Raw genomic sequence first — 72089 nt, forward strand, 5'->3', positions numbered from 1 at the left:
CCATGACGTCCTCCGAAGTAGAAAATGTCAGAACCAACTGCAGCAGCTGCGCCACAACGTACTCGGAGCGGGTTAAGATCGGTCAATAACCATGCTAGCTGATATTTGATTTGCACTGATTTGAAGTCATTTTCCTGGTCTGGATCATGTGGACAACGAGGCTTCAAAGGTGGTATATTTATGCACTGAAGAATTCTCTCCGGATTAATCCAAGGACAACCACCCAATGTGCAGATCGTCGAGTCAACTATGTATCTAGCACTCATGATCCACGGATGTTCCGTTTCCACGCACATTTGGAAGGGGTTACTCCACACACGAACATACATGGCTGGCTGAGTAGAAGGAGCAGCAGTGAGACTGAGTAGTGAACAGCTTAAATGTTTCACTTCACACTGACTAGATCTTCACTGATACTTTGTAGCTACGCTGCACTAAAGGACATTAATTACAACACAATTGAACTAATAAATTATACGAAAGCAAATAAAGAGATAATGAGGATGATAGCATATACCCATGTACATGTAGGTGCGAACAATCAACTTGATGCGACACAGGGACAGAGTCTCTATTTTCACGGTATGAAAGGCGAGAATATATCATTCATTATGTCCACTTGTAGAATGAACAACCCGGGGACATTCGTCCTACACCGACAGTGAATATTTGTTTGTCTGGCCTTTCGTATCTGTAACATACGGTCTTGGTGACACGCATAAGCACCAAACTCGTGTAAAGGGATGTCGCCATCAAGCAGTCCACTTTGAAGTGTGAGCGTGGCTTTCAGCACAGGCAAGCGTGGAAACCTGAGGAGGCACCCCGATCTTATCTGTAGGACTCAGTAGCCCAGCAATCCTCAGTATGTGGTCATTGCTCTATATATGGTCAAATTGTTCACAGGTCGCTATACATGATCATTCTGTTGTCATATGCAATGTGTCTTGTCTATATATGGGCACAATAACATGGCAGACAGCACACGCATGCACCTACATGCATACATGGCCACTCTAGATGGGGTCAACTCAATTGCTAACTGACATTGTACTAGTTCATTGTATGTGCTCACAACTCAAAACATATAATCATTGCTGCGTTGGGTAACGACACACACACACACACACACACACACACACACACACACACACACACACACACACACACACACACACACACACACACACACACACACACACACACACACACACACACACACACACACACACACACACACACACACACACACACACACACACACACACACACACACACACACACACACACACACACACACACACACACACACACACACACACACACACACACACACACACACACACACACACACACACACACACACACACACACACACACACACACACACACACACACACACACACACACACACACACACACACACACACACACACACACACACACACACACACACACACACACACACACACACACACACACACACACACACACACACACACACACACACACACACACACACACACACACACACACACACACACACACACACACACACACACACACACACACACACACACACACACACACACACACACACACACACACACACACACACACACACACACACACACACACACACACACACACACACACACACACACACACACACACACACACACACACACACACACACACACACACACACACACACACACCTCAGGCCTCAGACCTCGGACATGCCCATCGCGGAAGCGATGATAGCAAACAGCTATGTTAGACAAAGCACATTGTGCTGGGATTACACCATTCAACAGCTTGCAAGGCCGATGAATTGACCGCCACTATTTTTTAGCCTGGTATCCACCACACAGCTGTACACACACACACACACACACACACACACACACACACACACACACACACTTGTACTTGTACTTGTACTTGTTGCTCACTGCCAAAACTGGTCACGTAGGTCTCCCCGGGAGAGGGGAGAGAGACTCAAAAGGAATCTTGGAAAGATGACTCAATTGGTTATTGAACCGCCCAACGGCCGACACCCCCTGAAATCCCCAAAACTCTGGGTGGACTTGAAAATGATCCCACTTATGGGCTCACCACACCTCAGTAAGTGGGTGAGGACAAGGTGCAGAAAAAGGATTGACGGCATCAGGTATCCGTCCCGGGATCCAACTGCAGTTACCCCTGCCCCCAGTGAAGGTAATATTTGCTACTAGTGTGAGTGGCTAAATCAGAGTGGATCTGATAAAAGCTTCACTAGCACCATTGATTACACAAGAGTTAATCTAGCCAGAAGCAGTCCATGGTTAACAGGTATGTATACTTCAAATAGAAAGTATATGAACCCTGGAACCAACAAAGGTGGCAGGTACAACATTACACCTTCAAGCAGCCGAGCCTGTTGGCAACAGACCCAACACAATCAGGCATAAGTGTACCTGCCAACCGAACTAGCTGGCACACACACACACACACACACACACACACACACACACACACACACACACACACACACACACACACACACACACACGCATGGACACACACCCATCATTTACCTATCCTCGACTTTTTGCTTTGACCAAACACACTGAAATTATTTCTTGAAAGGAAATCCAAAATGACTCCGGATTTCATTTTTTAAGTTTTTGAAGCACTTCGTATGGATTTTCCAACTGTAATAACCTGCCCTTCTTCTTCCACCTTCAAACTATATTATACAAACAGATCAACCTACAATATTATAGCAAAATAAAGCAGAGGATAATAGAATAACTGCTTCAATTCACAAGCTACAAGTAAAACAAGCTCAGACAACAAGAAAGAAAATCAGTCAAACTGTAGACAACAACAAATCAAAAAGACCGCGGCTTTTGATGATGACGTTCATACCAGCGAGCCCTACGTAGGGATCCTTGGTTCATATCGCAGCACCATCTGTGACATTGTCTTGGCGAAGGCAACAAGAAAGACATTCAGTGGAACTTAAAACAACAACAAATCAAAAGGCCTGCGCATTTTATGGTGACCGAGTTCATACCAGGGAGCCCTATATGGCCTACGTAGGAGGCAGGGATCCCTGGTTCATACTGCATCATCATCTGTGACCATGTACAGCGGTGCACCATGTCACCCGTACACTGTACTGTACAGAGATATAGTGACCATATATAGAGCTGTGATCATATATAGAGACGTGACCATATACTAGAGCGATTTTTATATGGATAATTATAATTATGCTCACCTTCGATGTGGTTGTTATGTTTACTATTACTGGCAGCATGCCAGCTTGCTTCACCAGCGCCTGGGAGAGGGTAGATTCGTATTGATAGCACAGATGGTTCTCGCCATCTTCCCTACGCCAGTAGCACCAGTCTTGTTCAGAATCTCACGCAAATATCTCCAAATCTTCGCTGGAAAAATGGCCTGAGGAATGCCGAGGCCCTACGCAAGGCGGAAGGATGTTGAAAGATACAGAGCGAAAAATCAGGCGCTATCTGCAGGGTTGCGATGCGTGTTGGCAAGGGTGCGATTCCGTCAACTGTACGTAGCAATCAGACATCATACACGTACGCATACATAGATAGGATAGTGTTGCGGGTGATATGTTGAATATAATCTTTTAAGCATTGCTGGCGAAGTGTTCAGCAGTAGGTAATGAACGGACAGTGTAGCATACGTCCCACGTGATTTAGAACTGAGTTAGTGAAACGTCGTGTTGGAATTCTCAATGTTGCAGGGGGGGGGGGGAAGAGCAAGGGAGTAACGTGTCAGAATGGTGGAATCTTCCTCTTGCCTTGAAGGACCAGTGTTTAACTATTAACAAGGTATGGCCTGTATAACGGTTTACCTGACTCTACAACAGGATCACTTTTCATGATTCATCTAACTTTACTTTATCTTCTGTTTAGATAAGAAGACAGGAAAGATAATGTACGATAGCAACAACATCTCTAAGCACAAGCCATTACTGCAAGCTCTCGCTTCACGAGGGTGAGTGGCTTAAACCCCAGAGATTCTGAACGAAATACTGATAAGTGCAAACTTTAATTCAAACACGTCCATCGGAGAATGTACAATCAGATCATTCTAACCTCAATGTTTTCAAAACCCAAAGCAAAGTTATTTCCTGTGAAAGTCTACATACCTACATGTATATAGAACGTAAGAGAACAAAAAAATCAAAACAACGAACATAATCGACTACAAAGGGCGTGTAGGTGCTATAAAAGCCATTCAGGTGAGGAAAAGTACACTTCCTCGACCATTGAACTCGTGAGCAAAGCGTCCAACGCGCACCCTGAGGAGAGCTAGCTTGTCTAGAGAGGTGGAAAGAGGGAGGGGAAGAGGTTGAGAGCTAGGTTAGCAAGTGCGTTGGAGTGGAGTTAGTGATTAGGTGAGGGAGTGAAAGTATAGCCAGATTTGTTCAGAAAGCTAGGCCGAACGAATCCAAAGCAGCGCTTCCAGCAGTGGAATAAGCAAAATGTATACATCATTCAATACCATGACTACTTCCAGGCGTGAGGGGGACTGCAGCTACTGCATGGCTGCGTTCGAATCTTACGCAAAACGCTGCGAAACAGGACTCCCAAGCTTTCCACGTCTTCTGAAGTCGCGATGCCGGCATACACCTGCAAAGCAAGATTCTGTAAGGACGGCGGTTCCGTACGTACTCTGACGATCGTCGTTGCTAGACTTTGATTGTGGATCGACCTGGAACCTCCTACAATATAGACGTCACCAATGGGATCTTGGCATGAGTAAGGAATCCCTGCCTCCAATGGTGGCTGGATGTGCGACGTGTTCACACGATACCAGCATAGTAAGTCAGTGTGAAAGATGAAAATGTCATTGCGGCAACTCTGGGTCGTTCCATTGTACCACGAACCACCACAGAGAACAAGTAAGGACGTCGAGCTCGGGGCCAAAGAAGCATAGCATCGCTCTGAAGGCAGCTCTCCAGTCACCGGTAGAGCACCACTCCACTCCGCTGACCGCAAATTTAATCGATGAAGATCATTTCTTAATTTCATGTAATTGCAATCTCCGCCAAAGACGTATGCGAAGTTGTCGCGATTGGTGAACGCAGAACCAAATCTTGGGTCTGGAGCGTTTCCAGTACACATCATTTCTGACCATGTACAGTTTCCAGTACTAGCATAATCTCTTGTGTTCAGCACATGTACTGCGTTGTTTAAATATGCGCCTATTAATATTGTTGTTTTCAGGTATGATGCTGGGGTTTTTACGCCCTTAGTTTGCGAGGGACGCTCCCCAAGTCCACCAAACACATAGCATTCTTTCAATTTCTCATTGGAACACATGCCAACGTTAAATTTCGGTGTCGGCGAACTGCCGAGAATGTTAACCAGGGAAACGGTCCGCGTACTTGGATTCAGATGGGCGACGGTGTTTTGGTAGGTTACGTTTCCATTATATGTTCCGGGGAATCCTCCGAAGTAGAAAATATCAGAACCGACGGAAGCAGCTGCACAAACACTTAGGTGAAGCGGGTTAGGATTGGTTAATAACCATGCTGGCTGGTATTCGATTTGCACTGATTTGAAGTCATTTTCCGGGTCTGGATCATGTGGACAACGAGGCTTTAACGATGGTACCTGTATGCACTGAAGTCCTCCCTCCTGATTAATCCAAGGGAAACGGACCAATGTGTAGATCGTGGAGTCGACTATGCAACTAGTCCCCATGTCCCACAGATGTTCCGTTTCCATGTCCAATTGGCCAGGGTTTCTCCACACACGAACAGACATGGCTGGCTGAATAGAAAGAGCAGCAGTGAGACTGAGTAGTGAACAGCTTATATGTTTCACTTCACACTGACTAGATCTTCTCTGATACTTTGTAGCTACGCTGCACTAAAGGACATTACAACACAATTGAACTATTATAGGAAACCAAAGTAAGAGATAATGAGGGTGATAGCACACACCAATGTAGGCGCTAACAATTAGCTTGACGCGAAACGGGGACAGAGTCTGTAGTACAAGATATGAAAGGCGAGAGTATATCGTTCATCGTGTCTACTTGTAGAATGAACAGCCCAGGGCCATTCGTCCTACCCGGTCAGTTAATATTTGTTTGTCTGGCTTTTGTTATCTATAACATACGGTCTTGGTGACAATGCATGCGCAGCAATCTCGTGTAAAGGGATGTCGCCATCAAGCTGTCCACTTTGAAGTGTGAACGTGGCTTTCAGCACAGGCAAGTGTGGAAACCTGAGGAGGCACCCTGATCTTGTATAATTATGCTCACCTTCGATGTGGTTGTTATGTTTACTATTACTAGAATCATGACAGCTTGCTTCACGAGCGCCAGGGAGAGGGTAGATCTGTATGGATAGCATACTTGCCTCTCACCATGGTCCCTACGCCAGTAGCACCAGTCCTGATTCAAATCTCACGCAAATGTCACCAAATCCTGCGTGGGAAAATGGCCTGAGGAAAGCCGGAGCCATACACAAGGCGCATGGATTGACCTGTGTTTCCACCAAGTCTTGAGATGGTGTAATAAATATAATTATATAAGGATGCTGAAAGATACAGAGCGATATTTCAGACATTATCTGCAAGGTTGCGCTGCGTGTTGGCAAGGGTGCTATTCTGTCAACTGTACGTAGCGATCAGACATCGTACCAAACTTTCCAGCGATTTATAACTGAATCAGTGAAACGTCCTGGAATTCTCGACGGCGCAGGGAGGGGGGAGGGAGGGGGAGAGCAAGGGCGTAACGTTTGGGAATGATCGGATCTTCCTCTTGCCTTGAAGGTCCAGTGATTAACTACCAACAAGGTCTAACCTGTATAACAGTTTACCTAACTAAATCCGTGCGTGTTGTATTCGGCAAACTTGACCCCGCCCTGACCCCTGCCCCAGCACTGCATGTGGATGCTGCAGACCTATGTCCCTCGACTACCCACCGCCATCTAGGAATCACCCTGGATCCCCGCCTGTCTTTCCAGACCCACATCAATAGTGTTACCTCCAACTTTCGTCGTCGCGTTGTTCTGCTATCCTACATGTCACCCAATCTGACCCCTGCTCTCATTGCCCGCCTCTACAAAGGATACGTCCGTCCCTCCATTGAGTATGCTTCACTTCTGTGGAATAACAAACTGACCACAGGAAATATTGACACTTTGGAACGATTGCAAGCACGCGTGGCCAGGCAGTATTTACACCGTCGCAAAGTGCCCATTCCTCATGGCATGGAGAACGTGTTTGAAGCCGCTGAATGGGAAAGTCTTGCCTGGCGGCGGCATATCCATTGCCTCATATTGTTTTACCATTTCACCCGCCAATACCCGAAACCTTCAATAATCTCAACATAGTTCTATCCAAGAGTGCACGACGTCCCCACTTTTACCTCCTGCCCACTCACACTGGTCCCTGTTTCCGATCCACTCTACTACATTCCATGATCACCACGTGGAACTCCCTGCCTACCGAGATTAGGATAATTATCTGAAACCCGTGGTGTATTTAGCCGGCACCTAAAATCCCATTTCCACAGGTATAGATTCCATCCTCGAGGTTTTCTCACTTCCTGATTACCCCCCTTCTTTACCAGTACCCTTTTCGCTTGCTTCTACTCAGACTTCTTATTTTTAAAACCTATTCACATTAATCTTTTTTCATCTTAATATTTTCTTCCTTTTAAGAATTGCACCCTATTGTACACGCATTGTACACGCATATTTATTCTCGGAGACCCCCTTGATTTAGGCTGCGGCCTTTGGGGAATCCCTCAAATAATAATAATAATAATTGGGACTGTAGCTTTTGCTCGTTTTCGTTGCGCTTGCCTTCCCCTCTTTGGTCTTTCCATAACCTTGAACCTTCCAAGTTGGAAGGCTGTCGGTTAGCGCTACGGAGATGTGTTGAAGCTAGGTGTCAGGACGTCGAATGTTTCAGTACTCTGTCAGTTTTGTGCCTAGTTATTGCACTTTCTGACTGTATAAAGTATCATGTTACAGTGATGGAGAGTTACTCTTAACTCGTATCCATATGTCCTTTTCTCTTCTACATTTATTTATGGCTCAACATCCGAGTTTCATATTGCACACCTGATGAGCCGTCACGAACCATACGGCGAAACGTACGTCGTGTGAAACAACTTGTTTTGTAGTCAACTAGTCCATCACAATGTCATGCATGAGGAGTACTGTAGGAGTTTGGCTTTCGGCTTGTACAATTCGTTTTCGCAAAGCTTCCCTTTCTTTACTTATCTTTGATATTTATGACCCACCCAAGTTGGGTGGTGTGCTGCTTTGCTGCTTCGAATTGTAGTTAGACCGCTTTGTCAAATATCGTACTGGTCTCGTCATCGTCCAGTAACAATCGACATTCTTTGTTCCGTTGGGACTGTAGCTTTTGCTCGTTTTCGTTGCGCTTGCCTTCCCCTCTTTGGTCTTTCCATAACCTTGAACCTTCCAAGTTGGAAGGCTGTCGGTTAGCGCTACGGAGATGTGTTGAAGCTAGGTGTCAGGACGTCGAATGTTTCAGTACTCTGTCAGTTTTGTGCCTAGTTATTGCACTTTCTGACTGTATAAAGTATCATGTTACAGTGATGGAGAGTTACTCTTAACTCGTATCCATATGTCCTTTTCTCTTCTACAATAATAATAATAATAATAATAATAACTATCCTTAACATGTAGATGCACCTCTGCTGCGTTTGCATGTTCAATAGCTAAGAGACTTGAATAACGACTGATAAAGACTGATATTTCCTTTGTTACTCCCTTCATTGGTTGATGTATTTTGCCTGTCGCTGCAAATTCTGTATTATTGTTTTGATGTTGGAGTTCGGATTGAGTTTCTTTCCTTTATTCCTCTTCCTTCAACTATTTCTTGTCCTTTGGTTTTTAGGTTTTATTTAGTCATTTATTTATTTATTTTTTTCACTTTCTTTTTGCTGTCCCACCCATGGAAATATTTCCCGGTGGGTCTGGCTTATAGCCTTCGAAAGAAGTGAATAAAGGAGAGATAATAAACTGTACAACAGGATCACTTGTCATTATTCCTCTAACTTTACTTCATCTTCTGGTTAGATTACAAGAACAGAAAGATAACGTACGATAGCAACAACATCTCTTGGCACAAACCATTACTGCAAACTCTCACTTCACGAGGGTGAATGGCTCAAACCGCAGAGATTCTGAACGAGGTACAGATGAGTGAAAAATATAATGCATACACGTTGAGACGGTTGTATTGTCCAGGATAACTCTGCCTTCATCAACAATCAGAAGCCCTCTAAATACCAATAGTGCAATACAGGTGCTAATGCATATAGTGTAAAATATGATGATGATTGTGTCAAGTGTCACGTAGGAGGTGTGTATAGCACACCGCTCACACTGCCCCACTCAAACTCAACAATATGAACACCAACTCCAACCCAACGGGGTTCAGCAGTACAGCATTTGTCGGGGTTCAGCAGTACACCAGCCGACCTGAGTTTACTGAGCACCTCCCGCAACCGGCTGTTGTGCTCCGTCCAGCTGCGCCCCCATACCAGCACGTCGTCTAGGTAGCATAGCACAGCCGTCAAATTGAGTTCGCCCAGAATCGCTGACATCAGACGCTGACAGGTCGCCGGGGCTCCCGACAGGCCAAACGGGGTGCCCTGACCAGTCCATGCACACGAAGGCAGTCTTGGCCGCATCCTCACGACGCATGGGCATTTGATAGTAGCCGGATTTCAAGTCAACCGTGGAGAAGAACTGCGCTTCAGTCAACTGATCTACCAAGTCGTGTATCAGAGGCAGTGGGTGCTGCTGGGCATGACTGTCTGCGCTTAGCCTTCGGTAGTCCATTGCCAGTCTCAGTCAGCCATTCTTGCGCCGAGCAGCCACTACTAGAGCAGCCCATGGCGAAGTAGACTCCCGGATCAGTCCCTGTTGGATGAGGTACTCGACTTCGTCCCGCACCTCCTTCAAAGAAAGTCTAGTCTCTCCGGAGGCGTGGGTTCGAATCCCACCGCTGCCACCAGTGAGACGGTTGTATTGTCCAGGATAACTCTGCCTTCATCAACAATCAGAAGCCCTCTAAATACCAGTACAGCAATACAGGTGCTAATGTATATATAGTGTAAAGTATGATGATGATTGTGTCAAGTGTCACGGTAGGAGGTGTGTATAGCACACCGCTCACAATGTCCATCGGAGAATGTGTAATCAGGTCATTCTTAACCTCAATGCTTTCAAAACCCAAAGCAAAATTATTTCCTGTGAAAGTACACATACCTACATGTATATAGAACGTAAGAGAACAACAAAAACAACAACAACGAACATAATCGACTACAAAGGCCGTGTAGGTGTTATAAAAGTCGTTCAGGTGAGGAAAAGTACACTCCCTCCACCAGTGGACTCGTGACCAAGGCGTCAAACGCGCACCCTGGGGAGAGAAAAGAGATTGTGGGTGGGTTCTAGAAAGGTAGAAAGAAGGTGGGAAAGAGGTAGAGAGCTCGGTTAGCAAGTGCGTTGGAGTGGAGTGAGTGGATGAGTGAGTGAAAAAAAATGAAAATCCAAATTTCTTCAGAAAGCTAGGCCGACGAACCACCAGCAGCGTTCCTGCAGTGGAATATCGTTAGGCAAAATGTATACATCTCTCAATACCATGACTACTTACAGGCGTGAGGGGGACTGCAGGTACTGCATGGCTGCGTTCGAATCTTACGCAAACGGCTGCGTAACAGGACTCTCAAGCTTTCAACTTCTTCTGAAGTCGCTATGCCTGCAACCACCTGCAAAGCAAGATTCTCTAAGGACAGCGGTTCCGTACGCACTCTGACGATCGGTATTGTGGGGCGACTTGGCACCTCCTACAACATACACGTCACCAATGAGATCCTGGCATGAGTAATGTGCAAACCGTGCCTCCAATGGTGGCTGGATGTGTGACGTGTTCACGCCATACCAGCATAGCAAAAAGTAAAAAAGTAAATTATCGTGTTCCTGCCCGAAGGGAACTCACGACTGCCGGTAACACCCGATAAACCCTAGCGGCAGATGCAGCGCCTAACGGTGGGGGTAAGTGGGTAAGTCTCACAACCACTGGCACAAGTGCCGAAAATGACCCCATTAGCTGCATCCATGTACCCCTTGTGCCTGACCACAAGTTCCCAGTTGACTGTGGGTAGCAGCACGGCTGGAAAAACCGCTCCCAGGCACGACTTGAACCAGGTACCTCTCGTATCTCAATCATGGTCTTTGACCAACCCACTGTGCCTGCCTGTAGTAAGTCAGTGTGAAAGATGAAAATGTCATCGAGGTAACTTCGGCTCGTGTCATTGTAAAACAAACCACCGCAGAGGACCAGTAAGGACGTCGAGCTCGGGGCCAAAGAAGGATTCCATCCCGCGACAGCGCGTCCACTACAGCGCGAGGCATTTCAGCGCGACCACTTCAGCGCAAGGCATTTCAGCGTGAGGTAGTGTCAGCGCGAGGCACTTCAGCGCGAGGTAATGTCAGCGCAAGGCATTTCATCCCTGGAACCATCCTCCAAAGTCTTCAGCTTCGTCGGATGGTGGCAGCCCTGTCATACTTGTTCAAGCTGCACTACATTCCAGGGCCTCCCCAGGTAAAGGCCATGCTGCCACCAACCAAGCCCCCTGCCGGAGCTAGCATGTGCACACGGCAAACACGTCAGACGCACCATGCCTTTCAGCTGAAGTGGACAACCCCTCGCACAGCCCCTGACTACCTCCTGCGATCCTTCCCCTTCTTCGCCATCACACCCTGGAACAACCTGCCTGCGGACCTCCTGCTTCACAAGCCTCATTCAAGACGCCTCCAAACCTTCAAGGTCAACGTATGTAAGGATCTAATCCGAAAGAGATGGCTGTGGTCCACACAGTACCTGTGACGATGATATTGAGATTTGAGACCCATTTAGTATTTACCTCTCTACTACTACTTGCTTGTTATGATTATTGTCCTCTTTCTTCATTTTCCCTTCTTGTTTAGTCATTACACGTATTAATTTGTATTATTTGGTGCAATACTAGCGCCCCTTTCTCGCACCAAATTATTATTTTTGCTACCTGACCATGCAACCCCCCCCCCATTTTTTCGATGCCAGGTTGCAGCGCTAACGCCGAGACCCCTGGTCGGTCGAGTTGCTCCCTGTACATCGGCACGTCGTCCCTACATCCCCTGTGTCTTGTCTTGTGTTTGTCTCCACATGTCTCTTTGTAGGGATGTGTTCCCAATAAAAAAAAAAAAAAAAAAAAAAGATGTACTGTCAGCGTGAGGTACCGTCAGCGCCAGGCACTTCACTTCTTCAGCGCGAAGCACTTTCGCGCGTACCATAGTACGGAGTATCGTGCGCATTGTCGTACGCACGGAATTAGTGGTCTCGTCTGCACTCTCGCTAGCGGGATTTGGTGATTCTTTGACAACCTTGTTTTCACATAGTTTATTGAAATTATTTAGTAGGCATATAGCGATATGACAAGAGAATCCGTAGATTAGAAATGAAGAAGTCGACCAACATTGGAAAGAAATTCAAATTATTGGTGATTTCCCAAGTTGCACGTCTGACTTCCAGGACGCGAACTCGATCGTTAAGTCGAGTGTATGAAGCTTTCCCGACTGGGATGCGCTGGCCAGCTTGCATCTGGCATCTGTCGTCCACATGTATCAAAGGAGGCGAAATCGCCTGTTTGTGGTGCGACGTTAAATAAACTTCTACAACAACTACAACAACAACATCTGGCGGCAAGAAGCTCCGTACCTTCTTCAGTTGCTCCAACAGCGCACAAACGTTGGGATGGGTGGTGTTCACCTTTCGGCTAAATCGATGGTGCCATCCCTCAACACCGTTGTTGGTCCTGACGTCCCTTCCAGGGCAGCACCACAGCGACATCGGAACGTTAGCATTCTCAATCCACTGTGTCCACTGTCAATTGTTGAAGGTTTAAATCAGAGGCGATCTCCTCCAACCAATCGAAGGCGCCTGTGACCTGGTCTTCTGGCAGGAATGGCAATGCCATCAGTTGACGACAGCATACCCTGTACAAGTTGTCAACAGTAATTGATAGACACTAATAGTCACTAATTGCTGCCCGTACGGCGTACGTACATTAACATGTACGGCGCTGAAGTGCCTCCCGCGGAAAAAATCTGCGCTGAAGAAATTGGCGCTGATATGTCCTGCGCTTTAAAATTTCGCGCTGAAATCATTGGCGCTGTCAAGACACGGCGCTGAAATGGCACAGAGCTGAAATGCCTCGCGCTAAGGCGGTCGTGCTGAACTGCACCGCGCTAACATGGACGCGCTGTCGCGGGAGGTTACCCAAAGAAGCAGCACTTCGCTCTTCAGGCAGTTCTCCAGTCACTGGCAAAGCACCACTCCACTCCGCCAATTCCAAATATAATCGATGAAGATCATCTTTGAATTCCTCAGTGGAATTGCAAGCTCCGCCAAAGACGTATGCTATGTTGTCTCGACTGGCGAACGCAGAGCCATATCTAGGGTCTGGAGCATCACCAGCGTACAGCATCTCTCTCCACGTACAGCTTCCAGTACTAGCATAATCTCTTGTGTTCAGCACATGTACTGCGTTGTTTATATATCTCCCGGGAATTACTTCCAGGTAAGATGCTGGGGTTTGAACGCCCTTAGTTTGCGAGGGACGCTCCCCAACTCCACCAAACACATAGCATTCATTCAATTCCAAATTGGAACACATACCAACGTTCGCCTTCGGTGTCGGCGAACGGCCGAGAATTTTCACCTGGGAAACGGTCTGCGTACTTGGATTCAGAAGGGCGACGGTATTTTGATAGGTTTGGTTTCCATCTATTCCTTGAAATCCTCCAAAGTAGAAAATATCAGAACCGACGGCAGCAGCTGCACTGAGGTAAAGCTGGGTAGGATCGGTTAATAGCCATGCTGGCTGGTATTCGATTTGCACTGATTTGAAGTCATTTTCCGGGTCTGGATCATGTCGACAACGAGGCTTTAACGATGGTACCTGTATGCACTGAATAACTCCCTCTGGACTAACGCAAGGGCACCCACCCAATGTGTAGATCGTCGAGTCGACTATGCAACTAGCCCTCATGATCCACTGATGTTCCGTTTCCACGCACATTTGGAAGAGGTTCCTCCACACACGAACAGACATGGCTGGCTGAATAGAAGGAGCAGCAGTGAGACTGAGTAGCGAACAGCTTATATGTTTCACTTCACACTGACTAGATCTTCACTGATACTTTGTAGCTACGCTGCACTAAAGTACCTTACAACACAATTCAACTATTATAGGAAACCAAAGTAAGAGATAAGGAGGGTGATAGCATACACCAATGTAGGTGCTAACAATTAACTTGAACGGACACAGGGACAGAGTCTGTATTTCACGGTGTGAAAGGCGAGAATATATCGTTTGCCATGTCTATTTGTGTAGGCGCCGCATCTGACGCCTGATCATAGGGTGGTGGCGTCCCACGGAAGCGCAAAGGTGGCTCCTGACCAGGGAGTTATACGACTCCTTGTCATTTACTCTTCTCTGCGTGCTTGTGCGCTTATGACCTCTTTATGTTCCCTCTGTTGACGCTTCAAAATCGCTCTATTGACACTGCAGAATCGCCCTGTTGACGCTGCAAAATTGCTTATCATCTCCCTCCCTCCCCCCCCCCCCCTCTCACTCTCTCTCTCTCTCTCTCTCTCTCTCTCTCTCTCTCCCCCCGTAGCTCTCTCCCTTTTGAAATTCGCTTCCATAGAATTGGGCACCATTGCTCGTTTGGCCTTGCGAAGTAAGATAAAAATCAACAACAACTTGTTCTTGACCTGCCCCGTACTAGGCCTTGACGGATTCTGCTAGCATAATTTTTCGCATAATTCCTACCAAAATCGAATAGTCGCATAATTCGAGGCAAATTGCATACGAATCGCATAAATTGGAATAATCCGCCTGTTCGCATCAAATTCCATACAGTTGTACATGTTCTACAAATACAAGTACAAGTTGATGCATCAGGAAGTCGTAGGTTTACTACTCCCTTGATAACATGTCCAGTCCACTACAATCAGTGACGGTCGTGCTAGGTCGGACGGTGCGTTGACCCCATTGAACTTTCCTACTACAGTACAGCGCCCTCTACAAAAACATTCCCCCGTTATTTTGCACAGAACCATCATATACATTAGCAGCATATGTGAGCATAATGCGGCATAATATGTATAACGTTTAGCATAAAAATAGCATAATTCTGCAATTTTTTCAGCAATGCGAAAAGCATAATTATTTTCACGAAAATATTAGCATAATCCGTCAAGGCCTACCCCTACGCGAACCCGTCGAATTTTATTTTTTTATTTTTTTATGTCTACTTGTCTAGCGTACCCAAACCTCTTGTAATGACAAAATATGGACAGGGGTAACCTCAACAGCAAGCATATGAGCCTAAAATGGCTCTGAACACGGGCTTACACGGTGGGAACTAAAATGGCAGTGAAACCAGTTTAGTACGGAGGGAGTTAAAAATGGCTGTGCACACAGCTTAGTTTAGCTTAGTTTCCTATGGAGCTAAATTTGGCTGTGAACACAGTCCAATATCTGGGGAAATTCTTCCCACCCCGGCTGCTATTTGTTCGTTCTGGGCTTGGTTATGTGTGAGACATGCTGTAGGTGACAATGCATGAGCATCAAGAGCGTGTAATGAATCTCACCGTCAAGCAGTCCATACTGAGAATGTAAATGTGGCTTTCAGCACTGGCAAGCATGAACCACGGAAGAGGCACTTTGCTGTGATGCAGAAATCGCAGTGACACTCTTACACGGGAGATGTTAGATCCGCGTGGATAGCACAGTCGCCTCTCACCATGGTCCCTACACCAGTAGCACCAGTCCTGATTCGAATCTCCCGCAAATATCACCAAATCCTGCTTGGGAAAATGACTTGAGGAAATCCGGAGCCCTTCACAAGGCGCAGGGTTGTTGAATGATAAACAGGGACATTTCAGACGTTGTGCGCAAGGTTGGGCTGTGTGCTGGCAAAGGTGCTATCCCGTCAACGGTCCGGTTCGTAGCAATCAGACCAACGCGTAACGCCGATTGGTTTGTAGGCTTTCCTGCGACTAATGAGGTTCCAAGGTCAAACCTCCGCTGGTAATAGGGAGTGTGTTTAGTGCTCTCTCAATCGTGGTGATTCGGGCGAGTACCACTCTACATGCAATGAACTGTGCCAACACCCACGATGAGCTGGGTACTCACTTGCTCGGTGTGAGGGAAACAAGGATGAGGTGTATGGGGTTATAGAGCCTTTATACGCCCGCTTGTTGAGAGACTTATCCCCTTTCCCCTGACTCACTTGTGAGGTTTGCATTCGACAATATGGATATATGTGCGAGGTGGTGGCCCGCCGATGCGAATTTATTCGCTTGATGTGTTCCTAAACACGTCAGGTGACGCGGTCGCAAATCCGGCCAGATTTAATTTTAGATTAAATGACAATGTGAGATAGCACAAACATCTCTTGGCACAAACCATTACTGCAAGCTCTCGCTTGACGAGGAGGAAAGGCTTAAACCACAGAGATTCTGAACAATATACTGATAAGTGCAAATTCTAGTACATACACGTCCATCGGAGAATATACAATCAGGTCATTCTTAACCTCAATGTTTTCAAAACCCAAAGTAAAATTATTTCCTGTAAAAGTACACATACCTACATGTATATAGAATGTAAGAGAACAACAAAAACCAAAACAACGAACATAATCGACTACAAAGGCCGTGTAGGTGCTATAAAAGCCGTGGAGGTGATGCGAATTACGCTCCCTCCACGAGTAGTCTCGTGACCAAGGCTACCAACGCGCACCCTTGGGAGAGAAGAGAGATTGTGTGGGGGTTCTAGAATAGTAGAAAGAGGGAGGGAAAGAGATAGAGAGCTAGTAGAGAGCTAGGTTAGCAAGTGCGTTGGAGTGGAGTTAGTGAGTGGGTGAGTGAGTGAAAGAAAAGCAAGATTTGTTCAGAACGCTAGGCCGACGAACCCCAAGCAGCGTTCCTAGCTGTGGAATAGGCAAAATGGATACTTAATTCAATACAATGTCTACTTCCATGCGTTTTGGGGACTGCAGCTAGTGCATGGTTGCGTTCGAATCTTACGCACAACGCTGCGAAACAGGACTCCCAAGCTTTCCACGTCTTCTGAAGTCGCGATGCCGGCATACACCTGCAAAGCAAGATTCTGTAAGGACGGCGGTTGCGTACGTACTCTGACGATTGTCCTTGCTAGATTTTGATTGTGGGTCGACTTGTAACCTCCTACAATATACACATCACCCATGAGATCCTGGCATGAGAAATGTTCCCACCGTGCCTCCAAAGGTGGCTGGATGTGTGAGGTGTTCACGCCATACCAGCATAGTAAGTCAGTATGAAAGATGAAAATGTCATTGCGGCAACTCAGGTTCGTGCCACTACCACCACAGAGAACCAGTAATGACGTCGAGCTCGGGGCCAAAGAAGCATGGCATCGCTCTGAAGGCAGCTCTCCAGTCACCGGCAGAGCACCACTCCACTCCGCTGACCGCAAATTTAATCGATGAAGATCATTTCTAAATTTCATTGAATTGCAATCTCCGCCAAAGACGTATGCGAAGTTGTCGCGATTGGTGAACGCAGAACCAAATCTTGGGTCTGGAGCGTTTCCAGTACACATCATCTCTGACCATGTACAGTTTCCAGTAATAGCATAATCTCTTGTGTTCAGCACATGTACTGCGTTGTTTACATATGCGCCTGTTATTGTTGTTTCCAGGTATGATGCTGGGGTTTTTACGCCCTTAGTTTGCGAGGGACGCTCACCAAGTCCACCAAACACATAGCATTCTTTCAATTTCTCATTGGAACATATACCAAAGTTAGCCTTCGGTGTCGGCGAACTGCCGAGAATGTTAACCAGGGAAACGGTCTGCGTACTTGGATTCAGATGGGCGACGGTATTTAGGTGGGCTACGTTTCCATAATATATTCCGGGGAATCCTCCGAAGCAGAAAATATCAGAACCGACGGCAGCAGCTGCACAAACTAATACGTGAGGCGGGTTAGGATTGGTTAATAACCATGCTGGCCGGTATTCGATTTGCACTGATTTGAAGTCATTTCCCGGGTCTGGATCATGTGGACAACGAGGCTCTAACGGTGGTAATTGTATGCACTGAAGTCCCCCCGCTGGAGCTATCCAAGGGCCACCGCCAAATGTGTAGATCGTCGTGTCGACTATGCAACTACCGGTAGTCCTCATGTCCCACGGATGTTCCGTTTCCAATTGGCCAGGGTTCCTCCACACACGAACAGACATGGCTGGCTGAATAGAAGGAGCAGCAGTGAGACTGAGTAGTGAACAGCTTATATGTTTCACTTCAAACTGACTAGATCTTCACTGATACTTTGTAGCTACGCTGCACTAAAGGACATTACAACACAATTGAACTATTATGCGAAATCTAAGTATGAGATAATGAGGGTGACAGCATACACCTATGTAGGCGCTAACAATTAACTTGGAGCGACATAGCGACAGAGTCTGTAGTACAAGGTATGAAAGGCGAGAGTATATCGTTCATCGTGTCTACTTGTAGAATGAACAGCCCAGGGCCATTCGTCCTACCCCGAAAGTTAATATTTGTTTGTCTGGCTTTTGTTATCTATAACATACGGTCTTGGTGACAATGCATGCGCAGCAATCTCGTGTAAAGGGATGTCGCCATCAAGCAGTCCACTTTGAAGTGTAAACGTGGCTTTCAGCACAGGCAGGTGTGGAAAACTGAGGAGGCACCCTGATCTTGTATAATTATGCTCACCTTCGATGTGGTTGTTATGTTTACTATTACTAGAATCATGACAGCTTGCTTCACGAGCGCCAGGGAGAGGGTAGATCTGTATGGATAGCATACTGGCCTCTCACCATGGTCCCTACGCCAGTAGCACCAGTCCTGATTCAAATCTCACGCAAATGTCACCAAATCCTGCTTGGGAAAATGGCCTGAGGAAAGCCGGAGCCATACACAAGGCGCATGGATTGACCTGTGTTTCCACCAAGTCTTGAGATGGTGTAATAAATATAATTATATAAGGGTGCTGAAAGATACAGAGCGATATTTCAGACACTATCTGCAAGGTGGCGCTGCGTGTTGGCAAAGGTGCTATTCTGTCAACTGTACGTAGCGATCAGGCATCGTACCAAACTTTCCAGCGATTTATAACTGAATCAGTGAAACGTCCTGGAATTCTCGACGGCGCAGGGGGGGGGGGAGAGCAAGGGCGTAACGTTTGGAAATGATAGAATCTTCATCTTGCCTTGAAGGTCCAGTGATTAACTACCAACAAGGTCTAACCTGTATAACAGTTTACCTAACTAAATCCGTGCGTGTTGTATTCGGCAAACTTGACCCCGCCCAGAACCCTGCCCAGGCACTGCGTGTGGATGCTGCAGACCTATGTCTCTCGACTACCCACCGCCGGAATCACTCTGGATCCCCGCCTGTCTTTCCAGACCCACATCAATAGTGTCACCTCCAACTTTCGTCGTCTCGTTGTTCTGCTATCCTAGATGTCACCCAATCTGACCCCTGCTCTCATTGCCCGCCTCTACAAAGGATACGTCCGTCCCTCCATTGACTATGCTTCACCTCTGTGGAATAACAAACTGACCACAGGAAATATTGACACTTTGGAACGATTGCAAGCACGCGTGGCCAGGCAGTATTTACACCGTCGCAAAGTGCCCATTCCTCATGGCATGGAGAACGTGTTTTAAGCTGCTGAAAGGGAAAGTCTTGCGGGGCGGCGGCATATACATTGCCTCAAATTGTTTTACCATTTCACCCGCCAATACCCGGAAACCTTCAATAATCTCAACATAGTTCTATCCAAGAGTGCACGACGTCCCCACTTTTACCTCCTGCCCACTCACACTGGTCCCTGTTTCCGATCCACTCTACTACATTCCATGATCACCACGTGGAACTCCCTGCCTACCGAGATCAGGATATCTGAAACCCGTGGTGTATTTAGCCGGCACCAACAGCCTCGACGTGCCGGACAGACTCAGCAACGGCTGTCTTCTTCAAAGTCTTGTTTGTGTACCACTTGTAGCAGGCTTTGTGGTATAGAACTTCGCCGCAAGTTTCTCTATCAAGATTTCCGATCGACATCCAAGTGTCATCTCTCTTCGTCTCAGCTGCATTCCATAGGGTAGTCCAGGTAGTCTCCGTCAAGCGCTTGAGAGGCTGATGAGCAGGAAAATTCGGGTTGTGACAAATGCATTTCACTCCTTCACCTGAAGCTTTCGCCAAGGAAACAGTCCAGCCCCAAATCGTCTGCCATGCCGAACAAGACAACTAACAACAGGAATCATAAACACTCGCACCTTCTTATCTGCCATCTACCTGTCTAGGTTGTCGGACAGATCGGCAAAGAAACTTAGAGAGGCCATGCGATCGGCATTGGATGAAAGCAAAAACACAATTGTCGAACCAGTCAAGTAAGTTTGAAATTTAGTCGTGGGCGGACGTCATCATCCTTTTCACTTGCGCAGAATTCGCATATGCGTGTTTTGAGCATGCGCTTAATTTGCACAGTGTTCGTCTTCGTATTCAAACAAGTCGCCGTAACTCCCTTCAGCCCCAACGCAGAAAAGGCAACGAAGCGCGAAATTGTTTGCCCTGCCGATCTCCAACACGTCCAACCACCCACGAAATGTTGGACTCAAATCGACACAGGAAATCAGAAACGAGCACTTTTTGAGAAACCGGCCAACTGACTATAGCACAAGAGTCTACTGCCAGTCAGGATAGCCTGTGTTGATAGCAGCCGCAAGAACATGTGCCAAATAAAACAATAGACATGGTTAGCATTTTACTGTTCACCGAATAAAACAGGAGCTCTACAATGTAACGTACACACTATACTTTGTACCAGCGGCCTTTGGCAGTTTTGCTTAAACGTTAGCCTGCGACTTCGCAACATGCGTCTCTTGTTGCGAATCTTAGTGGCAGCTGCTAGGTATAGACGTACCACGTTGATGCCATCATGGGAAACGGAAAGAAACCTTGTCTTTCCTATTCACAGAGTCATGCAGAGCTGGCTTGCTTGCACCATGAGTATATCAAATGGAAATGTGTTGGAAGTCTCTGATTCTTCGGAGGAAGAGAGTGAGGAAGATGAGTGCGAGACAGAGGAGGATAATAAGGAAGACGAGAACGAGGCAGCGGTGGAGGATGAGCCCGGTGAGGGATGCGCACAACTGCCCAAAGCCAAAGGAGCAAGCATATCGAGGGTTAGATCACTTATATTGTACTTTTTCATACCACACAATATACTAAATTTCCAAAATAGCATTCCGTATGCACCCTCAAAGTACTTTGAAGACTGTCGACGTAGGGTTCTGATTTACTGTTATTCACTGCTAGTTCATGATAGCAACTTCAGTTCCACATCATTTTGAAATAGCATCACCATAATTATAATCTACTTTCAAAGTACTAGGTACTTCCAATAGCCGTATTCCGTGCAGTCTGACTTACATTATGACACAATGCCATTTGAGGGGTTCACATTGCCTTTTCAACTAGCATTACAAGTCCAAATTAGCATTCTAACGAGCATTATATGACCGAATAACTGACAATGCTGAAAGCATTTTGAGCTGAAATAACTAGCATTACCTACAGAGGCCTAACTACTAGTAGGGGACTAGACATTGAAGACATTGAAGATTTGAAGTGAACCAGTGTTTTCGAATGCGAACACAGTTCTATAATTAGTTTGCGGGTATATTTCTCTGCAATCGACTGGTCCCGTACGGATCCGATCGACCGTCCTCGATGGCAACACAGATAGTCTTTCACGGATACTGGAACTGGAAGTCACAAGGGCATTAGCCTAAGGAAGTAATTAGTTAGGTACCTTGCTCACTAGCTACTACATGTACATGACTGTAGTACAAGATGCTAGTTTTCGCAAGAATATGCTAGTTTTCTGCAAGAATATGCTAGGTTTCGCAAGAATATGCTAGTTTTCGGCAAGAATATGCTAGGTTTCGCAAGAATATGCTAGTTTTCGCAAGAATATGCTAGTTTTCTGCAAGAATATGCTAGGTTTCGCAAGAATATGCTAGTTTTCGGCAAGAATATGCTAGGTTTCGCAAGAATATGCTAGTTTTCGCAAGAATATGCTAGGTTTCGCAAGAATATGCTAGGTTTCGCAAGAATATGCTAGTTTTCGGCAAGAATATGCTAGGTTTCGCAAGAATATGCTAGTTTTCGCAAGAATATGCTAGGTTTCGCAAGAATATGCTAGTTTTCGCAAGAATATGCTAGTTTTCTGCAAAACCTGCTGATTATGCTAGTGAAATGCTAGTTTCCAGAAAGTGCTAAATATGCTAGATATAATGCTAGCATTATCCGCCGGGGCCTACTGCAGCGTGGATACAACTTACAGCCTGTTTGACTTTTTGTTGGGTACGCTCCTGTCACTCGAGTTGAACTCGAATTGAACCTTGGTGTGAAAGTAAAGTTAGTTGTCGTTTGCGGGTCCGTCGACCAGGTGACCCTTGCATACTCTCTCTCTCATGCAGCACACAATATAGCTCATATAAAAAAATCAAATGAGGGTCATGCAACTGCCGACAACGTCGAGCCAGTGCGTTCTGTCTGAGGCAAGTTGCTCCGCTTCCAAAAGAGACATAATTATTGAGAAGTAAAAGGTCATTTCTAATGTTGTCTACCCATCTGGTCACTGGACGACATCTGGGCTTCCTTTTATATCTGTTACTTCAAGTATATTCATTGCCATGTGAAGGGCTTTGTAGGACACAGCGTCCTTCTCTTCGCGAATGATATGTCCAAACCATACTAAGCGCCGGCGTCTACAGACTGCACTTTTTGGGCACTTGGGGTATATAGAAAAGTGATCCTGTCAGCTTTTCTATTATTGTGTTCACATGGCAAGAAAAACGACATCGCTATGCTACGTACGTTTCTACGTGAGGTGCTCGGTATTTCACTACTCCATAGCCGCGTGCTGTGCACGTGCACGGCAGACATTGTGTTGCAGTCCGTTTTCGGATGTGCATGCGCGAGGAACTTCCTTCTTTGGAACTGCTTCTTGCATGAGCTGTTTTGGATATTTCGTCTCCTGGCTTATTTCGCTTCAGCTCTGCTGAGACCTCCTTTCACGGAATATTACTCAATGACAGGTGAGTTGACCAGTTCCCTTTGATTCATTTGCTTGTGTTGACTCTTTCATTTACGAAAGTGTGCTGATTTTAGGTGGAATACAATAAATAATGGAAAAGCTGACAGGATCTCTTTTCTAAATTTAGCTTTTCTGCTGTCGAGGCCTCCTTTTACGGAATACTCAATGACAGGTGATCTCTGAGTTGACCAGTTTCCTTTGATTCATTTGCTTATGCTCACCCTTTCATTTACGGAAACGTGTGCTGATTTTATTCGGATTTAGATCCATTCATATCTCTTTGCCCTTGCCAACAGTGTGCGAAGAACGCGAGTTCACCTTCTTGACGGTAAGGCTTATGTTGCTGCTGAGGCTTAGATGTGTTGTCAAAATACTCATGTTCATTGTACATTGGTACGTTACAAGTAAGGCACTGGTCATGATTGCTTCCGGCATTCCGTGCTCCGATCATAGGGTAGAATCTGAATTTTGCAGTGGCATAGCATCGTTGGCAGTTCCCAATCTGGAGGGAAAGGTTCAAGGACGCATTGGCCGAGTATGCAAAATAAATTCGCATATCAGGGAAAATCTCCATTATGGAGAGGTTCATGCATTCAGTGACATGTTTGCTTCATACGAAACAAGCCAATGGGTGCAGTCTCGTCTCGTGAAAATCTCGTACGATTGGATTTGTTTACTCGAGTCTGGGCTGTTTGATTTGTGAGTGGCGACGAGATTGCACTGCCCCAAATAAAGTTGCGTGCCGGCAAAGCAAAAATTACGATTTGCAATCTGTTTGTAGTACCTGCAAGAATGTGCTGTACATGTATCGTACTTTCTCTATTGCTGTTTCAGTTGCCGTCATGTTGCTAAAGAAAGGTTCGGTGACTCATTTGTTTCGTACGAGACCAGTCAATGAGTTGGTTTGGCTTAGAGTCTTTCGCTGTAGAAGAAATCTATTCGCCGTATCTCTATTGGAGAAATAATTGTATTCACTGGTTGAGGTTCGACTGGATATCATCCATACTCACCAAAAGATGTGTAACATTAATATTATGGAGTGCCTAGTTTATCTCAGTACCTCCAGCCGTAGCTTTGCTCTATATCCACAACGGAATTCCGCCACCTTGCAGTTGATTTTCCCCATTTCTCTCCTCATCAATCCCTACTTCTCTCTGTACATACATCTACATCTACTGTTCTTTCAATCAAATGAACCCCTCGATAGGCACATTGCCTTTGGGTCATTTCATAATAATAATAATATCCTCTGGATCAGTGTAGTTGTTGGAACGCGGTGTCGGACTCAACAATGTATTTGTTTACATTTTTAAAATACATGTATTGTTCCTTCTTTGCTGTGTTGTTTTAAACAATCGTGGACTAACACTTTGAAGTCATTGAACTACTTCCAAAAGTTGAATCGACATCAACAGGATTACGATATCAGTGCATTATGATGCAGGATGACCTTATCTCGATAACACATGACTGCAATTATAAGCACGGAACAAAAACATCTGCAAGCCTAGTGCCATTTTCTGCAGGAAAATGCTTGCACATCAATGCGTATAGTACGGTATTGAATTTGATATGATGCACATGTAGAGGCGCTAGGCCATCATTTACGGCATTCCAGTGGTGACATACATTGTATTATAATAATATCCTTAGCTAAAAAAACAAAAGAAATTATAGCAATAAAAACTGCTTTATGGCAGTTTTCTAAAAAATGTTATTGTGTTCTAGTCCATGGACCCCGTCTAAAAAGTAAGAAAATAACGAAATGTGATAGCCGAAAACTAACATTTCACAATACTCACAACACTTGTACTTGTACTGCACCAACAATGGACATGCATGCATGGGAAAGAGAATCACGAGGGGAAAAGGTCTTCTAGCTTTTCATCTTGTGTGTGATTATTGTGAGGTTTTGTGTGAAATTTTAGTTTTCGTCTTTCACATTTCGTTAATTTCTTACCTTTTAGACGGGGTCCATGGACTAGAACACAATAACGTTTTTTAGAAAACTGCCATAAAGCAGTTTTTATTGCTATAATAATATATTATACTTTGCAATATACTTTGCTACATTACCCACTTTAGTAGAGGTTGTAACTTTTCAACTTTCAAGTGACTTAAAATTTTCTCTTCAATTGTAAAAGAAAAAATATTGAAGAGAATAAAGAAGTTTGAGCAGGAATCGAACCTGCAACTATAATATTCCCAAGCACCTATCTTGACCACCCAGCCACCAGCGTGCTGATGCTGAAGTTGGTTGAAAGATTGATCTTAAGTCTATAACACGCAATGCTGCCTACATAATAATACAGTCAAACCTCGCTAGGACGAACTTCAAGGGACTGAACAAATTTGTTTGTCTTATCGGGAGTTCTTCTTATCCAGATCTGACAAAAAAACGATATACATATCAGATGGATTGTATTTACGTGAAGGTGCATGCTGTGGTACATGGGAAGCATGTTATTCTTAGCACAAGCCAGAAACAGGTAAGTACAATGACAAAGTGCAATGAATCACGACTGTGTCGAAAGTTCGTACAACGCACTGATTGATTTGTTCAAAACACGCTTGAAAACAATTTGCACTGTACGTACAATATGACCTCGACTATTGAAAAAAAGAAGAAGAAAAAAGGCAGCCAGCGTACGCGCACGCTCGTGGACCGAAAGTTCGTACTACATGTACATGACCACACTGACTTTGTTCAAATCACACTTGAAAATAGTTCGTCTTCGCGAAAGTTCGCTGTACGAGGTGAATAGCAATTTATGGACATGAAAATAAAATAGAGGCCCACTGGCTGTGTGTTTTACATTTTAATATGTTTTTGTCTCTATTGTATGGACTAATCCTTCATCTTTCCAAATATGTGACAATTGCTCATGCTGTGATCCCAGAGACTTTATAGCAGGATGTTTTCGACAGGCCAATTTTTTGGCCTAAATTTCAGTGTATGGAATTCTGGACATGAAAGTAAAAGAGCGTCAATAGGCATCCTAAACTGCACCATTTTTGTTATTTTTTCTATTGGTGGACTGCAGTTGGCCTCTTCACACTTCCAGCCAACAGGTCCAAGACTATACAGCATTTGAAGTGGAGTGCACTTGGGGAAGCCAACGATTCGTCCATTACTTCTTATTTTACTCAAAATTCAAAATTCGCATGCAACATAGTACCACAAAACTCGTTGAAATGCCTCCAAAGAAGAGGCTATCAACAAGGCACCGACACGAGGAGAAACTACAACAACCCAGCTGTCAACTACAACAAGAAAAAAACTTCATCAACTAACGCCGAGACCCCTGGTTGGTCGAGTTGCTCCCTGTACATTATTATTATTATTATTTATTAAATTTTTAATAGGGCATTCCCACAGGCCTAAGGCCTTCTTACGGGGTACCCTGAACGCTTCACGAATTTGCGTGTCATCCTTGCGCAGGGGCCATGCTAATCTTCTCTGCATCGTTCCAATTTTAGTATATGTACAACCGAAGCTGTACATCGGCACGTCGTCCCTACATCCCCTGTGTCTTGTCTTGTGTTTGTCTCCACATGTCTCTTTGTAGGGCTGTGTTCCCGATAAAAAAATAAAAAAATATCAACCTGACTGACCTGACTCTACACGCGACGAAAAATTATTTTACTCGAAATGTCCAGAAATGTACAATGTCCAGAAATAGCAATTCACCTCGTACAGAAGTTCGTCATAAACGAATAATTTTGACTTGAATTGATGCCTGGCCAACCATAGGATTGGCCTCAGTTCGTACTGATGGAAAGTTCGCCTTATCAGTGTTCGTACTAACGAGGTTTGACTGTGGTATACTATAGTGTACTGGGATACTAAAATAGCTATTTCGGACCAGTATTTCAGGCCAAAAACGAAGCTAGGTATAAATAGAAAAAACACCTCTGTCTTGTGTTAATGGGAATATAAACACTGTCTATAAAACCTGGGCTACGCCTCGGTTTTTATTATTTTCACGGTTCGCGTCAGACTCGGTTTCTCTATACAGAGGCCGAGCTCGGTTTTTATAGCAGTGTGTATATTCCCATAAACACTACGGCATCGGTGTTTATTCTATACATATACACCAGTATGAAAACCGAGGCGAAGCCGACGTTTTTATGACTGGTGTATAAGCAAGATTCTGTAAGGACAGCGGTTCCGCACGCACTCTGACGATCGTCGTTGCTTGATTATTAGCGTCGACCGACTTGCGACCGTCTACAATACAGACGTCACCAATGACATCTTGGCATGAGCAATGCTCACCCCGTTCACGCACACATACACCCACCCACATACCCATGCTCGTACTACTTACACTTCACCCTCTTTGAGTCTCACATTGTTATTATTTCTCACCTGCCCACCTCTGTAATTAGTTCACACTTCTCTTGTATATCACACTTCACCTTTTTTCTCCTATTTTCTTTCACATACTGCTTTTCGTACTCTTCCACGTATATACCGTTGTTGATTGCTAGATTTCATTATTGAGACGTATTCTCCCTGATTAATGTCTCTAGAAAACGTGTTCGGAAACTTTGTTGTCCATTTTTTCGGACATGACTAAGTCCAATGTCCGCTTCGCGGATTCTGGTTATTGCCATATTAATGTTATTGTCTCCGCGCCGCTTATTATTATTATTCTATTACATACACGTCCATCGGAGAATGTGTAATCAGGTCATTCCAAGCCTCAATGCTTTCAAAACCCAAAACAAAGTTATTTTCTGTGAAAGTACACATACCTACATGTATATAGAACGTAAGAGAACAAAAAGAACCAAAACAACGAACATAATCGACTACAAAGGGCGTGTAGGCGATATAAAAGCCATTCAGGTGAGGAAAAGTTAACTCTCTCGACCAGTGAACTCGTGAGCAAAGCGTCAAACGTGTACCCTGGGGAGAGAAAAGAGATTGTGTGTGGGTTCTAGAGAGGTAGGAAGAGGGAGGAAAAGAGGTAGAGAGCTACGTTAGCACGTGCGTTGGAGTGGAGTTAGTAGAGAGGTTCTGCAGAACGAAAATGTGTACAAACTTTCGCTCTACGTCATGAAGTGCGAAACTTCGCACGAACTTTCGCAACTTTGGACGCGAAACTTGCAGGGAACGCGAAATGAACTTTCGTGGGAAGTAGTTTCGTGAGATTGGGTCGTGGCGTAGATTTACGTGCACTTGGTGCCTGCAAACTACGAAAATGTGCAGAACGCAATGTTCGTTCGAAAATTCGTACACACTTTCGCAAAGACTGTCGCGAAACTTCGTTCGAATTTTCGTTTTGCAGAACCTCTCTAGTGAGTAATAATAATAATACTCTTTATTCCCATAGCTATGCAGAAGACGTTACTTCAGTAACGTTTGGCGCTAGCCAGGGTCCACACAGCTTTAATTTGGTATTTGTGTGTTTGTTTTTTTGTGTGTTTGTGTCACGCCTGGCGCTATCCCGTATCTGTCCCGTACCGTACCATCAAACACAGCTGGCCACATGCACATACAGCTGGCCGCAATATTCAAATAGGGCTTTCAAACGCAAGATCATAACGTGAAGCAACTTGGAAGAATGAGTATGAATGCGAAGTGTATGGGGGAATGCATGTAGGGCGATAGCGCTGGTTCGAATCCCAGGTTATGCCTAAAAAAATAGACGAATTGAAAAAATTATAACATCCTTATGCATGTTTTGCCTAGGTCATCAAGGCGGTAGACGGTGTCGTATTATCCTCTACCGTATCTGTCCCGTACCTGTCCCGTACCGCACCATCAAAGACGGCTGGCCACAATGCATATTCAAATAGGGCTTTCAAATGCAAGATCATAACGTGAAGCAACTTGGAAGAATTAGTATGTATGCGAAGTGTATCGGGGGATGCATGTAGGGCGATAGTGTGGGTTCGAATCCCAGGTTATGTCTTTAAAAAAAGGAGAAATTTATAAAAGTTCATAACATCTCTATGCTTTTTTGTCCAGGTCATCAAGGCATAGCGTAGGGCCCTGAGCTTCCAAGCTCTCTCGTTTCAGGATTACCGAAAGTCTGACGCCTATCTGGGGGATCTCCTATTTTTGTATATACATTGAACATTGGAGTTGGGAAAAAGAGAAAATGTGCAAAATGAGTTCGGAAACAGAGAGAGGCTGTACAAAAGATACAGTGAAAGAACAAGCAGTGTACATGTAAATCAATGATTGCACATCAAAGGGATACCAGTGCAGTCGAACTGATACTTTGCAATGTAAATACGTAAATGACGCTTTAATTCTGTTAGGGAATCTAAAGTTGTCAATCGGGGTGGGAGACAATTGCAAAGTGCACCAGTTTTCTGTAGGAAGAGACATGAGAAAATTTGGCGATGTGAGTTAAAAATGAGCTTTTTGGGCCTACGGGCACTACGTGAGATGGTAATCGCAAAGCGAGAGAGATAGTCTGGGTAGAATTGATGTACTTAAGCAAAACAACCAGAGAAATGGAGATACGGCGAAATTGCCGGGATTCCAAGGATTCCAAGTGACACAATCTATTCAAATTAGATTTTGATTCAAAGTTGTCAAAGTCTATTTTCGCAGACCTCAGGAGTCGCCGGCAAACCTTAGCCTGGAGTACATCAAGGGACTCTAACTGAGCGGATGTGATCCTAAGGGATCAGAAAGGAATGGCATACTCAATTGCCGGACGTACGTAAGACTTATGCAGGAGAGCAATGTATGATGGTGGTAAATGGCAGCCCATAAAGCATAACAGATTAACACGTTGCTGGAACTCCCTGGAGATGGTGTGGAAGTAGTCGTGGAACTTCAAACCATCAATGAGCTCTACACCGAGATGCTTAGCAGAGCGTAAGTAACGTAGTAAGTAACGAGCGGGTTCTGTGCCAGGGGCGCCCGGGTCCCAAAAAATGGGGTATTATTGAATATTTTTGCGGTGAAAATTATTTTTGGCCCGGTTTTTTTGCGGATAAAAATATGTGCCAGGGGGTACCCCTACCTCAAAAAAAGGGGTATTATTGAAAATATGTATTGGGGTGTTATGCTCTACCCTAAACAATAAGGTAATATGGTGTCATGATTTGGAACTCCGCATGTATCATTAATTTTGATTTTTAGGGGTGGTTGTTATGTCCTGCCCTACATCATAATATTGCATTCCGATGTCTAAAATATTACTATTTCTAATGTCAATGTTATCTCACTTTTTCCAATTTTATATTAATCAGAACTCATAGTTTTGCAGTATTTTGACTTGTAATTTCAATTTTTCGGATCATTTTCCGGACCCCACCCCGCCTCCCCTCCACCTCCCCCAGGTATTTCTCACAAGTAGCTCGTGTTCACAAACATGGGAGAGTCAGATGATTGCTGTTCGGTGATGGTACCGGTCAACACTGGGTGTGGATTAAAAATATGAGTAGGCTGCTCGCCGCGGGTGCCAAATGTCGGCACTACATTTGTTTGCGGTGCCTCCATTTGTGTCGCCGGCAAGAAAATCTGGATAGACATCTACTTTACTGTAAGGAACAACCGATGGCACACACACACACACACACACACACACACACACACACACACACACACACACACACACACACACACACACACACACACACACACACACACACACACACACACACACAGAGGCACACACACATTCATGATCGTTGATGAATAGCTTTCTCATGAACACCATCAGCTTGTACATAGCACTCAATCATTTATTTTTTATTTTTCAATATGAATGACATTGTGAATCATGATCTAAGACTGTTCACATCCTTCTTTGTGAGCCAGGTATTGAACTTATTATCTGTGTAGCTTTTCCATTGCACAAGACGTTGATCCTTGTTGTATTTCAACACCTTATCGAATCTTAAACCGGTCTCTCTGGCGTGTTGCAGTTCTGCTTCGTAAAACGATCCGATGATGTGTTCTCCCATCAGATCACGAATCCCGTAGGTGTGTGGTGATGTTGATAGGATTTCATCCACCTCGAATACTTCCTCCGTCCAGTTCGCAGTGTAGCCCTTCTCGAAATGACGCTTAGATACGGTTAGGCGCACCTCGTCACCAGATCCGATTAAAACGTTGTTCATGGACACAGAGGAGGAGTCAGGAATGCTGTAGTTGGACAAAATGAAGGTTTTTTTCAGGAGAGAATTTGCCATGACATGGCAAATTCTGAGAGTTAATTCTCTCATTGTATTTTCTGTGCCCAATGCTGGCAGCTGGCGAGATCCTGCTGTAGTAGGTGAGTGAGTGAAAGAAAAGTCAGATTTGTTTAGAAAGCCAGGCCGACGAACCCCCAGCAGCGTTCCTAGCAGTGGAATAGGCAAAATGTATACATCATTCAATACCATGACTACTTCCAGGCGTGAGGGGGATTGCAGCTACTGCATGGCTGCGTTCGAATCTTACACAAAACGCTGCGAAACAGGACTCTCAAGCTTTCCACGTCTTCTGAAGTCGCTATGCCGGCATACACCTGCAAAGCAAGATTCTGTAAGGACGGTGGTTCCGTACGTGCTCTGATGACCATCGTTGCTAGTTTGTGATTGTGGATCGACTTGTAACCTCCTACAATATACACGTTAACCATGAGATCCTGGCATGAGTAATGTCCACACCGTGTTTCCAATGGTGGCTGGATGTGTGACGTGTTCACGCCATACCAGCATAGTAAGTCAGTATGAAAGATGAAAATGGTCATTGCGGTAACTCAGGTTCGTTCCATTGTGCCAGAAACCACCACAGAGAACCAGTAAGGACGTCGAGCTCGGGGCCAAAGAAGCATAGCATCGCTCTGGAGGCAGTTCTCCGGTCACTGGCAAAGCACCACTCCACTCCGCCGATTGCAAATTTCAACGATGAAAATCTTTTTTTAATTCCAAAGTGGAATTGCAAGCTCCGCTAAAGACGAATGCGAAGTTGTCGCGATTGGTGGACGCAGAGCCATATCTAGGGTCTGGTGCGTCACCAGTGTATAGCATCTCTCGCCATGTACAACTTCCAGTACTGCCATAAACTCTTGTGTTCAGCACATGAACTGCGTTGTTTACATATATCCCCGTTATCATTTCCAGGTAAGACGCTGGGGTTTGAACGCCCTCAGTTTGCGAGGGACGCTCCCCAACTCCAACAAACACATAGCACTCCTTCAATTTCACATTGGAACACATACCAACGTTCGCCTTCGGTGTCGGCGAACTGCCGAGGATGTTCATCTGGGAAACGGTCCGCGTACTTGGATTCAGATGGGCGACGGTATTATGGAAGGTCCGGTTTCCAAATGGTCCATGATGTCCTCCGAAGTAGAAAATGTCAGAACCAACTGCAGCAGCTGCGCCACAACGTACTCGGAGCGGGTTAAGATCGGTCAATAACCATGCTAGCTGATATTTGATTTGCACTGATTTGAAGTCATTTTCCTGGTCTGGATCATGTGGACAACGAGGCTTCAAAGGTGGTATATTTATGCACTGAAGAATTCCTTCCGGACTAACGCAAGGGCAACCACCCAATGTGCAGATCGTCGAGTCGACTATGCAACTAGTCCTCATGATCCACGGATGTTCCGTTTCCACGCACATTTGGAAGGGGTTCCTCCACACACGAACAGACATGGCTGGCTGAATAGAAGGAGCAGCAGTGAGACTGAGTAGGGAACAGCTTATATGTTTCACTTCACACTGACTAGATCTTCACTGATACTTTGTAGCTACGCTGCACTAAAGTACATTACAACACAATTAAACTATTATAGGAAACCAAAGTAAGAGATAATGAGGGTGATAGCTTACACCTATGTAGGTGCGAACAATCAACTTGATGCGACACAGGGACAGAGTCTCTATTTTCACGGTATGAAAGGCGAGAATATATCATTCATTATGTCCACTTGTAGAATGAACAACCCGGGGACATTCGTCCTACCCCGACAGTGAATAGTTGTTTGTCTGGCCTTTCGTATCTGTAACATACGGTCTTGGTGACACGCATGCGCAGCAATCTCGTGTAAAGGTATGTCGCCATCAAGCAGTCCACTTTGAAGTGTGAGCGTGGCTTTCAGCACAGGCAAGCGTGGAAACCTGAGGAGGCACCCCGATCTTATCTGTCGGACTCAGTAGCCCACCAATCCTCAGTATGTGGTCATTGCTCTATATGTGATCAAATTGTTCACAGGTCGCTATACATGATCATTCTGTTGTGATTATGCAATGTGTCTTGTCTATATATGGGCACAATAACATGGCAGACAGCACACACATGCACCTACATGCATACATGGCCACTCTAGATGGGGTCAACTCAATTGCTAACTGAATTTGTACTAGTCCATTGTATGTGGTCACAACTCAAAACTGCGTTGGGTAACGACACACCCACACACACACACACACACACACACACACACACACACACACACACACACACACACACACACACACACACACACACACACACACACACACACACACACCTCAGACCTCAGACCTCAGACATGCCCATCGCGGAAGCAATGATAGCGAACAGCTATGTTAGACAAAGCACCTTGTGCTGGGATTACACCATTCAACAGCTTGCAAGGCTGATGAATTGACCGCCACTATTTTTAGCCTGGTATCCACCACACAGCTGTACACACACACACACACACACACACACACACACACACACACACACACACATACACACACGCATGGACACACACCCATCATTTACCTCTCCTCGACCTTTTTGCTTTGACCAAACACACTGTAATTATTTCTTGAAAGGAAATCCAAAATAACTCCGCATTTCATTTTTTAAGTTTTTGAAGCACTTCGTATGGACTTTCCAACTGTAATAACCCGACCTTCTTCTTCCACCTTCAAACTACATTATACAAACAGATCAACCTAAACTATAATAGCAAAATAAAGCAGAGGATAATAGAATAACTGCTTCAATTCACAAGCTACAAGTAAAACAAGCTCAGACAACAAGAAAGAAAATCAGTCAAACTGTAGACAACAACAAATCAAAAAGACCGCGGCTTTTGAAGATGACGTTCATACCAGCGAGCCCTACGTAGGATCATTGGTTCATATTGCAGCACCATCTGTGACATTGTCTTGGCGATGGCAACAAGAAAGACATTCAGTGGAACTGAAAACAACAACAAATCAAAAACCTGCGCATTTTATGGGGACCGAGTTCATACCAGGGAGCTCTGTATGGCCTACGTAGGAGGCAGGGATCCCTGGTTCATACTGCAGCATCATCTGTGACCATGTACAGCGGTGCACCATGTCACCCGTACACTGTACTGTACAGAGATATAGTGACCATATATAGAGCTGTGACCATATATAGAGACGTGGCCATATACTGAGTGTAACATATATAATTATGCTCACCTTCGATGTGGTTGTTATGTTTACTATTACTAGCAGCATAACAGCTTGCTTCACCAGCGCCTGGGAGAGGGTAGATTCGTATTGATAGCACAGATGGCTCTCGCCATCTTCCCTACGCCAGTAGCACCAGTCTTCTTCAGAATCTCACGCAAATATCTCCAAATCTTTGCTGAGAAAGTTGCCTGAGGAATGCCGAGGCCCTACGCAAGGCGGAAGGATGTTGAAAGATACAGAGCGAAAAATCAGGCGCTATCTGCAGGGTTGCGATGCGTGTTGGCAAGGGTGCGATTCCGTCAACTGTACGTAGCAATCAGACATCGTACACGTACACATACATAGATAGGATAGTGTTGCGGGTGATATGTTGAATATAATCTTTGAAGCATTGCTGGCGAAGTGTTCAGCAGTAGGTAATGAACGGACAATGTAGCATACGTCCCACGTGATTTAGAACTGAGTCAGTGAAACGTCGTGTTGGAATTCCCCATGTCGCAAGGGGGGGGGGGGGGAAGAGCAAGGGGAGTAATGAGTGGGAATTGTGGAATCGTCCTCTGGCCTTGAAGGACCAGTGTTTAACTATTAACAAGGTATGACCTGTATAACGGTTTACCTGACTCTACAACAGGATCATTTGTCATGATTCCTCTAACTTTACTTTATCTTCTGGTTAGATAAGAAGACAGGAAAGATACTGTACGATAGCAACAACATCTCTAAGCACAAGCCATTACTGCAAGCTCTCGCTTCACGAGGGTGAGTGGCTTAAACCCCAGAGATTCTGAACGAAATACTGATAAGTGCAAACTTTATTGCAAACACGTCCTTCGGAGAATGTACAATCAGATCATTCTAACCTCAATGTTTTCAAAACCCAAAGCAAAGTTATTTCCTGTGAAAGTCTACATACCTACATGTATATAAAATGTAAGAGAACAACAAAATTCAAAACAACGAACATAATCGACTGCAAAGGGCGTGTAGGTGCTATAAAAGCCATTCAGGTGAGGAAAAGTACACTTCCTCGACCATTGAATTCGTGAGCAAAGCGTCCAACCCGCACCCTGGGGAGAGCTAGGTAGTCTAGAGAGGTGGAAAGAGGGAGGGGAAGAGGTTGAGAGCTAGGTTAGCAAGCGCGTTGGAGTGGAGTTAGTGAGTAGGTGAGGGAGTGAAAGTAAAGCCAGATTTGTTCAGAAGGCTAGGCCGAACGAATCCAAAGCACCGTTCCCAGCAGCGGAATAAGCAAAATGTATACATCATTCAATACCATGACTACTTCCAGGCGTGAGGGGGACTGCAGCTACTGCATGGCTGCGTTCGAATCTTACGCAAAACGCTGCGAAACAGGACTCCCAAGCTTTCCACGTCTTCTGAAGTCGCGATGCCGGCATACACCTGCAAAGCAAGATTCTGTAAGGACGGCGGTTCCGTACGTACTCTGACCATCGTCGTTGCTCGATTTTGATTGTGGATGTAGTGATTTGAACCTCCTACAATATACACGTCACCCATGAGATCCTGGCATGAGTAATGTCCCCAGTATGCCTCCAAAGGTGGCTGGATGTGTGAGGTGTTCACGCCATACCAGCATAGTAAGTCAGTGTGAAAGATGAATATGTCATTGCGGCATCCATTGTACCCCGCACCACCACAGAGAACAAGTAAGGACGTCGAGCTCGGGGCCAAAGAAGCATAGCATCGCTCTGAAGGCAACTCTCCAGTCACAGGCAGAGCACCACTCCACTCCGCTGACCGCAAATTTAATCGATGAAGATCATTTCTTAATGTTGTGTAATTGCAATCTCCGCCAAAGACGTATGCGAAGTTGTCGCGATTGGTGAACGCAGAACCAAATCTTGGGTCTGGAGCGTTTCCAGTGCACATCATCTCTGACCATGTACAGTTTCCAGTACTAGCATAATCTCTTGTGTCCAGCACATGTACTGCGTTGTTTACATATGCGCCGGTTATTGTTTCCAGGTATGATGCTGGGGTTTTTACGCCCTTAGTTTGCGAGGGACGCTCCCCAACTCCACCAAACACATAGCATTCTTTCAATTTCACATTGGAACACATACCAACGTTCGCCTTCGGTGTCGGCGAACTGCCGAGGATGTTCACCTGGGAAACGGTCCGCGTACTTGGATTCAGATGGGCGACGGTATTATGGAAGGTCTGGTTTCCAAATGGTCCATGATGTCCTCCGAAGTAGAAAATGTCAGAACCAACTGCAGCAGCTGCGCCAAAACGTACTTGGAGCGGGTTAATATCGGTCAATAACCATGCTGGCTGATATTTGATTTGCACTGATTTGAAGTCATTTTCCGGGTCTGGATCATGTGGACAACGAGGCTTCAACGGTGGTATATTTATGCACTGAAGAATTCCCTCCGGACTAACGCAAGGGCAACCACCCAATGTGTAGATCGTCGAGTCGACTATGCAACTAGTCCTCATGATCCACGGATCTTCCGTTTCCACGCACATTTGGAAGGGGTTCTTCCACACACGAACAGACATGGCTGGCTGAATAGAAGGAGCAGCAGTGAGACTGAGTAGTGAACAGCTTATATGTTTCACTTCACACTGACTAGATCTTCGCTGATACTTTGTAGCTACGCTGCACTAAAGGACATTACAACACAATTGAACTATTATAGGAAACCAAAGTAAGAGATAATGAGGGTGATAGCTTACACCTATGTAGGGGCGAACAATCAACTTGACGCGACACAGGGACAGATGCTGTATTTCACGGTATAAAAGGCGAGAATATATAGTTCATCATGTCCACTTGTAGAATGAACAACCCAGGGCCATTCGTCCTACCCCGACAGTTAATATTTGTTTGTCTGGCCTTTGTTATCTATAACATACGGTCTTGGTGACAATGCATGCGCAGCAATCTCGTGTAAAGGGATGTCGCCATCAAGCAGTCCACAGGCAAGTGTGGAAACCTGAGGAGGCACCCTGATCTTGTATAATAGAGAGGTTCTGCACAACGAAAATTCGAACGAAGTTTCGCGACAGGCCTTGCGAAAATGTGTACGAATTTTCGCACGAACTTTGTGTTCTGCACATTTTCGTAGTTTGCACGCGCCAAGTGCACGTACGACATGACCCAATCTCACGAAACTTCCTACGAAAGTTCATTTCGCGTTCCCTGCAAGTTTCGCGTCCAAAGTTGCGAAAGTTCGTGTCAAGTTTCTCACTTCGTGACGTAGAGCGAAAGTTCGTACACATTTTCGTTTTGCAGAACCTCCGTAATTATGCTCACCTACGATGTGGTTGTTATGTTTACTATTACTAGAATCATGACAGCTTGCTTTACCAGCGCCCGGGAGAGGCTAGATTTGTATGGATAGCACAGTTGCCTCTCACCATGGTCCCTACGCCAGTAGCACCAGTCCTGATTCAAATCTCACGCAAATGTCATCCTGCCTGGGAAAATGGCCTGAGGAAAGCCGGAGCCAAACACAAGGCGCAAGGATTGTCCGGTGTTTCCACCAAGTCTTGAGATGTTGTACTAAATATAAAGATAAGGATGCTGAAAGATACAGAGCGATATTTCAGACACTATCTGTAAGGTTGCGCTGCGTGTTGGCAAGGGTGCTATTCTGTCAACTGTACGTAGCAATCAGACATCGTACCAAACTTTCCAGCGATTTATAACTGAATCAGTGAAACGTCCTGGAATTCTCGACGGCCCAGGGGGGGGGGGGGAGAGAGCAAGGGCGTAACGTTTGGGAATGATCGAATCTTCCTCTTGTCTTGAAGGACCAGTGATTAACTAATAACAAGGTATGACCTGTATAACGGTTTACCTGACTCTACAACAGGATCATTTGTCATGATTCCCCTAACTTACATCTGCCTACATCAGTGTCTGCTCTAGGATTGTAGGACAGCCGGGTACACGTGTACCGGGCGCAACCATTTCAACCGGGTCGGAGCCGGGTACACATGTACCTGGCGCTGTCTCCCCAGCCAAGTCACATGCTTTAACTGGTTGGTTGGTTTATTTTAATTCGGACAATAAACGGGAACTAGGCACAATGGCAATGATAAAAAGGCGAATGGGTAATCCGCATTTAGAAAATGAGGACAGGAACTAGAAAATTACGAAAGAAGAAGAAGTATCTGATACATACAAGCCATGTAGTCAGTCCTTTCAAAGTTCGAAAGTGTAAGGGTTGGTTCACATATCGCCGGTACGCGCCGGGAGTCACCGGCGGTGGGCGTCTTGCAACCTCTCCCGGCGCATTGCGATTGTGTGAACCAGTGCAGTCGCAACAAAATCATACGGTAAAATATCGCAAGGGACCGCCGGCAAAGCTGGACAGTGCCCAACTCTTGCGATCTGCCCCGGCGCCTTTCCCGTACAATTTTGACCAAAAGTGGTTTGTGAACCGTTCGCGCCGGTGATCGGCGGCTGCCGGGAGCCAGACTTTGTCAAAATATCAAACCAATACTTGTCCTAAATTTTCCTAAATTGAAGCTAGAGAGGAGGTTCGTTCGCCATTCTTGTAGTGGCTTCAAGGTGGCAAATAAGTCAGCGTACCAGCCCGTCCTTCTCGGATGATCTGCTGGACCATTGTGCAACTTATGAGGCAAATACAATTGAAACAAATATAAAATATGATGGACACATTGGCAAGTTCTTGTGACTTCATCAACGTTTCCAAGCATAATTTCGACACAATCGCTAATACTAGAATGCAATAAAATGTGTAGAAGTAGTTTCATGATCTCCAGTAAAAGGTAGCACCGAATGGCCATCACCAAAAGACCTTGAACTACTGAAGAAACAAAGAATTCAACCTTCATAATAGCAATAAAGAGAACAAATTCTGGAGTCATCGCCACACTACAACGAAGTCATGAAAGTTTACCAGAATTAATTTCCTTGTCACATTCATCAGTGGAAAGTCGTGACTGAAGAGTAACCATGCTGAACAATGATTAAATATATGTTGGACTCAGTAGAGCGTCCAGCCCCTATATGATGTCCAACCCCTATATAGAGTCCATTGGTCCAAAATCCACTGTACAGAGTCCAAACTTGGAATCAACTGTGAGCTCAAAGTTTCGATGGACATCACTCCCTGTATAGAGTCCAGCCAATTGGCTTCACCCCTATATAGAGTCCATTGGTCCAAAATCAACTGTACGGAGTCCAAACTTTGAAATCAACTATAAAGAGTCTTTATGTGGACAACACCAAAAAGTCCAGCCAATTAGGCATCCCCTATCGAGTTCGAAAATAGACATAGGATCTGCTGTAAGCAGTGAATATTAACCAGAAAACGGCCTCTCCCTTTAATCCTTTACATCATTCACTTCTCAAGATAAAAAAATATGTATTGAGGCGCCACTGCAGCCACGTCATTACATGAAAAACCCTACAAACACCATCCTCAAATCAAGTGGTCTCTTCGCAGACGCTGCAAATTACAATATCTCAATCATGTAGTGTTGCCAAATTATTGTGCACGTACACACACATGCACACACCCACACAACGCCAAGAAAATACCTAGAAAAAAAACCAAGAATCGAAAGAGAATAATGGAGAGCCCAGGATTAATTATTTGTTTTCAAATTATTGTGCGCGCGCGCGCACACACACACACACACACACACACACACACACACACACACACACACACAAACTTATACAACGCCAAGAAAACACCAAGAAAAGAGTAGAGACACAATACACACGCAACTCCAACAGCCATGCAAACGTCCACCCATTTACATGTAAAGTCAAGAGGGATAACAAATAATTATACGAAACGAATGCATACGGGGACGGGTACACGCACGTTTACATACACGTAGTAGTGTAAGAGAGTAACATAGTGCAGTGGTCAGCATAATACTAGCACATGCTGAGAGTGCAATAGCAAGCTTCACCATTGCTCATGGCCATGCAAATGTTCAGCAGCACTCAGTTCCGCAAGCTTCTGAAGATCAGCACACCTGCAACAAATAGATAGCACAAGGATACGCTTATTACCGTAATGATGCATGGGAGCACACAACTACCAAGTTCTCAACGAATGTGATGCTCAATGAAAATCAATCCACTCAAAGACCTGTGAACAGGTGATGGTGGGTACAATAATCTTTTAGTAATACGAGGAATAAGATCGTTTGTGCACACTCAAGACGCACAGACACACCAACATACATGTAGTGTACACAGTGTTTCACTTCACTGCAACTAAATTGAAATGAGATGATTTGAACAATCTGTACAGCGTTGCTGTCAGTCAGTCTTCCCCAAGATGGAAATGCAATGATTTGTTGTCACGAGGCAGTTTCACTGACACAATGTCATGTTCGTGACATCAAAACGGTTACTTCAGGGAATACGAGTATTAGCTTGAGAAGCTTTTTCTTGTCATTGGCATACAAGCAATCCTCCTAGTCCTACTACTACTAGTACACTGGCACTGCGTTTGTGGATCCCATTGTATTCGACATCATACTACAGGAAGAGTGTCGTGGAGTTCACATAATTATCACAGGGATAAAAATACATTTCTCATGAAATAAAAATTGATGATAGCTAGACGATCATATACGATTGATGCAAAGTCCTTGCAGTCCTTGAGGACTATTACGAAGTGGTTGATTACTTTTAGGGCATTCATTCAAGCAACATCAAACAAACGCGATACGCTCCTTGAAAATGGAAACAAATTCAAGCATAACGACAGAACAGCAGACCAATCGAAACGAGTAAAAGCTTCCTTACCTCATAGCTCAGTCATCGTCCTGCCATGTAGTTGGACAGCCTTTTGACACGGTGGTACAGGCAGCTCTTGTCCAGTCAAACAGGGGTATCCTTGTGGCGTCGAACGAAAGAGTGTCAGTGTATCTGACTCGTCAGATTGCAACTGTGCTGAACTTTTCTCTTTCTCCGCTTTCTGCTTTCATCCCTCGCTCTGATGAAACCGTTCAAACGTCTTACTGGCAGCAATGGCCAGCCAAACAGGGGATCCTTGTGGCGTCGAACGAAAGAGAGCGTCAGTGTACCTGACTCGTCAGATTTGAACTGTGCTGAACTTTTTTCGTTCTGCAATTTCTGCTTTCATCCCGCGCACTGATGAAACGTCTTCAGAGAACCACAAGACGCTTTCCAGATTTGATTTTGAACGTCTCCTTATCCTCCTTGGTTAGCTCGAGACAGATTACTGTCAGCAACTGCACAGCAGAATTGGCAGCCATGGCTGAAGTGAAGAAAGGAATGCGCTGCCAAGCGTCAGTGTACCTGACTCGTCAGATTTGAACTGTGCTGAACTTTTCTCGTTCTGCAATTTCTGCTTTCATCCCGCGCACTGATGAAACGTCTTCAGAGAACCACAAGACGCTTTCCAGATTTGATTTTGAACGTCTTCCTATCCTCCTTGGCTAGCTCGAGACAGATTACTGTCAGCAACTGCACAGCAGAATTGGCAGCCATGGCTGAAGTGAAGAAAGGAATGCGCTGCCACGAGGCAAGCAAAACTGAATTTTTTTAAAAAATGTGTTCTCTTTCGGGGCACAACAGTGACAACACACAGGACGGCGTGACTGGATAAACTGGACTCCTGGACCGTGAATAGGGGACTTGTAGAAAAAGTGTACTCCTTATAGGGGATTGCGCGGCAGGATGAAGCTGATCAAAACTGAGTGGACTCCTGGACTCTGTATAGTGGATTTTGGACCAATGGACTCTATATAGGGTGCTGGACATCATATAGTGCATGGACTCTATACTGAGTCCTACATATACATTCAATGATGTGTTACGAGAACAAAATACAGTGCCAAAATAGAATGAGGGAAGGTGTGACAATAGAAGTGAAGTGAGAGCTAAGTGCAACGGCGGGTGAGTAACTAATTATAACGCTAAAACTGTGTAGTGAGACAAACAATCATGCTGTGCACCTACGAAAACAATTTTAACGCAACTGCATGTTTCTTCTGCTTACAAAGATCAGGCTTATGCAAACGAATACAAACAGCCTCAAGTACTTTCAACTGACTAGCATACCGTGCACGAGACAAAGAACAAAAAAACTAAATTCATCATACACCTGCAGACACTTAGGGTGAGACAACAAGTGAAGAAAAACGGCAGACTTCTTACCATCACAATCACCATCTGATTCCTCGTCTCCAACAACCGCAACCTCGTCCTCCGTCTCATCTCCCAACTTAGCTCTTAGCTCTCACTTCACTTCTATTGTCCCACCTTCCCTCATTCTATTTTGGCATTGTATCTTGTTCTCGTAACACATCATTGAATGTATATTTAATCATTGTTCAGCATGGTTACTCTTCAGTCACGACTTTCCACTGATGAATGTGACAAGATAATTAATTCTGGTAATCTTTCATGACTTCGTTGTAGTGTGGCGATGACTGCAGAATTTGTTCTCTTTATTGCTATTATAAAATTGTTGTCTCCACGTCGATAATTTAAATTCAAGCTTCAATTGGCAAACCTGTCGTAGCATTTGGGCACGTTCTGTACTACTTTGTAGTAGATTTGGTACTCGAACCATATGCGCAACGAATCAGGAGCTGGCTCACCGCCGATGTCTTGCGGCGCCGATTTTGCTTATGTGAACCAACCCTTAATTAAGCACCAACCGGGTCACAGGTGACCCGGTACTATATTTTCAACCGGGTCCAAGCACCCCCCAACCCGGTGGATTACCCGGATCACCCGGCGCTGGAGCAGACACTGTCTACATGTAGATAGAATGTAAGAGAACAACAAAAACGACAACAACGAACATAATCGACTACAAAGGCCGTGTAGGTGTTATAAAAGTCGTTCAGGTGAGGAAAAGTACACTCCGATTTTGCTTATGTGAACCAACCCTTAATTAAGCACCAACCGGGTCACATTTGACCCGGTACTATATTTTCAACCGGGTCCAAGCACCCCCCAACCCGGTGGATTACCCGGATCACCCGGCGCTGGAGCAGACACTGTCTACATGTAGATAGAATGTAAGAGAACAACAAAAACGACAACAACGAACATAATCGACTACAAAGGCCGTGTAGGTGTTATAAAAGTCGTTCAGGTGAGGAAAAGTACACTCCCTCCACCAGTGGTCTCGTGACCAAGGCGTCAAACGCGCACCCTGAGGAGAGAAAAGAGATTGTGTGTAGGTTCCAGAAAGGTAGAAAGAAGGAGGGAAAGAGGTAGAGAGCTAGGTTAGCAAGTGCGTCGGAGTGGAGTGAATGAGGGGGTGAGTGAGTGAAAAAAATGAAAATCTAAATTTCTTCAGAAAGCTAGGCCGCCGAACCACCAGCAGCAGTCAGGCAGTGCAATATCGTAAGGTACAATGTATACGTCACTCAATACCATGACTACTTCCAGGCGTGAGGGGGACTGCAGCTACTACATGGCTGCGTTCGAATCTTACGCAAACGGCTGCGTAACAGGACTCTCAAGCTTTCAACTTCTTCTGAAGTCGCTGTGCCCGCTACCACCTGCAAAGCAAGATTCTCTAAGGACAGCGGTTTCGTACGCACTCTGACGATCGTCGTTGCTTGATTGTTATTCTTGGGCGACTTGCCACCTCCTACAACATACACGCCACCAATGAGATCCTGGCATGAGTAATGTGCAAACCGTGCCCCCAATGGTGGCTGGATGTGTGACGTGTTCACGCCATACCAGCATAGTAAGTCAGTGTGAAAGATGAAAATGTCATTGTGCGAACTTTGATTCGTTCCAAATTGCCCGAAACCACCACAGAAAAACAGTAAGGACGTCGAGCTCAGGGCCAAAAAAGCATGGCATCGCGCTGAAGGCAGATCTCCAGTCACCGGCAGAGCACCACTCCACTCCGCTGACCGCAAATTTAATCGATGAAGATCATTTCCAAATTCCCCTAAGGAATTGCAAACTCCGCCAAAGACGTATGCGAAGTTGTTGAGATTGGTGAAGGCAGAGCGAGATCTTGGGTGTGGAGCATTTCCAGTGCACATCATCTCTGACCATGTACAGTTTCCAGTACTAGCAATTTGTTTTCAGGACATGTACTGCGTTGTTTACATGACTGTATCCCGGGGGGGGGGGGGGTATATCCCGGTTATTATTTCCAGGTATGACGCTGGGGTTTGAACGCCCTCAGTTTGCGAGGGCCGCTCCCCAACTACACCAAAAACATAGCATTCTTTCAATTCCACATTGGAACACATACCAACGTTCGCCTTCGGTGTCGGGGAACTGCCGAGAATGTTCACCTGGGAAACGGTCCGTGTACTTGGATTCAGATGGCCGACTGTATTTTGGAAGGTCAGGTTTTCATTTGTCATTTGAATTAGAAAATATCAGAACATACGGCAGCAGCTGCACCACCACCTACGTGAAGCTGGTTAGGATCGGTCCATAACCATGCTGGATGGTGTTCGATTTGCACTGATTTGAAGTCATTTTCCGGGTCTGGATCATGTGGACAACGAGGCTTTACCGATGGTACCTGTATGCACTGTAGTATTCCCTCTGGACTAATGCAAGGGCAACCACGCAATGTGTAGATCGTCGAGTCGACTATGCAACTAGTCTTCATGACCCACGGATGTTCCGTTTCCACGCACGTTAGTAAGGCGTTCCTCCACACACGAACAGACATGGCTGGCTGAATAGAAGGAGCAGCAGTGAGACTGGGGTAGCGAACAGCTTGCACAAGCGCAACCGTAACAGGAAGAATTTGAGCCCACAATGGCTGTGAACACGGGCTGATACGGAGGGTGCTAAAATGGCAGTGAAAAGAGTCCAATACCTGGGGAGATTCTTCCTACTCGGATTGCTTTTAATTATTTTGTTTGTTCTGTCCTTGGTTATGTGTGAGACATGCTGTTGGTCACAATGCATGAGCATCAAGAGCGTGCACACGGATCTCACCGTCAAGCAGTCCATGCTGATAATGTACACGTGGCTTTCAACACCGGCAAGCGTGCACAACGGAAGAGGCACTCCAGTCTTGTAGAATTATCAATACGCTCACCTACGAAGTAGTTGTCACGGTTACCAGTACCAACATGTCAGCATGCTTCAACAGCTCTCGGGATAATAACCGTTCAGCACGCACAGAAGGACGGTGTTGTTGGATTCGGCATTGTTCTTAGAACAAGAATTGTACGAGCCATGGTCAACATCCCAGCATTCCGCCGAGCTGCCATATCCTACACGTTGTAGACTGCTACACAGTTGGTCATACCATGGTATTCAGTACCCACGAACTTTGCAAAGCCGATAATATGATAATGTACCGTGGTGCATGCACCGATGGTACCACCACTTCGTAGACTGCCTCCCGTTCATTTCTGTGCTCCTGTCTTTATTCTCGTCAGCTGTGTACTTCAGCAGTTCAATTCTGTGCTCCAGTCCTCTTTATTTTCGTGAGATGTGTACTTGTTTTGCTGTTTGTTTGGTTTATTTGAATTCACACAGTAACCGTGTACTTCAGCTATTCTCTCCGCCCTCTTCTGAATTTGACTCTCCGCTGGCCTTCTCTCCTCCCATCCCCTTACATTGTATTGGGCCTCCGCAGCTTCCCCCCCCCCCCCCCAACCATCACCACCCCACGCACACACTACATTGTCACATAGCACAACTCAACCATTCGCTACCCTGTTATTGAGCACTCCTGCTCGTTCGGTCTCGCGAATCCAAATAAAATCAATCAATCAATGGTACGAAATAGTGGTTGCGACTTCGGCGGTGATTTGTAAGAAAGCTTCCTCGACGTCTGTTCTCACTGTCCAACAGCGACACTGACTCACGCTAGTATCTGGTGTTCACGAGGTGTTTGTCGGGCTGGAAACGCAGCGTCTCTGTAAGTTTGTATCCCTGGTGATGTTTGTGCCTGGAGAGCACTATATAAGTGGTGCTCTTCAGGCACAATCTTCCTCAGCCTACGCAAGGTCAACAGGAAGTCGGCTGGGTACGATGGCATCTCGACGAAATTGCTCAAGTTGACTGCAGACGAAATATCGTGCTCCCTCGCAACAACAACACCTTTCAATGAGTCCTTCTCGCGAGGCGAGCAGCCACAGGACTGGCGCGACGCCACTATCAGTCCTCTACACAAGAAAGCCGGTCGTGCAGAGGTCACCAATTATAGGCCAATCTCTCTCCTAAGCGTTGTCAGTAAGGTTCAGGAGAGGATTGTTCACCAACGGCTCTACACCCACATTGAGCCCCACCTACCAACCGACCAATCTGGATTTCGATCTAAGGATAGTACTGAACTACAGCTCTCCCACCTACAGTGCATTTCAAAACTATAGACGCGTAGGGTTTTTGAAATATTTCAAATTTGGCTGGAACTTTTTGAGAATAGTTTTCGGAATATTGCTCAGGATCGCTCCACAATTACTCTCATATAGTTTCTAAAGGATTGGATAACAGACGCCCAATTTGGAAAAAAATATGCACAAAGTGATCACAGATTTTATGTGGTATAGATGCTGGCATAACGGTTTTTGCCTAGGTACGCGTCTATAGTTTTGAAATGTACTGTAGTGCATGAGATTTCCGCCAGCCGAGATGCCGGTCAGGCAGTGTCAGCATGCTTCTTTGACTTATCAAAGGCTTTTGACCGAGTCTGGATATGCTGGCCTCCTGGCCAAACTCGGGCACCTTGGTGTCCGTGGCATTGCCCTTGCCTGGTTCACAAGCTACCTGACTCGCCGCCGACAACGCGTCAAGGTTGGCTCCGCTTTGTCATCATGGAAATCCATTCCAGCTGGAGTACCCCAGGGCTCTGTCCTGGGGCCTCTTCTTTTCCTGGTGCACACGATCGACCTCCCCCCAGCATGTACAAACTCACATACCAAATGCAGCCATTTCGCCAATGACACGGCACTCATCGCGACGCATTACACGAGGGATTTGTCAGCTGCATTCCTCCAACGTGCCGTGGACGCAGCAGGACGATGGTTGAAGGATTGGCATCTCCTCGTCAACACAACAAAAACCGTCGAGGTCGAGTATGTCGAGGACGTTACTATAAAGACCATCAGACAAAACGGTCAAAGCACAATTCCAGGACGCATAGCAGCATACCACACAACTTGTATGTCTCTAAAGATGTTCTTTGGTTTTCTTTTCTTCTTAGAATTAGATCATCGGCTTTCCCTACAAGTCGAAATATGCACACCTGATGAGCCGTCCTTACCTACATATTGGCTTCTAGTATGCGTTCTGGGTGATACACTCGGCACATGTGTGTGGGCAATGCATGCCTTCACGTACCTTGGCTACCACTTTTGATGGAGTATGCACTTCCACATTCTACCATGGTCTACATAATCTTACTTACTCAGCTATCTTCAGCATCATGCATGGGATGTTGGGGTCCTGACCTGTGCGTTCTCCCGGCATTGAATACAGCTGTTATTTACTGCGAGTGGCGCGGGGCTCTACACATCTCACTGGAGGTGTGAGACTGGAACTGTGCTTGTATCACTGCTGTAGCGCAGTATCTACTTTCCTCGCCGTTTGTGCTTGTGTTGTCATGTATATGTAGCAATGCACCCGCCACGACGTGCTTTGCACTTCTCTACGCGCGCTGTCAATAGGTACCGCGCTTTGCTTCCTTCTTTTATACTGCTGTTTTTCCATGTCCACTTCATTCCTGATGATGGTCATGAAGACCGAGACGTTGAAACGATACCTCTAATGAATTTGTGTGAAATGCAGTGCTCTCTTGAGTGTAGGCAGGTTGCCGGCAAACGATTCAAGTATAATGAAGCTGCGTGAAGCGGCCTTCAAAATTTTGAAACCCAAACTGCTTTCAATATACAAGCATGCGTAGATGGTGTTGATATCATCACATCACAATCATACTGTCACATCATATCTATGAAAACATTCCTCCGTCTTCCTCTGTTCATGCATGCTGTAACAGGTACTTTCAGTGCACATGATGTTGTTGTTGTTGTAGAAGTTTATTTAACGTCGCACCACAAACAGGCGATTTCGCCTCCTTTGATACATGTGGACGACAGAAGGAATGAGAGAGAGAGGGGGGGGGACAGAAGTATGGAGAGAGGAAGGGTAGAAATAAATAAGCAATCAACCTCAGGGCTACACCAAAGCAAAAACGGAATGGGAACATACTATATACAAAATAGCTTCATACATATAATTGCAAAACACGTTTACTATTCTTCAGTCCGCTATACCACAGAAACACACTAGCCGAAAAGCATTTAAACGGAGCCATGATGCGCTTTTAGCAGGGCACAGAACTGAAGGTGGTTGGGCTCGGAACGGAGATCAGGCGGGAGCTGGTTCCACAGGACTGCGCCGATGAACTGCATGGTCGCTCGACCCGCAGGACCGGGCCAAAATGGTACTCGAACGAGGTGTTGTGCTGCTCCCCGAGTGCGGTAACCAGTAACTCTCACGAAGAAGCTGGTGAAGAGGGAGCTAGCTCGGGAGAACAGACAACGACGGACAAAGATGAGGAGCTTAATGTTAAACATGTCCTCCAGGGTGGTGAGGCGGAGCTGTTCAAAGATCGGGCTCGTGCGCGACCACGGTGGCAGACCGAAGAAGCCGCGGATAGCGCACTTCGTTAGACGTGTGAGGGGCTCCATGTTGCCAATTTGAAGTGACAGATAAAAGGCGTTGGAAGCGTACGACAACCTACCCTGGATCATCGACCTGTAAAACAGGATCTTTGACGCCAGGGTGAGGCTTCGGCGGCTCCGCCACAGCGCACCTACTGACTTCCGCACCTGCTGGATTGTGTGATTGACGTGAGGCTCCCAGGAGAGCTGCCCATCTACCATTACGCCCAGGTACCGCGCTTGTTCCACAACTGCAAGGGCTGCATTCCCACAGCGAATTCGAATGTTATCTGTGTCAGGGGCTGGGCCTCTTGGGGTAATCAACAGAGCTTGCGTTTTCTTTTGGTTCAGCATTAGTCCGCGGTCCTCCAACCACTGCGACAGGCCAGTGATGGCTGTGCTTAGAGAAGAGCACACTTGTTCGCAACTGCCCGAGGCTTCAATTGCAATGTCGTCTGCAAATTCCTGGTTTGTGACCTGCTGGGGCAAGCAGCATCGAAGGTTACGGATGTATAGTGTGAACAGGAGGGGGCCGAGGACGGATCCTTGCGGCACCCCTCGACTGCATGCGACGTATTCCGAGCAATTTCCGCCCACGACTACGCGTTGAAGCCGCTCACTCAGGTAACTAGTGAACCATAGCTGGACAGTACCGCCGACCCCAATGTCGGATAGCTCCTGTGCCAAGATGGTGTGTTTGACACAGTCGAAAGCCTTCGACATATCCACGAATATCACACCTGTGAGTTTGCGCTCATACTTCGCTTTCAGCCAGCGATTGACAGCTAGCACAAGAGCGTCCTCCGTACTGTGGTTCTTCCTGTACGCGAACTGCGAGTCAGGGAGAATACTGTGATCGGTCAGAAAGGATGTAAGCTGAGCTTTGACGATCTTCTCGAGGAGGCGAGAAACGACTGGTAGTAGAGAAATAGGTCGATACGCAGTAGGCTGACAAGGGTCAAGGCCGCCACCTTTGAATAGCGGCGACACATTAGCAATTTTAAACTGACGGAGAACACACCCCTGACATAACGAAGTATTGAAAATGATGCTGAGCGAGGGAGCCAGTATTGATGCCGAGTTTCTAAGGACAATACCCGGCAAGTCATCATGTCCAGTTGCTTTTGACGCGTCAACGGACTGGAGAAGGGCCGTAATGTCCTCCGTCGAAACAGGCGCAAATTCCGTGAATGCTGGTGCTTCACGTTCGGCTGGTGCGTTGGCGCACAGCGCGTCTGGTCGTCCAGGGTCATGATCAACTTCGCCAAAAGTTCGGGAGAGGATTCCAACAGGTACTTGTGGTGGGCTTGAACTTTTCGCTCGTCCAGTCACCACGTTTATCGTATTCCAGAGCTTCCGTCCATCCTTTCCGGCCGACTGTAGGCGAGCTTGAAAATACTGATCCCTTAGCCTCCGATCTAGCTTGCGCGCGGCTGCGCGGAGAGTGCGGTGTTGCTCTCGCAGGCGGACATCGTTTGGAGAGCGTGAAAGAAGTCGGTGGGCCTTGTTTCGTTGACGCACAGCAGATACAAGTTCAGGACACAACCATGGGCAAGGTCGGCGCCTCGGCTTACGAGGAGGTTGTAAGGGGGCGTGACGATCTAGAGCAGTAAAAACCTTTGCGTACCGATGCATCTGAGGATGTCGCCGCGTTAGTGAAGGTGCTCAGCCATCTCGCCGACGTTGACGTTTTCGTAAACAACCAGCAAATTGAATGTCAGCCGTACTCTACTACATGTATCATTTTGCCAGATATATTTTTTGTTCCTTACTGTGCCCTCAGAAGTGTACCACAGAAGCTGTATACCAAAGAACCCCCACGGCTGCCTACTAGTTGAGCCACAAATACCACTACATGGTGTGTGGTCCCCAAATGCTTAAAATGCATATGGTAGGAAAATCAGGAATATAACAGAAACGGATATGGGTACCCCCTTCTTTCTTTTTGGAATTCAAAACTAGACATGCCAGGTAAGTCAAAGAGCATATTTAACAAAAAATTACACAACAAAAAAATGGGAAAACTACTTTAAAGGGGAACTGTCACCAAAAAAATTCTTTGTCATATCTTGTAGTTCTTTGGCTCATGATCACGATGGTGTTATTCGTTTTTCTCTGCATTGACTGGAAGTGGGTGAAAACTTGAAAAGAAGGTGCCCAAAATTGTCCCGAAGTACCGAGTGACGTCACGCCGGACTTGAACTCCACGCGTACATTCATCGTCAAAAACAAAGTCCAGCCCGTGTGATGGACTGCTGGTCGATCGAGCCAACTGTTCGATGTACGGTGCACGCTTGCACTTCTGAACTTGGACACTCGATGTGTACTGTGTACGTTGTACACAATGAGAACGCCAAAAAGGGAGAAAATAAATAAAGGTCGACAGCAGTTTGTTGTACAGGCGAAGCGCCAGCACCGAAAAAGAGCCCTAAAAGTTGCACTTTTATTTTCCAAATCCGACCCCAGGCCCGGGAAATTTGAAACTCAGCTCAATATCGCCAAAAAGAGACTATTTTATCCCTTGCTCACAAGAGCTTCCCTGGTGGTATCGTCTTGTTCCGAGGCAATGTTTGGGAAGGTGCGGGCATTAGCTGCCCTAAGTTTCGCGGAAAGCTCCAAGCAACATCATTTTCCTCGCTTTCTCGCCAGAGTTTTCAAGACCGACGCAACTCGTCGTCAAAAAGTACTCAGCGTGGATTTCGTGCCGAATTCCGCCTCAAATAATTTAGGCTGACCTCTCGCCACCAATCGAACCCACTGATATGTATCTACCTATACACGAGCAATGGTCTGAGCCCAAAGAAGGACAACTTCACAACGAGCACACTTTCTGAGGGTAATATTTTCTATGTATATCAGTATTAGAACACCATCAAGACGACAAATTGACCAGCAGAAAGACATAAAGTTGCACTACAAATACAGCAGCTGTATAAACATAAATAATTGAACAGAAAACTATGTAACTGGATCCCACCAAAAACAGTAAAGCATCCCAAATAGTATGCGCATACACATAATCAGGGCTATGTTGCCACCATACACTGGCTACGCACACGGACATCATTCTGGAGAGCTGAGCATCAGCGCGCGCATACCCCCCCCCCCCACACACACACATCTGCATGCACGCGCGCACACCCACACATGCACACGCGCGCGCGCTCGCGCACACACACCCACATATACACATGCACGCGCGCAAACTCCTGCCCTGTGCTGTCGAGCCACTGCCACAAGGGTTGCGTGGGCCTCGAAGGCACCGGAGAGAGAATAGGAGAACGCAGTCCCATAGACACACACACACGCACACACACACACACATGTACACAACACGTGCAAGTACACACGTGGCAGCTTACTACAAGAGAACCACACATTTTCACATGTGGGCATGAACTGTATTCACAGTTGGTCATACTGTCTTGGGCATATGAGGGAGAAGCAGGAGAGTGGGTGCGTGACTCAGACACAATGCGCTTCGACATGCTAGCACATGCGCCGGTTTCGGACAGTGGCAGAACGTGACGGAGAGAGAGAGAGAGAGAGAGAGAGAGAGAGAGAGAGAGAGAGAGAGAGAGAGAGAGAGAGAGAGAGAGAGAGAGAGAGAGAGAGAGAGAGAGAGAGAGAGAGAGAGAGAGAGAGAGAGAGAGAGAGAGAGAGAGAGAGAGAGAGAGAGAGAGCACCAGCGTTCCAGCTCAAGCTCCAAATTTCTAGTTGCTTCTCCTGGTCACAGTTAACACAGAACAGGGCTCAGGCAGTGCCGAGGAAGTGCTTGTACTTGGTGCGGTGTCGTGAGGAGGATAAACTTCCAACATCTCTACACAGTGTAGCTCTTCAGGCGCACACGAAGACTCAGAAACCGGAATATACTTAACATGATGATTGAAAGTCCAGCAGCACAACAAAACTTCCAAGGACTGGTTTGGCACTAGCTTCCGTCTCATTGGCGTGTGCCCAGCCAGTTTTGGAAAGAAAGAGTAGACGTTCATTCCTCGTTCAACCTGCAATGAACTGGAGACAACACAAACCAACAAGACGACGATGGTTGTCATCAGCTCATGTGTTCATCACCGCAGTGCTACCATTCACTTTCCTGCTCCAAATGCGCTACCAGGCTGCATGGTACTACTGTCGTGGACATGGAAATCCGGTCGCACGTATAGCGGCCCCAGGGCACTGGTCATGCAGCCGTAGCACGGTTTATCATGCGCTGCTGATGGTCGCATTGGATCAACATGTGCACTGCATGCAACGTTCTGTACACGCTGAGGGCGCCGGCCCCGGTCAATCGACTGGATTTCCATGTCCGCGACAGTACGACGTGTCGATAATAGACCGTGATTTGCATTTTCCAATGATTAGGACTGGTATTATTTCTATTTTTCACACTTAGAAAGAAAACAAGGGGGAAGATTTGATATGGATTATGTGGTTGTTGGCTATGTCAACATTTGAAAGAGGGTTGCAACCGTGATAGCACTGCAACATGAGTTTAAACCTACGTATTGCATGGTATACTCAACAGTTGGCGAGCAGAGAATTTCGTGCCGAATTCCGCCCCAAGGTTGTGCACAGCAAACAACTTGATATATCATTAGCCCTACCCTTGTGCTATACGTACCCGTTGTGCCGATCGAGCCTGAGCCCTCTACTCGACTCCACGGTCCAATGACATTCGGTCATCATGGCCAAATTCAAGTCACTCAAGTGTTGAGAAGTGTCTACGTCGTCGCACACAGCATGTGTCGACATACAAAAATATGTGTACGATAGAGAAAGAACTACTGAAGAGCGACCAACTGGTTTCAGCATTCTCCTTCAAAGGATAGGTCGATGGCAGAGGACCAAAGCCGGACAATAGTTGGAAATTCTCAGCGTTGAATTTCTACAGGCTGGAGATACCTGGAAAAGCTCGATTTCCCGCCACGGAAAATAAAAAAGTCTTGATTTGGGGTGCTGGCGCTTCGCCTGTGTACTGGTACTTCTTCCACGAAGCTCCAGCTCTTTGTTTTATTTGTGACTATGAAGGAGTGGAAGGATTTTTGTTTGCTGTTAGTGTGACACACATACCTCGTGCTTGAAAATGATGTCGTTGTATCGAAGCCGAAGGTGGCGGTGTTGCCCACCCGGCTCTGAAAATTAATGAAAGACGTCGGAGTTTGTCATCTGCATCTTCAGCAACATCGCCAGATGAATCGCCTTCACGTACCTACATTGCGTTCCTTTGGGGCTAGGGTTGGTGGTGTTATCGCCGCCGGAGGAGTACTGTTTTCTGTATACGCACTCATCATCGTGTTAACATGTTCCTCAAGCTCACACGAAAAGTTCATAACAACGACGTACTTCCGTGCTCACAAAATAAAACTTAGATCCTCGCGGAAGAAGTCAATAAGGTGAAAGCTCAGCTGCTTTTTATTTTGATTTGGCTGTGTAGCTGCACGTGGGTCTCCGCCTCTTTTTAATTTTTTAATTTTTTTTAAGTGAGTACCTTTGGCATTCTCCTTCGGTACGCCTCTACTAGTACCCATCTGTGTTAACAGTTCAAAAGGCACACGTGCACCGTACATTGGAACAGCCAGCTAGCTCGATCGACCTGCATGCAGCACACGGGCTGGATTTCGTTTTCGACGACGAATGTACGCGTGGAGGTCAAGTCCGGCGTGACGTCACTCGGTACTTCGGGACAATTTTGGGCACCTTCTTTTCAAGTTTTCACCAACTTCCAGCCATCGCAGAAAAAAACGGATAATACCCTCATGATTAGGAGCCAAAGAACTACAAGATAAGATAAAGAAATTTTTGGTGACAGTTCCCCTTTAACTATACAGGTTATGTACATGTTTATCGCTGCCTAAATGGACTGCCTAAATGGACTGCCTAACTGGACTGCCTAAATGGACTGCCTAAATGGACTGCCTAAATGGACTGGCTAAATGGACTGGCTGAATGAACTGCCTAAATGGACTGCCTAAATGGACTGCCTAAATGGACTGGCTGAATGGACTGCCTAAATGGACTGCCTAAATGGACTGCCTAAATGGACTGCCTAAATGGACTGCCTAAATGGACTGGCTGAATGAACTGCCTAAATGGACTGCCTAAATGGACTGCCTAAATGGACTGGCTGAATGGACTGCCTAAATGGACTGCCAAAATTGACTGGCTGAATGGACTGGCTGAATGGACTGCCTCAGGGAGTCGTACTCAAACTAGGGAGGTGACACGGCACAGAAATTCGTGTCACAGGGGTTGACTCGCACCCGTGACCCCTCGTTGTTATTTTTGGAATAGTTCAGTCCAGTCCAGTCCGAAAGGTCATACTCGGATCGACTCGCCTTCTGTACTTCACCTCCAAGCGTGCAGCATGGGTGTCTAGTTTTTGAAATTATTGAGGCAGCACATTTCGTTTACAGCCCATCACTCGCCAGTATTCTTTGAAAGACTACCAGCAATTTGTTTACCTCCTGCCATGTCCGAACTAATTGATAGCAGCGATGGCAACAGCAGCAGTTATGAGACGGCGTGTAGTGTTACGGTAACTGTTCAGAACTGTTCAGAGTCGTATCCTAGGTTAATCCGAATACTAAAAATTGACCCAAATTGCACATAGCACGAAGCTGGTTTTTGAAAATTGTAAGTCGTGTATCTGCCCCATTTCTTCTTTATGACTTGCACAATACACCAGTCTTCCTAAACAACACATTTCTAGCAGGGGTTAAGTACCATATAAGAGAAGTACAGCCAGTGATATTGTCATGTTGAAATACTACAATTTTGACACAAATTACACATAACACGAAGCCAGGTTTTGAAAAATGTAAGTCGTGTATCTGCCCCATTTCTTCTTTATGACTTGCACAATGGTCCAGTCTGCCTAAATAACACATTTATAGCAGGGGTTATGTACCATATTAGAGAAGTACAGCCAATGATATTGTCATGTCTAAATACTACAATTTTGACACAAATTAGACATAACACGAAGCTGGTTTTTGAAAATTGTAAGTCGTGTATCTGCCCCATTTCTTCTTTATGACTTGCACCATACACCAGTCTTCCTAAACAACACATTTATAGCAGGGGTTAAGTACCATACAAGAGAGCTACATTGTACATCTAGTCATACTGTCATAAACAGCCAGCATTTTTCCTGCAGCAGTCACACCACCATCATCATTATTTCCAGGGAAATTCTCTTACATTGTCAGCTCCTACGTCGTTAGATACAATGTAGGGGGCTGTAGGACCGGCTCGTCAAAGATAGAGAACCTGAACAAGCGTGCTCGGGACGTCTCAGCAATCGTAGTATGCCTGAGCACTCCAATAAAAACTTGATCAATGGCAAAATCGTTCCCCACAGAAAAATCATACTTTGCGGGTCTCGCGTTGCACGCTTGGAGGTGAAGTACAGAAGGCGAGTCGATCCAAGTATGACCTTTCGGACTGGACTGGACTGAACTATTCCAAAAATAACAACGAGGGGTCACGGGTGCGAGTCAACCCCTGTGACACGGATTTCTGTGCCGTGTCACCTCCCTAGTTTGAGTACGACTCCCTGGACTGCCTAAATGGACTGCCTAAATGGACTGCCTAAATGGACTGCCTAAATGGACTGGCTGAATGGACTGCCTAAATGGACTGCCTAAATGGACTGGCTGAATGGACTGCCTAAATGGACTGCCTAAATGGACTGCCTAAATGGACTGGCTGAATGGACTGGCTAGCTCACTTTTGTGTGATCGCTTTACCTTGCGAGCAAATGGTCCCCACGCTGCAGCCACCACTCGTGGACAAGTTTCTGCCTGCTGCCCTTGTCCTTCCCCGTGCTAACACCCGATTTGGTTTCAGTGCAATTTCTTACTGAGGTGCTGATACTAGTGATAGGTAGAATTATTATTATTATTAGACACAATCTCATAGCATGTGACAAGCATAGCTAATGCAGGGAGAGAATCCCCTGAGATAAGGGCGTTGAGCCAGCCACGGCATTGAGCCAGCCACGGCAATGCGCTGCCACCCGCTAGCCGTACGCCTACGTCACCAGCTGAATTTGGCGCATCATCAGTTCCTTATATTTGCGAAGGACTCGATGGGTTTGCTGGCCCGCTTCTATTTGTTGGAGCAACGTTTGCGTCGTGGCCTGCTCCTTTTCCAGAGCCCCTGTGAGACGCCACAAATTTGGATGCACCTTGCCGACAACTGCCGCGAATCGATTGTGCCATCCCTCGACATGATGGTTTGCCCTTGCGCTGAGGTGAGATTGCGCTGAGGTGAGATTCGACAATGTAAAGGTGGCGCTGGCATGAGGGCGCTGAAATGTACAGCAGCAGAAATGGTTGGCGCTGAAAGGGGTGACAATCATTATTTTCTCACCTACCCGCCTCTGTTATTAGTTCACACTTCTCTTGTCTTCGCACTTCACCTTCTTTTCTCCTCTTTTCTTTTACATACTGCAATCACCTGCAAAGCAAGATTCTTTAAGGACCACGGTTCCGTACGCACTCTGACGATCGTCGTTGCTTGATCGTTAGCGTCGACCTAATTGCGACCTCCCACAATATAGACGTCACCAATGGGATCTTGGAATGAGCAATGTTCACCCCGTTCACACACCCACATACACCCACCCGCGTACTCATTACACTTCACCCTCCCTGAGTCTCACACTGTTATCATTACTCACCTGCCCATCTCTGTTATTAGTTCACACTTCTCTTGTCATTCGCACTTCACCTTCTTTTCTCCTATTTTCTTTCACATACTGCTTTTTGTACTCTTCCACGTATAATATCGTTGTTTATTGTTTGATTTCATTATTGAGACGTATTTTCCCTGATGAATGTCTCTCGAGAACGTGTTCGGCAACTTTTTTTATCCATTTTGTTTGGACATAACTACGTCCAATGTCCGCTTCACTGATTCTCGTTATTGCCATATTAATGTTATTGTCTCCGCGCCGCTTAACAAATTGTAATACATACACGTCCATCGGAGAATATACAATCAGGTCATTCTAAACCTCAATGTTTTCAAAACACAAAGCAAAGTTATTTCCTGTGAAAGTGTACATACCTACATGTATATGGAACGTAGGAGAACAAAAACAACCAAAACAACGAACATAATGGACTGCAAAGGGCGTTTAGGTGCTATAAAAGCCGTGCAGGTGAGGCGAAGTGTGCTCCCTCAACGAGTAGTCTCGTGACCAAGGCGTCCAACGCGCACCCTGGGGAGGGGAGAGAAGAGAGATTGTGTGTGGGTTCTAAAAAGGTAGAAAGAGGGAGGGAAAGAGATAGAGAGCTAGGTTAGCAAGTGCGTTGGAGTGGAGTTAGTGAGTGGGTGAGTGAGTGAGTGAAAGAAAAGCAAGATATGTTCAGAAAGCTAAGCCGACGAACTCAAAGCAGCGTTCCTAGCAGTGGAATAGGCAAAATGTATACTTAATTCAATACAATGTCTACTTCCAGGCGTGAGGGGGACTGCAGCTACTGCATGGCTGCAGTCGAATCTTACCCAAAACGCTCCGAACCAGGACTCTCAAGCTTTCAACTTCTTCTGCAGTCGCTATGCCGGCATACACCTGCAAAGCAAGATTCTGTAAGGACAGCGGTTCCGTACGCACTCTGACGATCGTCGATGCTAGATGGTTATCGTTGGTCGAATTGTAACCACCTACAATATAGACGTCACCAATGGGATCTTGGCATGAGTAGGGATAATGCCGTGCCTCCAATGGTGGCTGGATGTGCGACGTGTTCACACGATACCAGCATAGTAAGTCAGTGTGAAAGATGAAAATGTCATTGCGGTGACTCCGGGTCGTTCCATTGTCAAAATAACCACCACAGAGGACCAGTAAGGACGTCGAGCTCGGGGCCAAAGAAGTACAACGTCGCTCTTCCGGCAGTTCTCCAGTGACTGGCAAAGCACCACTCCACTCCGTCGATTCTAAATTTAATCGATGAAGATCATTTTTTAATTCCTCAGTCGAATTGCAAACTCCACCAAAGACGTATGCGAAGTTGCCGCGATTGGTGAACGCAGAGTCATATCTAGGGTCTGGTGCGTCACCAGTGTACAGCATCTCTCTCCACGTACAGCTTCCAGTACTAGCATAATCTCCTGTGTCCAGCACATGTACTGCGTTGTTTATTATATTCGCCGCCTATTATTTCCAGGTATGATGCTGGGGTTTGAACGCCCTCAGTTTGCGAGGGACGCTCCCCTACTCCACCAAACACATAGCATTCATTCCATTTGGAACACATACCAACGTTAAACTTCAGTGCCGGCGAACTGCCGCGAATGTTCACCTGAGAAACGGTCCGCTTATATGGATTCAGATGGAAGACTGTGTTGTGGTAGGAATGGTTTTCATATGGTCCTTGAAATCCTCCGAAGTAGAAAATATCAGAACCGACTGCAGCTGCAGCACCATATGCGCGAAGCAGGTTAGGATTGGTTAATAACCATGCTGTCTCGTATTTGATTTGTACTGATTTGAAGTCACTTTCCGGGTCTGGATCATGTGGACAACGAGGCGTTAACGATGGTAATTGTATGCACTGAAGAATTCCCTCTGGACTAATCCAAGGACAACCACCCAATGTGTAGATCGTCGAGTCGACTATGCAACTAGTCTTCATGATCCACGGATCTTCCGTTTCCACGCACATTCGGAAGGGGTTCCTCCACACACGAACAGACATGGCTGCCTGAATAGAATGAGCAGCAGTGAGACTGAGTAGCGAACAGTTTATATGTTTCACTTCACACTGACTAGATCTTCACTGATACTTTGTAGCTACGCTGCACTAAAGGACATTACAACACAATTGAACTATTATAGGAAACCAAAGTAAGAGATAATGAGGGTGATAGCATACACCAATGTAGGCGCTAACAATTAGCTTGACGCGAAACGGGGATAGTGTCTGTATTTCACGGTACGAAAGGCGATAATATAATCGTTTGGCATGTCCACTTATTTTAGCGTACCCAAGACTTTTGTAGGGGGTAAATATGCACAAGCGCAACCTCAAAAGGAAGAATACGAACGAAAAATGGCTTCCAGCACAGGCTAATATGGAGGGTGCAAAAATGGCAGTGAAAACAGTTTAAGTTAATACGGAAGGAGCGAAAAATGACAGTGAGCATAGTCCAATGCCTGGGCAGATTCTTACTACTCGGATTGTTATTAATGTTGTTCGTTCTGGCCTTGGTTATGTGTGAGACATGCTGTTGGTGACAATGCATGAGCATCAATTTTTCCTCCTCAGGCACGAAACAACACGCTCCGCTCATTTCCCCACTCCCTCATCGCAACGTGGAATCAGCTCCCACCTACCCTTCTGCAGTCTCCCCCTTCTCGCAGAGGTATGCACACGTTCAAGAAAAACGTCAACGACCACTTGCGGCGCAGCAAGTGGGAGTGGGCCACAGACAGGCTATGATCTCTGCCAACACACCAGCCTAATTATACTGACCGCACTCCAGCTCCCTTCTACCCCTCTTTGATCCCCTTCCCTTCGCTCTGCCTTAAAATCCGATTATCAGTTCACTCCATCTTCCTGCCGTGCACTGCTTTTACTATTGTTTTGTCCCATCTCAATCTCAAATTCTCCCCATTATCGTTTGCAAAGCCGGTACTTCCATCTTGGATGCACATGTTTCTTTTCTCCTATGTATCAGCGCACAGGAGTAACAATGATTCCGAGACCTTTGGTCGGAGGAGTTACTTTTGCCCCGCCCCCACTTCCATCCAATATGCCACCGCCCCCGCTGTGCAGCATCTGATGGTACTGTGGTATTCAGTAAAAAAAAAAAAATCAAGAGCGTGTAAACGGATCTCACCGTCAAGCAGTCCATGCTGAGAATATAAACGTGGCTTTCAGGACTGGCAAGCATGAACAACGGAAGAAGCACTCCGGTTTGGTATACTTTGGAATACAATCTGCTCACCTACGATAAATCTCTCATGGTTACTATTACTATCATGTCAGCATGTTTCAACAGCTCTCGGGATGCAGTCGTTCAGCAGGCACAGAAGGACGGTGTTGTTAGATTCGGTACTATTCTTAGTACGAGAATGTTACGAAATAGTGGTTGCGACTTCGGCGATGATTTGTAAGAAAGGGTCATCGACGTCTGTTCTCACCGTTCAACAACGACACTGACTCACGCTGGTATCTGGTGTTGACGAGGTGTTTGTCGCGCTGGAAACGGAGCGTCTCTGTAAGTTTGTATCCCTGGTGATGTTTGTGCTTGGAGAGCACTATACATGTGGTGCTCTTCAGCCACAATCTTCCTCAGCCTACGCAATGTCAACTGATGAGGGTTGACTTCCCCGAAACACTGTGTATTGAGCAGGGAGTGGTGAGTGGTGCTTTCTTGCAGGTTTGCCGAATGGACGGTTCGATGGACTTTTCGTGTGGTCTGGATGGCAGTCGTGAGTCAGTCAAGTGAGAATTCAAGTCGGCAGGAAAACTGCGAGCTCCCATGTAGGGAGCAACACGCGCTTCCCAATCATCGCCGAAGTCGCACCAGCCTCTTCTTCACATTGTCGTCCCCAGCGCGGACTTGCGAATTAGATTTCTTGGAGGCAACAACGTTGTGAATGACCAACGGTCCTCAGCGCTTGTTCACCACCTCCATGAGCGACATTGACACACGCTGATATCTTATGTGCAGGGGGGGGGGGGTTGGCGGCGCTGGAGCGTCTCCGTAGGTTTGTATCCCTGGTGATGTTTGTCCCTGGAGAGCACTCTTCAAATGGTGCTCTTGTTTGTTTGTTTGTATACTTTATTTGAATTCGCTAATCCAAACGAGCACAAATGCTCAATGACAAGACAGCTAATATGTTATTATGTGTATTGAGCAGCGAGTGGTGCTTTCTTGCAGGTTTGCCGAGTGGACGGTTCGATAGACCTCTCGTGTGCTCTGGATGGCAGTCGTGACTCAGTCAGGTGAGAATTCAAGTTGGCAGGAAAACTGCGAGCTCCCCCATAGGGAGCAACATGCGCCTCCCAATTATCGCCAAAGTCGCACCACCGTCTTTTTATATTTCCCATATAGACCGAAGTCGAGGTCAATATCCTATTTATCACGATTCCTTTGCTATAACCCCGGAAGTTGATCCAGCTATTTTAGCCTTTTTAGTAAAGAATTGGTACTATAGTGTACATAGGATGCTGCCTATTTTGGGTACAAGACTGTAAGAACAACAGGGTTTAGCTTCTGCAGTACAATACCAGTGGCTGGGTGGCATAAGAGTTTGCCTGAGATTCATTCTGTAGTGGGTTCGAATCCTGTTTGTTCTCTTCCTTTGTTTTCTTTCTTCAAAATTTTCTTTCTGAAGTGGATAGAAAATTTCTAATTCCCTCCAAAGTCGAAAGATTGCAACGCCTAAATGGTCGATATAACCAGTCGATTCAAGCAGTCGATATACCGGCGATATGGGTAATACATGACCAGTCAAGGATCACAAAATTAGTGCAGGGCGATATGGAAGAGAGATAAATCCACATATTAACCACTTTAAGTTGGGGTATTTACTTTGCTTTATTGCCCACTAAGGGGCCGGTGACATTGAGGGAACAATCCTCAGATAATATACAGGGAATAAATTTTTCTGCTTTTCATCACGGCCATACTGCATACGCACAATTAGAAAAATCTCACTCACGCGAGCAATTTTGTTGTCACTATTCGCTTCTGGCAGTCTGGCAGTCCCTCTCCTGGGCCAGAGCTGCATCAGCACAGCCTCTAGAGTATCGCTCCACTTCATAACGCAATAAAAACAAGGAAACTAAAACAAATCCAGTGGAAGCCGCGGGTGATTATAATCTTCGGCGGAAAAGCGAGGCCTCGAGCTGATTTTCATCGAGTGGATTAAATCTCTCAAATCTCCCGCACAGCGGCAAATGTCCATGGTAACATCGGGTGTTTTTCAAATTTTCCCTCAGTGCGACCGGCCCCTTAGAGTTTGTAATACATGGCCAGTCAAGGATCACAAGCATTAGCGGATGGCGATAAGGAAGAGCGATAAATCTCCATATTCACAACTTTAAGTTGGGGTATGTACTTTGCTTTATTACCCACTTAGAGGTTGCAACTTTTTGCATATCAAGGGACTTAAATTTACTTATACTAGATGGCAGTCAAATATTCCTGCATATTTCACTCCTTAGGGCTATAGTGACTGTCTATATTTGACGCCTTTTTAGGGAATGAGCACAGGCTTTGGCTGGTCGTGATAAGTCTGATATTGACTTAGTATTGGTCAGTATAGGAAATAAGTGTAGAATACCAGCTGAGTCCCGAGTGTTTACGGAAATAAAAAGCCGAGGCAAAAACCGAGGCAAAGCCGAGGTTTTTTGCCGAGGATTTTTCCGTAAACACGAGGGCGAAGCTTATAGTCTAATTTTATTATAGCATAAAAACTCCAGTCATTTTTCCTAAAATGTGGTTTTTTATAGCACCCGGTTTTTTATACAGGTTTTTTTACAGCACCAGGTTTTTTATAGCACCAGGTTGTTTATATGAGTTATTGCCAGAAATATTAACAGCTTTTTAGAACAAGCAAATGACTGGAGGTTTTTATACTATAATTTAAAATTTCGTAAAAGGCTTCAGATTCGCCTCAGTTTTTTACTCGGCTTTTATTTCCTATATTGACCTCGTACTCAGGCAATATTATATACGTATTATGATGTGTAGAGGTCGAACTACAATGTGGCTGCAACCATTCACATCAAAAGTATATTTTAAGAAGACAAGAGGACCGACGAGCTACAGGTTTGGGTATAATATCCACTGACACCACCAGTTACTGTACAATCAGCTCGTGCGCTAACATGGTACGACACTGACAAACGATACTGACGTTCTACACCTAACTGGCAATCAGCTCTAGCACACCTTGGTTGTGCACTCCAACGGCCTTCCCGTTGGGAAGGTTCCTAGTTATAGAAATAACATAAGGAGGGAAAGTGAGCGCAACCAACACAAGCACGAGCTGAAAGTAAGTCCAACCTGTGAAGGATGTACAAGTATGTCGAGGACGATACTGGAAAGACCATCAGACAAAACGGTCAAAGCACAATTCCAGGACGCATAGCAACAAACCACACAACTTGCGTGTCTCTAAAGATGTTCTTTGGTTTTCTTTTCTTCTTAGAATTAGATCCTCGGCTTTCCCTACCAGTCTAAATATGCACACCTGATGAGCCGTCCATACCTACACGGAGAAACCATCTTCGTGTGAGATTGCTGCCTGTTACTGCTGCTTGTTGTTCAATCCAAATTATCTTGGTCGAAGTAGTGTACTGTAGTTCTGAGGCACTCGGTTCTTTACAATTGATGTTCGCTTAGTTTCCCCTCCAATCCATCTTCGAATCTTTAGAGCCACACAGATTAAGAGATCTGTTGATATGCGTCCTTCGTTCCGTTTAGTTTCGTTTCGTCTCCGCGCAAACGCAGCATGGTGTCGCAGACTGTGCACATAAGCACTGCTAGCATATGTCAGTGTATACTGGACTAATGAGAGATAAAATGCGCGCCTGGCTGCACTGGTCGTCATGGAAATGCATTCACCTTTGCACTGACCTTCCTCCGAAGTGCATCAGCTTGCTGACGGAATGTCAAGTGCTTATCAACAAAATGCCAAGACACCTAGTACAAGATGATTGCTGAACAACAGTGCCACAGAATCGCAACTCACGGAATGCATGCAACGTGGGCTCCCGCAGAACAAGAAACTGAGTACTATGGTCGGTTTAATTTGAGTTCTCTGGAATGCAGAAACTCGCTGACTGAGTGCAAGTCTTTCTCAAGCTTTTCAGTAGCATATCCATGCGTGTACTCCTTACACTTCACCCTCTCTGAGTATCACATTGTTATTACTTCTCACCTGCCCACCTCTGTTATAAGTTCACACTTCTCTTGTCATTCGCACTTCACCTTCTTTTCTCCTATTAGTCCGTGAGGCAAGTCTCAGAAACGGCTCAAAAAAGAAGATGCCTTCCACCCCCCCCCCCCCCTGTGGAAGAGGTTTTCTCGGCGTGGTTGGCTAGGGATGGGTTCACTGAGTTGCCTCGACGATGTTGGCGTTCCAGGAACCATGCGACGACCTCGCAACGGGGTGTTTTCTGCTCGACAATTGGCACGAGAATACGCAGTATTTCCAGGATTTAAAGCCGCGAATAACTGCCGATTCACTAAAACACTTTTATTTGTCTTGAAAACGCTTTACAACACTGCGAATTCTACGAATGCGCACGGTAAGCGGACCGTGACTGGTGTTTCAGCGCGCCTCGCGACTCGCACAGAGTGCATTTAGCTAAAATAGAATTGTTGTTTCGAGTCGCAGACGGCCTATCCGCTGTGGGCGTAGCGCCGTCGTTGTCTGCCACATTGTGGCCTGGTCTGAGTCTTCTTTAGTATTCAAAATTATTTTGGACTAGCCCTAAACAGAGAATGATAGACGACGCCAACTCTTCACGGTTATCACCACAGCATACCGGAAGGTCAAAGAAGGAGATTATGCTGCTTGCTATCGATCTCCTCTACCACCTAATGGCGTACTAGTTAGATGGCTGCAGGATCGTTGATTTACACGCAGAATCATCAACTCCGCGATACCTACTGTACTACAATAATGTAGAGTTACTTCTGCGTCAAGGAAGGTGAATAAAGCTCGTGATTTGTTGAAAAGGTATTATACTAAACTGAAATTGGGAACAGCAACAACAATTTTAGTGCACAGCTCAAAAAAAGTGCAAAAGGTTTAGCTCGCTCGCGCTTGATTTTCACCGCATGAAACCGGATTGCACCATGCAAGCCTTGTCATATCGAGCGCTTGCGACTTTACAGTCAAGGGATTATGACAAACCGGACAGGTTTAGATGCTAAACCTACGTCTAAATTCGACAATTGACGAAAGAAACAAAGCCTCGTAGCGAGGCTATCGCACGTCTCCTGGACTGCCAACATTTTCTAGGCTGCTCAGTGAACCAATGCCAACCCAGCCACGCCGAACAAACCTCTCTTGGACAGGGGGGGGGGGGGGTGGAAGGCAATTTGACATTCTGGCACTTGCCTCACGGACTATTATTTTCTTTCACATACTGCTTTTCGTATTCTTACACGTATACATCGTTGTGTATTGTTTGACTTCATTATTGAGACGTATTTTCCCTGATGAATGTCTCTAGAAAACGTGTTTGGAAACTTTTTTTATCCATTTCGTTTTTCGTCATGACTACGTCCAATGTCCGCTTCGCTGATTCTGTTTATTGCCATATTAATGATGTTGTCTCCGCGCCGCTTATTATATTCTATTACAAACACGTCCATTGGAGGATATAAAATCAGGTCATTCTAAACCTCAACAGCTTTCAAAACCCAAAGCAAAGTCATTTTCTGTGAAAGTACACATACCTACATGTATATAGAACGTAAGAGAACAACAACAACCTACTACGAACATAATAGACTACAAAGGGCGTGTGGGTGCTATAAAAGGCGGGCGGCAGGTGAGGCGAAGTACGCTCCCTCGACGAGTAGTGTAGTGACCAAGGCGTCCAACGCGCACCTTCGGCAGGGGAGAGAAAAGAGATTGTGTGTGAGCTCTAGAAAGGTAGAAAAAGGGAGGAAAAGAGGTAGAGAGCTAGGTTAGCAAGTGCGTTGAAGTGGAGTAAGTGAGTAGGTGAGGGAGTGAAAGTAAAGCCAGATTTGTTCAGAAAGCTAGGCCGACGAACCCAAAGCAGCGCTTCCAGCAGCGAAATAAGCAAAATGTATACATCATTCAATACCATGACTACTTCCAGGCGTGAGGGGGATTGCAGCTACTGCATGGCTGCGCTCGAATCTTACGCAAAACGCTGCGAAACAGGACTCGCAAGCTTTGAACGTCTTCTGAAGTCGCTACGCCGGCATACACCTGCAAAGCAAGATTCTGTAAGGACGACGGTTCCGTACGTACTCTGACGATCGTCGATGCTAAATCGGTATTGTAGGACGGCTTGTGACCACCTACAAAATAGACGTCACCAATGGGATCTTGGCATGAGTAAGGATAATACCCTGCCTCCAATGGTGGCTGGATGTGCGACGTGTTCACACGATACCAGCATAGTAAGTCAGTGTGAAAGATGGAAATGTCATTGCGGTAACTCGTTCCATTGTCAAAAGAACCACCACAGAGGACCAGTAAGGACGTCGAGCTCGGGGCCAAAGAAGCACAACTTCGCTCTTCAGGCAGTTCTCCCGTCACTGGCAAAGCACCACTCCACTCCGTCGATTCTAAATTTAATCGATGAAGATCATTTTTCAATTCCTCAGTCGAATTGCAAGCTCCGCCAAAGACGTATGCGAACTTGCCGCGATTGGTGAACGCAGAGTCATATCTAGGGTCTGGTGCGTCACCAGTGTATAGCATCTCTCTCCACGTACAGCTACCAGTACTAGCATGATCTCCTGTGTCCAGCACATGTACTGCGTTGTTTACATACCCGCGTACTGTTTCCAGGTATGATGCTGGGGTTTGAACGCCCTCAGTTTGCGAGGGACGCTCCCCAACTCCACCAAACACATAGCATTCATTCCATTTCACATTGGAACACATACCAACGTTAGACTTTGGTGTCGGCGAACTGCCGCGAATGTTGACCTGAGAAACGGTCCGCGTACATGGATTAAGATGGAAGACGGTATTGCAGAATGTAAGGTTTTCATGCGGTTGGTGAAATCCTCCGAAGTAGAAAATATCAGAACCGACGGCAGCTGCAGCACAACTCCTGACGTGAAGCGGGTTAGGATTGGTTAATAACCATGCTGTCTCGTATTTGATTTGTACTGATTTGAAGTCATGTTTCGGGTCTGGATCATGTGGACAACGAGGCGTTAACGATGGTAATTGTATGCACTGAAGAATTCCCTCTGGACTAATCCAAGGACAACCACCCAATGTGTAGATCGTCGAGTCGACTATGCAACTAGTCTTCATGACCCACGGCTGTTCCGTTTCCTCGCGGATTTGGAAGGGGCTCCTCCACACACGAACAGACATGGCTGGCTGAGTAGAAGGAGCAGCAGTGAGACGGAGTAGCGAACAGCTTATATGTTTCACTTCACACTGACTAGATCTTCACTGATACTTTGTAGCTACGCTGCACTAAAGGACATTACAACACAATTGAACTATTATACGAAACCAAAGTAAGAGATAATGAGGGTGATAGCAGACACCAATGTAGGCGCTAACAATTAGCTTGACGCGAAACGGGGATAGTGTCTGTATTTCACGGTACGAAAGGCGAGTATATAATCGTTTAGTATGTCCCCTTATTTTAGCGTGCCCAAGCCTTTTGCAGGGGGAAAATATGCACAAGCGCAACCTCAAAAGGAAGAATACGAACGAAAAATGGCTTCCAACACGGGCTAATATGGAGGGTGCTAAAATGGCAGTGAAAACAGTTTAAGTTAATACGGAAGGAGCGAAAAATGGCAGTGAGCATAGTCCAATGCCTGGGCAGATTCTTGCTACTCGGATTGTTATTAATGTTGTTCGTTCTGGCCTTGGTTATGTGTGAGACATGCTGTTGGTGACAATGCATGAGCATCAATTTTTCCTCCTCAGGCACGAAACAACACGCTCCGCTCATATCCCCACTCCCTCATCGCAACTTGGAATCAGCTCCCACCTACCCTTCTGCAGTCTCCCCCTTCTCGCAGAGGTATGCACACGTTTAAGAAAAACGTCAACGACCACTTGCGGCGCAGCAAGTGGGAGTGGGCCACAGACAGGCTATGATCTCTGCCAACACACCAGCGTAATTATACTGACCGCGCTCCAGCTCCCTTCTACCCCTCTTTGATCCCCTTCGCTCAGCCTTTAAATCCGATTATCCGTTCACTCCATCTTCCTACGGTGCACTGCTTTTACTATTGTTTTGTCCTATCTCAATCTCAATTTCTCCCCATTATCGTTTGCAAAGCCGGTGCTTCCATCTTGGATGCACATGTTTCTTTTCTCCTATGTATCAGCGCACAGGAGTAACGATGATCCCGAGACCTTTGGTCGGAGGAGTTACTTTTGCCCGGCCCCCACTTCCATCCAATATGCCACCGCCCCCGCTGTGCAGCATCTGATGGTACTGTGGTATTCAGTAAAAAAAAAAAAATCAAGAGCGTGTAAACGGATCTCACCGTCAAGCAGTCCAAGCAGGCTTTCAGGACTGGCAAGCATGAACAACGGAAGAAGCACTCCGGTTTGGTATACTTTGGAATACAATCTGCTCTCCTACGATGCATCTATCATGGTTACTATTACTATCATGTCAGCATGTTTCAACAGCTCTCGGGATGCAGTCGTTCAGCAGGCACAGAAGGACGGTGTTGTTAGATTCGGTACTATTCCTAGAACGAGAGTGTTACGAAATAGTGGTTGCGACTTCGGCGATGATTTGTAAGAAAGGGTCTTCGACGTCTGTTCTCACCGTTCAACAACGACACTGACTCACGCTGCTATCTATCTATAGTGGTGAGTGGTGCTTTCTTGCAGGTTTGCCGAATGGACGGTTCGATGGACTTTTCGTGTGGTCTGGATGGCGGTCGTGAGTCAGTCAAGTGAGAATTCAAGTCGGCAGGAAAACTGCGAGCTCCCATGTAGGGAGCAACACGCGCTTCCCAATCATCGCCGAAGTCGCACCAGCCTCTTCTTCACATTGTCGTCCCCAGCGCGGACTTGCGAATTAGATTTCTTGGAGGCAACAACGTTGTGAATGACCAACAGTCCTCAGCGCTTGTTCACCACCTCCATGAGCGACATTGACACACGCTGATATCTTATGTGCAGGGGGGGGGGGGTTGGCGGCGCTGGAGCGTCTCCGTAGGTGTGTATCCCTGGTGATGTTTGTCCCTGGAGAGCACTCTTAAAGTGGTGCTCTTGTTTGTTTGTTTGTTTGTTTGTATACTTTATTTGAATTTGCTAATCCAAATGAGCACAAATGCTCAATGACAAGACAGCTAATATGTTATTATGTGTATTGAGCAGGGAGTGGTGCTTTCTTGCAGGTTTGCCGAGTGGACGGTTCGATAGACCTCTCGTGTGATCTGGATGACAGTCGTGACTCAGTCAGGTGAGAATTCAAGTTGGCAGGAAAACTGCGAGCTCCCCCATAGGGAGCAACATACGCTTCCCAATTATCGCCAAAGTCGCACCACCCTCTGTTTTATATTTCCCATATAGACCGAAGTCGAGGTCAATATCCTATTTATCACGATTCCTTTGCTATAAGCGCGAAAGTTGATCCTGCTATTTTAGCCTTTTTAGTATAGCATTTGTACTTTAGTGTACATAAGATGCTGCCTATTTTGGGTACAAGACTGTAAGAACAACAGGGTTCAGCTTCTGCAGCACAGTGGCAGGGTGGTATAAAAGTTTGCCTGAGATTCATTCTGCAGTGGGTTCGAATCCTGCTTGTTCTCTTCCTTTGTCTTCTTTCTTCCAAATTTTCTTTCTGAAGTGGATAGAAAATTTCGAAGTCCCTCCAAAGTCGAAAGATTGCAACGCCTAAATGGTCGATATAACCAGTCGATTCAAGCAGTCGATATACCGGCGATATGGGTAATACATGACCAGCCAAGGATCACAAAATTAGTGCAGGGCGATATGGAAGAGAGATAAATATTAATTCAACATCTCCTGGCTCGTCAGAAGACTGCCAATATATAAGAAGTCGGGTGGTCGCCAACCACGGCGAACTGAATAATAAGGAGAGAAACAAAGAGAGTACTGCAAGGGGAGGCATGACGAAAATGGTGAGATTATTTAGGACGAAGAAGCTGAAGCTTGAACTCCTTAATGTCTGTGCATGCTTTAAGGCTAGTTGGCAGAGAAGACCAGAGAGTGTATGCAGAGAAGATAGGAGATTTCAGAAACAGGGAGGTATTGGCACGGGGTAATGAGAAGGAATGACGTGTTGATCTGGTGGACACAAACCAGTTATACTGAGCAAAGTGTTTTGGAGGCAGGTCTACTAAGATCATGTGTACAAGGATGCAAAGATGTTGCTGGTGTCGCTCTAAGAGGGGAGATACTGAAGCTAAACTGTAGAGACGTCGGGAGGAGAATGTTTGATTTTTGCGAAACGGGATTTTTAGAAGCAGACGCTGGTGTATTTCCAGAGTTTGAACAAGGGCCTGAGACAAACCGCACCACGCTGTGTCACAGTAATCAAATATAGGTAGAATATACGACGTAAAGAACAAAGGTAAAAGATAAATCCCCATATCAACCACTTTTTAAACGTTGGGGTATTTACTTTGCTTTAGTCCCGTAGCTATGCAGAAGGCGTTACTTCAGTAACGTCTGGCGCTAGCCAGGGTCCACACAGCTTTAATTTGGTATTTGCGTGTTTGTTTGTTTGTTTGTGTCCCGCCTGGCGCTATCCCGTATCTGTCCCATACCGTACCGTACCATCAAACACAGCTGGCCACACACAGCTGGCCGCAATATTCAAATAGGGCTTTCAAACGCAAGATCATAACGTGAAGCAACTGGGAAGAATGGGTATGAATGCGAAGTGTATGGGGGAATGCATGTAGGGCGATAGTGCGGGTTCGTATCACAGGATATGCCTAAAAAAATAGGAGAATTGAAAAATTTATAACATCCCTATGCTTTTTTTGCCGTCATAAAGGCGGTAGACGGTGTCGTATTACCCTCGATCGTGCCTGTCTCGTACCTATCCCGTACCGTACCGTACCATCAAAGACGGCTGGCCCGAATGTATATTCAAATAGGGCTTTCAAATGCAAGATCTTAACGTG

General features: G+C 45.9%; 2 protein-coding genes and 1 non-coding gene across 3 annotated transcripts; all 3 read right to left on the reverse strand.

Moving 5' to 3' along the window:
- Window positions 1-26658: 26658 nt before the first annotated feature.
- LOC135821963 (U6 spliceosomal RNA) lies at window positions 26659-26764 on the reverse strand. Its single transcript, XR_010554451.1, has one exon. It is a non-coding gene; the product is annotated as a U6 spliceosomal RNA (small nuclear RNA).
- A 31949-nt stretch (window positions 26765-58713) lies between these two features.
- LOC135821724 (kelch domain-containing protein 2-like) lies at window positions 58714-59340 on the reverse strand. Its single transcript, XM_065334723.1, has one exon. It carries the CDS (start codon window positions 59338-59340, stop codon window positions 58714-58716), a length of 627 nt encoding a protein of 208 aa, XP_065190795.1.
- A 7734-nt stretch (window positions 59341-67074) lies between these two features.
- On the reverse strand, window positions 67075-68325 carry LOC135821725 (kelch domain-containing protein 1-like). The gene has a single exon (XM_065334725.1). It carries the CDS (start codon window positions 68323-68325, stop codon window positions 67075-67077), a length of 1251 nt encoding a protein of 416 aa, XP_065190797.1.
- Window positions 68326-72089: the final 3764 nt, after the last annotated feature.

This window comes from Sycon ciliatum, chromosome 7 (genome assembly GCF_964019385.1).
Source record: "Sycon ciliatum chromosome 7, ocSycCili1.1, whole genome shotgun sequence".
Lineage (NCBI taxonomy): Eukaryota > Metazoa > Porifera > Calcarea > Leucosolenida > Sycettidae > Sycon > Sycon ciliatum.

Coding starts and splice junctions, on each gene's coding strand:
- LOC135821724 (XM_065334723.1), bottom strand. CDS start 59,340: ATGCTGTACACTGGTGACGCACCAGACCCTAGATATGACTCTGCGTTC.
- LOC135821725 (XM_065334725.1), bottom strand. CDS start 68,325: ATGTCTGTTCGTGTGTGGAGGAGCCCCTTCCAAATCCGCGAGGAAACG.